We start from the raw sequence: 72,089 nt of genomic DNA, 5'->3' as shown, positions 1-72,089 counted from the left end.
GGGAAATTTTGAGTGGGAAGTTTTGTAGTGTGCAAGTGTATCTTTTAGATTAACGAGGTTAAGGGATGTGATGCCCTCTAGTGTAGGATCTAAAGAGGGGGGTATCCAAGAGGGGTTAGGGGTTTTGTAAGGGGGAGGTTTGTTGGACGTAGAAGATTGAAAAAACATTTTGAGTTGTAGTCTCCTTGCCAAGGAGTCACGGGCTTTGATAATGAGTTCCGTAGGGGGGTTAGGGGGAGGGGGGATGTATTTAAGTCCTAAGTCTAAGCATTTCTTTTCATCGATAGAGAGGGGACGAGAGGTGAGATTATGAACAAAATTAGAACAAGGGTTATTGACCAAGGTGCATGAAGAGAGCTTACCAAAAACTGTAAGTTTGTAGGCGTGTGGGTTAATGAGTGGAAGCCAAAATTTATGCCTCTTTCTTCCTCTATTTGTGGGAAGTTTCCTAAGAGGGATGGGGGGAGCTCCGTTGAAAAAGGATAGGATAGAAGGTGGTGAGGTAGAGATGGAAGGGAGAGAGCGTTGAGTGTTAATCTAAAGATAAGGGAGGAGGGGGGGCTTTTTGAAAATCAAGTGCAACCAAGAGGTTGGACAAGAAGGCCCTAATCTATAATTATACTTAAGCGTGCAAAGCACTATGTTCTGAGCAAAAAGGAAGGGAGGTGGGGGTGGGCTATGGGGTACCAAACGCGTTTCGCTCCTTTGAGGAGCTCATCAGTGGTAGTAGTAGGGAGGGTTATGAATAGGAAAAAGGGAAGAGGATGCTCTTTATATAAGAGGGGGGGGAGAAGGAAGGTGTACTTTGCAGGGGCTATGCGTTTACCTACCTACCTAGAGGTAGAGAGTGTGTAGTCTCCCAAAGATAAGCAGTAATGGATTGAATTTTACTGGGGGGGGGGGGGGGGGGGGGGGATAAAAATAGGTTGGGGCCTAAATATAGATAAAGTGGGAGGGAAGAAAAAGGGGGGGGGGGGGCGTCGAGTCCAAAATGAGGGGGTTGTATCTCTCAGAAAATGTATCGATGGAGTGATATTCAGGGTGTCTAGTTAGCAAAAAGTGTAATGGAGGGGTTAAAATTTAGGGGAGCTTAAATAGTAATAAAGGGGGGGGGAGAGGGTAGGGAGGGGTTTAAAAATACCACGAAAAAAAGTGTTGAACTAGATTCCAAAAAAGTTTGTGATCCAGCACCTAGTGTGTAGTGTACAAGACTGGGTGTAAGGTGCCCATCGGGGGGGGTGTGATTTGAGAGTATAAAGGAGCAAGGAGAAGTAGTTGGCCGTGAAATTTTTTATTTCCGGCGAGTGATTTTCCTTCACACACGATGGCTTCTCCTCATAATGGGGGTTTTACAAATGTGCATTTTTACCACAGAAAATTACAAGGGTAAATCGGGCTCCATACTTAACATGATCACTGGATGCTTGACAAGCTCTGCATGTTTTACACCAATGATGCACATCCCTAGGGGTTCAGACTAGGCTAAGAGAATTTTGTATGTAGAATCTTCCTACTAGTAATATCTAGAGCAAAGTGGCCGCCGCACACACCATCATGGCAACGTGAGGTTACCTCCGTGATTTCACTGGAGATTGGGACTCGCCTGAGAATCTGGTCTTTGCCCTCGCAGTACAAGGTGTTGTTCATAAGGAAGTATCTTGTTCCTTTCGGACAAGCCATTGTTTTTGGCCCTTGGTATACCCTTCAGGACATTCTCCTGTATCTAAGAAGATGATGATATCAGGCATAGCATCTCTACTATAGAAGAGGAGCAGCTTCAATTTGATTGCTCCTATGGGAACATCTTGTATCTTTTCCTTGGCTAGAGCATTTGCTTCTTGATTTTCTACCCTAGGGACATGAAATAACTACACCGCTTCAAACTTTCTTAAAAGATCCTTTACTTGGCATAATTGGCCAAGCAAAACCTGATTTTTAAAAACCCAAGTGCCATTTATCTGCTTTATTAAGAGCATGGCATCGCCAAACACATTTAGGCATTGAACCCCTTGCAAAACACATTGTTCTAATCCAAGAATTAGGGCCGCGTACTCTGCTTCGTTGTTGGAGTGGGAGTGTAGTAGCTACCCAATAGAGAAGACCTTTCCCCTTTGCTCATTGAAAATGACGATGCCAGCTGCAGCCTGGTCCACTGTCCTTTTGTAAGCTCCATCAAAGAAAAGAGAGTGAGCTCCTTCTAGCTTAGGAACTTCCACCATTGATGTCACTCCTTTGCCTTCTGTGTTGAATTTTAGCTTCTTCTCATAGTGGCGATGAGTAAGAATACCTACTAGACTAGCTTTGGTGGAGTTCTCCACTTGCATAGTGTAATCAAACTCTTGTAATCTAACGAGCCACTTAGAGATTCTAGATGAGACATCCATGTGTTGCATTACATACGGAAATACTTCTTCCATTGTTAGAATTACAAAGGGTCTAGGCAATAGATAAGAGCGGAACTTTGTAGTGGCAAACATCAATGCAAGCACCATGTGCTCTATCGTAGTGAATCCTTTTCTGATGGGGTCATGACACGACTAGAGAAGTAGATAGGACGCATGAAAGAGGTTTGGGGTCCTTCAGCATTAGTATGGCCCCAAGTATCACTTCCTACACTGGGTTTAACATAAAATGGCTCGTCCCATCTAGGGGGTGTAATGGTGGGAAGTGAAGCCAGGATCTGTTTCACTTCGCTGAACTGTTGCTCATTTTCTTCCCTCCATAGGAAGACATCTCTATGGGTGACTTGTTGTAAAGGGAGAACCACTTGAGAGAGCAAGTAAATGAACCTGCTCAAATACCTTACCTTCTAAAGGAAAGAGACCAATTGCTTAGCTGTTGTGGGTGATGACAAAGATACTAAAGCTTGAACCTTGCTTGAGTCAGCCTCAATCCCTTTGGCTGAAATTACATGGCCGAGAAGAGTGACCTTGCTTTCACCAATGTGATACTTATCTACGTTAAGTTGGCCACCTAAGGTTTGCAGCCCCAGGCCATCATAGACCTTGCTCAAATGGAGGGAGCGAGAGTTGTAGATGCAGAAATCATCTATGAAAACCCGTATTGACTTATCAAAGTATGGTTAGAATGGTGCTTTGTTTTGGGAAATCAAAAAATGATATTCTCCTAGGTGGGCCTTTGTGACCATCACCTAGAGAGAGGTGGAATATACAAATGGGATATTTTTTTTACAAAGTTTGGCATACCCTACGGATGTTATTGAGGAAGTGCATCGTGGATGGGATGCCGGCGAATTGCAGACTTCACTAGTGTGTTGGGATAGCATGCTCGTCAATTTCGGTGCCGCCTGGGGCATGCCTTCGGCATCATTCTTTGATTATTGTCGCCATTATGTGTTTTTGACGTCATCCTCCTTCGTTTGTCAATGTGTCGATGTCAATCTTCTTTTCCTCGTTCCTTCTTGTGCGTGCCATGTGTGTGCGTTGTTGGTGCATATGTGATTATGTACGTGTGTTTATGCGTGTAGTGTATGTATATGTATGTATTTGTGAGTGTGTGTGTGTGTGTGTGTGTGTATGGAGAGAGAGAGAGAGAGAGAGAGAGAGAGAGAGAGAGAGAGTTTTGGTCGTTTTTACTGTTTGGGCGGGCTATGAGGGTGCGCGAGAGTGAGGGAGAGAGTGAACGAGCAGAGTGCGAGGGGTGGTGTGAGGTGTGTGGGTGTGTGGGTAAGTAATGGTTGGCATATTTTGAGAGAGCAAGAGAGAGTGAGAGGGGGGAGGGTAAGAGAGGCGGGGTGTGTGTGTGTATGGGAGAGAGAGAGAGACCAACCATTTTTGGCTCATACGGCCAGAGAGGGTGCAAGAGAGTGAGAGAGGGAGGGTGAGTGTGTCTGGGGGGGTGTGCGTATGGCAGCCTGCGAGGGATCAAGGCGTGGCCTGAGGGTGATGCAAGGTGTGGCGTGAATGACGGGGACCGTGAAGGCCAGGTGACGGCGGCGGGTTGGCCAGAGAGGGCGCGAGAGAGCATGGGACCGAGATGAGGGGATGGTGACATGGGGCGGGGGAAGAGGACGAGCAGGGGTACTTGTCATGCCAAGGGTAGGACTATAGGAGGGCACGGCCTTGGCCAAGGGCCGATGGATACACATGCGGTACAGGGGCTATAATAGCTAAGAGCCAGAGGGCCAAGGGTCTATATATAGGTATGGTTGGGTGGCTATTGGCATGTCTATCTCCCTATTCCCTTTCACTGGTATCAGATCCAGGGGAGAGGGGATCCCGGGAGGAGGGAAGAAGCAAGGTCTCAATTCTCTCTCTCTCTCTCTCTCTCTCTCTCTCTCTCTCTCTCTCTCTCTCTCTCTCTCTCTCTCTCTCTCTCTCTCTCTCTCTCTCTCTCTTTCTCTCCCGCGATTTTCCTTGGCATGGATCGTTGTTCTTGCTTGGGCTTGATTGTCAAGGTTCCATGGAAGCAAAGGGGCGTGGTATCTCTTCTTGCATGAAGGCATGCAAAAGGCGGGAAGGAGAACCGTGGGCAATAGAGCTCGACAGGCGGAGAAAGACTGTTGGCCAAGGAGCCCCATGTGTAAGGCCTCTTGTGGCGGGGAGGGAGTAAAGCTCTCAACCTCCACCAAACCGCTCGCGCAAGCGGACTCAATGGGAGCGCAAGGAGGAGATCATCAACTCCCGACATAGGGCCGCGGCTGGGCGAGCACCGCAGTGGGTGAGATTTCCTCCACGACATACGACGCAGTTGTCCGCCATCGCTCACAGTAAGCTGCCATTTTTATAAAAAAATTATTTCGTTATGATTTTTTACTAGGGCATCCAATTTTCCCCCTTCTAAGAGGCACACTTCATGCAGAGTGCTGGGAGCAATTGTTTGTGAGCATTCAAAGCATCATTATTGCCCCCGATTCATCCTGGGACTTCATCTTCATCAACTGCAGACGAGCATTACCTTTTGCGTGCAGTTCTTACGCAGGATGTGCATACATTTGTAATTTACATCTCGACTCATGCACGACGTCAAACACGGATTGTGACGGCCTTTAGGCCTGCATGCACTCGTGGTGCAAAAGGACCATATAAGGTACGGTAGGCAATTGAGCATCAACCACATGTTAACGCTATGCATGGCATGGTGATCATCTAGCATCATGGCCATGCATGAAGGACGCTTTTGCGACCCTTATACCTGCAGCAACGACCAGGACCATATAAGGTTTGAGTTTTCCTATTCTTGTGATTTTCATAGCTTTATGTATCAGCTTGCCCTGCAAGGTTATATAATTAGGGTGCTCACCGTCATGGTACCCAGAGAGCTTACCTACAGCTCAACTATGACCATGGTCAATACATTATGTTCACTTCAGTTGGTCATTATCGTACTTTGGCCGAGGGAGCAAGGCTCAAATAGAGACGCGACAAAGGTAATCGAAAAGGCAGATTATTGGTTTAATTCTAATAATTCGGCCGCCAAAACTGGTTAATATGGTACATTCCAGCTATATAGTACCTACCATTAATATTGGGCAACATAGGACATTCTACAATGCCAACTATGTTGCTTTAATCAAGTGGAGTTTGGCAATAGGTGACACTTGATAGCTCAGTTGTAGATGCTATCTCTATCAATACTGGGCAGTATCACGATTCTCAATACAGTGCACGATTCGGCAAGGCCGATTCTCTATGAACTTTTGACACAGTCGACGTTCTCTACTTGGACACATGTGTGTCACAAAGCGTACCTATTTTCTATGAGCGTTCAGTATCAATTTTGTCTCATCTTATTAATAGACTTCTCGTGAGCAAGGCTTTCCCTTACGACATACGGCATATCAGTTTTCGACGTTTGGAATATGCTATCAGCATATACACTTGGGAGTCTTTGCATGTTCTCTCAATAGATATCGGATTAAACCAAGCCAAGAAGGCAAGTGCGGGACATCCACCAGCTCTCAAGTTATTCGCATATATGGCTATGAGCCAGATTCGAGCGCACTACCAGACAACTACCCACACGTGGATGACAAGGTTAGTCATCTTCAAGTTATGACTATTTATGTTTTACTTTTCATTTTGAAAAAAAAAATCTCTCTGCTGTGCAAAGCAAAGTGCTTGGGCAGACTCCATAAGAAGCCATTGTACAAAACACAGTGCCTTGCTGGTCTTCATGAGAAGCAGGGCTTCTCTTATGTGCCCGATTGACTACTACTGGCACACATCTTTGGCCCTATATGGACATAAGCTCACAGTCTACACAACGGTGCACTATGATGTATCCATGCTAGCGTAATCGTGCACGACACGTATACCAAGGGCTCACATGGTTGAGACTGTCATTGCAGCCAAGGGCTTATTATTCTATTTCAGTTTGGTATGCATGGCATACTAGTACGATGGCCGTACAACACCCATCATTTTATACGCTTCCGCTATATCACTAGGCACGGACCAGCTCAGCTATTGATGTTTGAAAATATTTTGTTTTTAAGTTTATTCACAGGCAACGTGCCATACATATGCACCCCACGATCACATATACGGTAAGTGCGTCACGATGTGATTTATAGCACTTCTCTCTACAAGGGCGTGGTACAAGTACACAACTGGCCGCTTATAGGATAAGCTAAGCCTTTCTCTACAAGGGTCTTTCCAATCAACGAGCAAAGAAAATCGATCGAAGCCAATTTTTTAGCAACACCCTTGACAAATTGATGCAAGCGCAAGGTATATTGAAGAAAATAAGCATGTCATTGTACATCTAAGATTACCACAAAGCAGTGGAGGCTTCAAAATCTCTAACCACCTTAGATGTTGAGACCCGAACAAAATCCCAAGTCACACAAGTACATATAAAGTAATTAATTATAAATGCATCAAAAATACCAAAAAAAGCTAGAACTAACAAGCTTCCAGCAATTCTATGATGCCACTCGAGTACCTACCAAGTCTATGCATATCTTGTTAAGCATATCCCAAAACTCGATATGAGCATGTCTATTCTCCACTGTAAACTTAGAGATAGGCAAAGTTAAAAACTCTCAAATGTAAGGATCATAAATATGGGCTAACAATATAGTCAGCCATCCTTCCATTCGATGCACATGCTCAAAATGCACCCACATATAATGCATCTTTCCTCCAAGATGCATACGGTTAGCCAAGTCCACTCCACTTTTAGGGCCCATTGGCATTAGCCCAGTTGACCAAGGAAAAGAACACTATGCACTTAGGGGACTCTTACACTTGAGTTTTAACATTGATTCAAGACCGATAGAGATGTAATACCCTTTGCTTTTTTGACGAGTTTCTAGAATTTGCTGCACTCAATGCTTATCAGACTCATGGAGTAACGATATCAAGAAAACCAAAAGGGGGTGTTTGCAGAAGAGCTATGAACTATCAAATCTTTGTTCCATACTATACATGCTTGAGTTATCACATTGGGTGGAATCTCAAAAGCAATGCTTCTCCCATCTCACTTTGTGTCTACCCATCGCTTTGTCTCTCATCAAGTCTTATCATCTTGCTCGATTGACCTGTCAAATTGGAAGGCCTTCTGAAATCAATAGCACAACCCTATACCACTCATTTTCAATGACTACAACGAGTATAAACAGGTTGGCACCCGATTGCTTTTCAGTGCGTGCATTGCCTTCAATTCAAAAAGTTGGGATTGAAAAGGCAATCTGTAATTTTGAAGGTGAGAGGCCCTTCTGGAGGGTGGTTCAACTAGTAGTAGTTCTCATCTCGGCGGCATGTTCAGGAGGCCTATGAGGTTACCATTTTCATTAAAGGGAACACTATCAAAATAGGACCTTTTGGAGGGTCTAGGAAAGGCCCTATAATGTTACAGATGGGACATTTGTTTAGGTCGATGAGGGTGGTGCAAATGGTGTAGATGTGGTGAGAGAGGGTGAAGAATGGAACTGTGGGAGGAGTGAAGGGCCAGGAGGAGGAAGGGCAAAAAATGAGAGGAAAGAGCAGCGTTCCCAACAACTTCTTATTCAATTCTTCATTCTTGAATGCCAATACCCCTGTGAGCAAGGCGTAGCCATCCTGTAGCCTCTGTACCAACCTGGCCACCTCCTGTTGTCCGACATACTCTAGCTCCTGCATGCGCTTGGCTGTAAACAGGCATGCGAGGTCGTTCTGTTTGAACATTTGCTTTGGATGGTGGAGAATGAGGACATGGGGCACCTGTTTGAAGACCCACCAGCCTTCTGCTCGGCCTCCTGCAGCTTCGCATGAACCGCCTCCAATTTTCACTCAGCCAACCGTGTAGAGGCTCTGCCATGGTGTGCTCATACAGGCGAGACAAATTGAGGATGCTGGTGATCAATGCATCTTACGTGAAATTGCAAATGAGCTCCTTGCAATTGTGGATCCATGATCAAAACGCGTGTCGTCAGCTTCTTCACCTGCTTTCCTAAGTACTCACAATGTGAATGCCCGGATCATGTCGGCCCCGATGAGACCATCCCAACTCAGCGCAGCTCAAAGGATCAGAGCTCTCATCCCATCTCTGCTTTGTGACGCTCCCAGCACGCAGCCAGGTGTGCTAGCATGAATTCCGCAGACAAGCAGCTAGGCTTCGCAACCGGCTGAGATCTTCACTCTGTGTAGACCACCTGATTCTCTTAGCTCTTTGATCATCCCCATTTTTCTATGCAAAGCTCCCTTCTGAAACCTGTCGAAACCAGTCCGCACCGGCGCGGACTGGTTCGAGCAGGTTTTGCTCATGCGCAATATATCTTTCGCCAGCCAGCAAATTCCTATTATTTATTCATGGATCTCTAGATCCAATTTGAGCAATGCACATTATTGTGATGTCGTATTTCTCCCAACATTTATTTTATATTAAAAAAAAAGTCTCCCAAGCATGTTGCAGAAGCCGAAAGGGTTCACGTTTCTTGTAGTTGTCCTCTCCAACACAACCAAGAGCTATTTTTTTTAATGTATATGTGATCCTGTTTTAATGACTTGTCAGTTTTATATTTAAAATATATATATTATAGAGCATAGCGTTCGAATCCATCGTCGATGAAGTAGGCACTATCCCATGTTATAACCAGTTTGCACCGGTGCAGAATGTTTTGGAGTGGTTTCACGAAGGTCATAGGAAGGCCTACTAAAGGCCATTTTATTTATAAAAAACAAAACATCTTTTTACATACACATTGCATAACTTTAATTAGTTTGTTAATTATTTATGATTTTTACAAAATGTTTTCATCAATGGAATCTCAGCATATCCTCTCACTTCTTACTGAAACCAAATGTATTTAGATCCATCTACATGTGGCATTGACACTTCATACATCCATGCCAAAAATGCATCTGCATGTGGCACTACCACTTCATACATCCATGTAAAAAATGTACGAGGCTCTCTCTCTCTCTCTCTCTCTCTCTCTCTCTCTCTCTCTCTTTGGGCAATCCCTGGGTGCTGTGTGGCCCATCTTCAAGCCCTATGCCAAGAGCCTTAAGTAGCTCTTTTGGCAAGAACATGCAGCTCTTTCAGTACAAATGCAATCACCTCCACATATTACTTTCAAGGCTTATACAAGATGAAGATTGAGGGTCATGTGGTCTTAGTGAATGATGAACAGATTGAGGGTCATGAGGGGGGAGGCGGAGAGATTGAGGGCATAGGAGGAAATGATGGCAGAATGTAGTTGTGAACTATGAGATAACAATGCCACGACAATAGCCATTCAACCTTCTTTGCAGGCATAGAGGAGCTGCAACATTTAGTCAAAATCATTGTTAGACTAAAGAGCTTGGCGGCACATTCAGATCCTCATCGTAGGAGGGGTTATGAGCGCTTGTGGATGTGGTCTAGAAGCAGGCAAGGAAGATGCTTATAGTAAGGTGTAGGGGTGAGAAGAATAAGAAAGAAGGAGCTGCGAGGGGGGGGGGGGGGTATATTTGATACTAAAGAGTTATTTACATGTTGAGCCAATATGTAGCTAGTATTTAAATGAGCTAGATCAAGTTTAATACATTCATTGAAAATTTTAGTGTAGTTTAAGTGAAGAAAATTTTGTGTTTTATTAGCAATGAAAATTAAATATTGAAACCATTATGGCATATAAATATGTAGTCCTACAATTGATCGTGGTTCTTGAAGATGGGGAAGGGCTTATTTTACTCATAATCTCTCTGCAATGATCAAGTTAGTTCATTGTCTGTCACCAAAGATTGTGATGACTCTAATTATTATCATGTTGATGAGAGTGAGAGTATAGGCATTGGGTTGGGTTCAGTGGTTGAAGATCCAGAGAAAGCTAGGCAATAAACTTTATTGAGGGAATCACTCGTTTTTTTCATTGCTCGAAAAAAATCGCTTGCCATCTTGTAAGACTCCTCTACAAGGGCGCGTACTTGTATGCTTATAGGCTAAGCTACACCACAGACATGGTCTGCACGGGACATACACAACATTTGCATAAGGGGTTTTCCTCAACTCGGCATTCTCTCTCTCTCTCTCTCTCTCTCTCTCTCTCTCTCTCTCTCTCTCTCTCTCTCTCTCTCTCTCTCTCAAACTTCTATGCGGGAAAGGTAAACTAGGCATGATTTTATGGAAATATTTCATGACTTTCTTGAAATATTTCTATGACAATACGGTAATAACAGGAAGGGCTACAAGCCAACAAGAAGGGCTACAAAGCCAACAGGAAGGGCTACAGGCCATCTATTCCACCTATTTTGGAATGGCCAAGAGTCATCTGTTTGCAAATGGACAAGCAAGGGTCTTGTGATTAGTCATTTTCTGGACATTATTTTTGCATTCCACACTTCATGTGTGCACGTCACATCGAGTTTTTGAACGTCTTAAACTCGTACAGGCTTATCTCTACCATGGTGTAAGGATGACGCTAGCATTTTAGACTGTACGAATGCACACAAAAACCCCACATTATGGATTTTTGGGTGTGACAAAGATCTACTTGTGCATACGACTCCAATTTCAGTAGAGATCCTATTAGCACTAAGAGTGCTTATATGAGTATAATTTGGGGTAAGACCCAGCACGTGATTACTAAATCGCTTAGTAAGCGTTGATGGTCTATTCTTAGAACCTTCACACTTGCAGTTTCAAGGAAAGAAGTCCACAAACTGCCAAGGGGTAGGGAAAATATTTCAACTTCAAAAGTAATAAAATGCCAAGGGCAAACCCAACGGGGGTCACGAACAAGGCCAAGGGCCGCTGCTCGTTCAACCATTTTCATGCAACATTTAACCAAGGGGTTTGACAATGTTTTTTTAACCAAGGGGTCTATATTGCAAAGGCAACACCCAAAGGTTACACGTGCGATACTAGTTGCATTTCACTAATTTTCAATTAGTGTTCCTAGGCCTTTGCAGGCGAGAAGTTTGGCTAGCTGCCTTTCACTACAAATACGTGAACACCATGTTCACCCTCCAGGTACGCATCTGATTTGGTTTTATGTTTCTTTGTTTGCTTTTCCAAGTAGGATGCAGAAACTTCTATGTTTTCATCCATTTTTGCTCTTCAGCAAGATGACAAGGTCACGTAAAAGCCAAGACTTTTGGATCGTTGTGTCCAAAATACGTTTTTTGCATTACACAGTTTTGAACCTACTTGTAAGGTTTTACTTGGCACATGTTGTCACATGGGATGCAACATGGTCTAGGAACTCAAGGAGTTCGGTTTAGCCAGTGTGGAGCAAGGCTAATGAGGGTCCCTCTCACTCCAGTCGTAGAGTGCTTGCAGTTACCTCCATACACAAGTACATCTTGTACTTGTCGGATGGTCTTTTTTTTCACACATCCTTAGTTGAGACATATTCCACACGTGGTGAATATGAGTCTCTGGGACTGACACTGGCGCCCACTATTTCAAGTATGTGTCACGACAAAGTCCCTAGATGCTGGTCAAATCTGTTTTCTAGACCATTTTCAGCACGACGTATCGGGAGCAATTTCGGTAGCCAAAAATTATTGGATACTTAGAATGACTTATTCAGGTACAAGTACTGCTAAACAATATTACAGATGGTTGTTTATACATATAGCAAGGCTCTGAGTTGTTAATGAAAAAGTTTCATTGTTTGTCCCTAGAAGTGATTAATGTTTCACCTTCTATTATGGTTCAAACATTTCAGCAAGGCTTGAAAATGCTTGTAACTGAAAGTATTTAGTTTCTTTTCAGAACTATTTACATTCCTCTTTACTGGGTGCTAGGCACATCACATTCGCCGTAAGTATTGGCAAGGAGGATCATGGATATCCAGGTGTTCAGATCTGTTTTTTGCTAAATGCATGCACACTAGGTGTTATGGGCCCTAGTGTTTAGCAAAAGCTGTTTTGGAATGGCATGCGTATTCATCAAGTTGTTGCTTATGAAGCATTTTGCACTCTATGTGCAGTATCTCTATGAGAGTATGGGTCTACCAATCACCAACAGAGGTCATGGCTCGGTTTGGGTGCTTGTGGATTTTTCAAGTTAACCACGATGGTTATTCTGGACATTGTTGATTCCCAGTCATCTGGAAAGCCTGTCTGTAAACCGTGGGGGAAACACGCCTCAGTACTGTCAGTTATCCAAGGGGATAGGCAAATTACAAAGTGTAATCTTGTGCTAAAGGATATGCAAAGTGCGTACATTAGCACCAAGCAATCCAATTAATAAGCATTTATTGCTCTACTTGGAGTTTGCTTACCATCAAATAAAGCATGTTTGCAATTAGGTTTAGTCTCTTCATGTTTAAATCAGGTTCTCAACCTTGAACACTAGTTATGGTGGAGTTGTTCACTGATGAAATTTGAGAACAAGTCAAGGACTTAAACTAAACCGATGAGTTACGTCAGCAAGTTACAGGTACATCTTTGTTGTGATAACTCGTTTAAGCATGCTCATGTGCATTCTAAATGGATTCTACACACTAGATGGTTCCAAAAGGACAACAATGTGCAAAATCACGATGTTATTCTTGATTTCATTGAACCTCCTATTGTACCGTGTTTTGGTCAAACAAATAGTTGGATCCATGAAGGATACCACTCTGGAAAACATTAGTGTTCTTATGAAGATCCTACCACTTTTGTTTTCGCGGACAAAAACGCTTCTCCGAGGGGGGAGTAATGTCATGCCAAGGGTAGGACTATAGGCGGGCACGGTCCTGGCCAAGGGCCGATGGATACACATGCGGTACATGGGCTATATATAGCTAAGAGCCAGAGGGACAAGGGCCTATATATAGGTATGGTTGGGTGGTTATTGGCATGTCTATCTCCCTATGACCTTTCAGTACGGGGGGCGGAGGCGGGCCAGCTGAGCCGTCAGAGAGAGAGAGAGAGAGAGAGAGAGAGAGAGAGAGAGAGAGAGAGAGAGAGAGAGTTTTAGTGGTGGCCTAGGGTGGTGGCACCAAGCAAGGGGGGGAGGGGGAAGGTGGTGGCCCCGTTGCGAGCGCAAGGAGGAGAAGGTGGTGGCCCTGCTTGCTATGGAAAAAAAACGTTTTTTTTTATAAGGCTCCCCTTTGGGGTTAGTACCCATGGCCGAAGGTCGTGCAACCTTCTTTTCAAGGTGCCATGAGGCCATGAGGGCGGTTTTTTTCTTCTTCTTTTTTTGATTTTCTTTTTTTCTTTTCAAGGTGCTAGAGGCCATGAGGACAGAGGGGAAAAGAAGCGGTTTTTTTCTTCTTCTTTTTTTGATTTTCTAAAACCGGCTATCACTAGCAATACGGGCAAGTCAGGCATGGCCTCTGATTTGTAAACCTCCTCGGTAACTTCTCTGGCATCGATGCAATATGGTCATTGTTTCTTGTTGTTCGTTTTAGTCATGCAATGAGGAGGAGCAAGGCTCCATGCACTTATTGACCATAGATATTGTTACCTAACATCTTTGATACGTCTTGGAGGGAGGAAGCAAGGCTTCCAAGAACAGGGCTCCATATCTACGTATATGTCAAGGACAACGTAATCACACCAAGCACGTACGTGGTACATATTTTGCAATTTGTTTTTGCTATGTGGTCCAATTCGACAAGGTCAATTCTCAGTAAATGCTCGACAAGGTCGACTTTCTTTTGCTATGACATTTGTCTATGAGCAAGAGTATCTGTAGCTATGAGCAATGGTAGCATCCAAAGTGGGTCTCCTGAGAAGTATCATGCAAAGACAAGACTTCCACGTTTGGGATATGCTAGGAGCATACGAACTTAGGGAAACTTGCCGAGATGTCTGCAGTTTTTTACATCACAAGAGGGTGTATATGATACGTACGCTAGCTCACTCAAGTGGTACATATGGCTATAAGTCGGATTCGACCGAATTACCAAAAACTTGGCCACAAGTGGGCAACAAGGTTAGTCAATTTTCAAGTTCTGTTTGTTTTTGTCTATGTTTTACTTTTCTTTTTGGGAAAGGATCTCTCTGCTGTGCAAAGCAAATTGCTTGGGCAGACTCCATAAGAAGCCACTATATAAAGCAAAGTGCTTTTCTTGTCTTCATGTGAAGTACGGCTTCTCTTATGTGCCAAGGTATTATTGATTGATTTTAGATTAATGATAATGGCAAACATCTTTGGCACTTTGTGGAGATAAGCTCATAGTACGCAAGTGACGTCTCCATGCCAGTGTAATCATGCAAGGCACGTATACTAGTGGCTCACATGGTTGAGACAGTCATTGTAGCCAAGGGCTTATCATTCCATTTTTCGACATATATGCATGACATACTAGTACGATGGACGCACAACACCCATCATTGTATACGCTTCCGCTATCACACTAACTACTCTGTCCAGGACGAGGTAAATAACTGACATGTTAAAACATTTTTAATGTATATTCACAGGCAAAGTGCCATACCTCAGTCACTCTGGTACATTCATGACCACGTATACGATAGGTGGGTCCATATGTGAATTATAATACCTCTCTCTATAAGAGCGTTGTACACGTACACTGTTGTACGATTATAGGATAAGCTATGACACAGACATGGTCTACACTGGAGTATATGCAAGGGGCATACAACACATTAGAATAAGGGGTTTCCTCAGCCCATCATTCTCTCTTTCCAACTTCTTTGCGGGAAAGGTGAAACTAGACATGATTTTATCAAAATCTTTCTATGCCAATACAGTCCTTTGCACGCGAGAAATTTAGGCCGGTGCCTTTGACTACAGGTAAGTGAACACTATGTTCAACCTCCAGGTACACATATGATTTGGTTTTTTCCATTTTTGCATATGCTTTGCTTGACTTTTTCAAGTTGGATGAATAAACTTCTATGTTTTCATCCATTTTTGCTCTTCGGCGAGATGACAAGGTCACATAAGTGCTAAGAAATTTGGGCTTTAGTGTCCACAATAAATTTTTGCATTCCACAATTATGGACTTACTTGTAGGGTTTGATTTGGCACATGTTGTCACATGGGATACAACATGGTCCAGGAACTCAAGGAGTTTGGTTTAGCCAATGTGGAGCATGGATAATGAGGGTCTCTCTCACGCACGTCACATGCATGTTTACAGTTACCTCCATATCCAAGTACATCTCGTACTTGATGTTTTTTTCAAACATCCTTACTTGAGACATATTCCGCATGTGGAGAATATGAGTTTTTGGGACAGACACTGGTGCCGCTACTTCAATTATGTGCCGCGACGATGTCCCTAGGTGCAGGTCAAATATGGTTTCTAGACCGTTTTCAGCATGACGTATCAGGAGCAATTTCAGTGGCCAAAAATTGTCGAATACTTCAAATGACTTGTTAAGGTACAAGTGCTGCTAAACAACATTGCAGATGGTTATTTATACATATAGCAAGGCTATGAGTTGTTAATGAAACAATTTCATTGTTTGTACCTAGAAGTGCCTTATGTTTCCCCTTCTATTATGGTTCAAACGACATTTTAGCAAGGCTTGCAAATGACTGCAATAGCAAGTATTTAGATTCTTTTCAGAACTATTAACACTCCCCTTTTCATGTGTGCTAGGAGCATCACATTCGCCATAAGCATTGGCAAGGATGATAATGGATATACAGGTTCGAATTTGTTTTTTGCTAAATGCATGCACGCTAGGTGTTATGGGTCCTAGTGTTTAGTAAAGGCTGATTTGGAGCAGCATGTATATTCATAACATTAGTTGCTTATGAAGCATTTTGCACTCTATGTGCGGTATCTCTATTAGATTACTTTTGGGTCTACCAATCACCAATAGAGTTCATGACTGGGTTTGGGTGCTTGTGGATCTTTCAAGTTAACCACGATGGTTATTCCGGACATTGCTAGCTAGGGGATAGGCAGATTACAAAGTGTAATCTTGTGTTAAAGGATATGCAAAGTGCGTACGTTAGCACAAGCAATCCAATTAGTAAGCATTCATTGCTCTATTGTTAATAAATGTTCTACTTGGAGTTTTCTTACTGTAAGTTAAAGCATGTTTGCGACTAGGTATAGTCTCTTCATGTATAAGTCTGGTTCTCAACCTTGAACACTAGTTATGGTGGGGTTGTTTACTGATGAAATTTGACAGCCTTAGATGTCGTACTTGTCCTCCCTCAACACCAGTCCTAGAGAAAGAAAGAAAGTGGAGATGGCTACATAATCTTTTGAGCATATAAAAGTCAAGGGTCAAGGCGGTAGGCGTAAATAGGATCAAACCTGCCCTTAGCATTAGCAAACACAATATGCACTATGCAGAGCAAGAAGATGGTGTGCACAGGGCAGAGCGGGGCGTTGACCACCATGGGGGTACTTATAGTAGGAAAGGATATGGTTTTGGGATAAGATACATCACAACCATGCATATGGTGGAGATGAGTAGGGCCACTTTAGAAAGGAAAAGTGCATTAAACGCAAGATAGCTTGGGGGTCTGACTCCTGACTCCCAAGGCGGGATAAAAACAAGCCCCCCCCCCCCCCCACTATGCCATTGTTGGAGAGACGGGATGCCAGCTAGTAGGACGGTGGGGGCAGCTCTTGTAATATTTAATGGCCTAAAAGCTTGTGTGTAGAGGAAATTAGCATGAACATAGTGGGCATTTTATTGGAAGAGATTCCTAATGAGAATTACAAGAGTGCTTGGGTGGAGAGAGCAACAAAAAGCATAACACCTAGTTAGATAGCATGAAAAATACTTTCAAAAGAGAGAGAAATTAAGTTATTGACAACAGTTGAGGACCGGATTTACATGGAGCCGGTCCCCCCTCCAAAAGGCTTTGTATTATGGTTTCTCCCATCAAGAGAGACATTGTACAATACAATTCTTTGTGTTCCTTCAAGACTAGCTAGTGCAATGAAGATGAAAGCTTCATGCACCAAGCAAAACACGTATCAACCACAACATCAATTGTCTCCAGTCTCAGACCCAAGACCTCACACACCTTCGAAGATGGTGAGAGCTAGCGGGGTATGAGAGTAGATTGAGAGGAAGAAGGAGTATTCTTACGAGAAAGATGTACATCTCCTCACATAATCACTCATATTAGCATAGCTTAGCTTAGTAATTAGCATGGTAGAGGAGATGAGCATGTATTGAAGCTTGGCTCTTGGTTGGATTTGCATCACAAAGCCAAGAGTTGTTGGTGTAGGCCTCCCTTCTCACAAGCTTGAAGTAGGTGATAAGCTTTCCATTAAAGCTTGAGAAGGAGAGAGAGTCTTCTTTTATTCACACATGAGATTGTGTGAGTGTGTGTGTGTGATAATGCCTTCCAAAAATCAGCCCCCTCTCTCTCTCTTGGTCGACCCCTCTTGCTATTTGCTCATGCTACCCTCTCATTGGACCTCCCTAGGGCTAGCCAATGACAAATAAGCAGCATAAGTGATAGCCTTCTAACATGTGTCCCCCTTTCCCCTTTTGTGAGAGCTTTAGGTAATTTAATAATTCAACTAAACTCTCATTGGACCCCATTACCTCCTGGCCAATAGGAATCGCGCAAGCCATTGGGCTGCTGAATGCTCATTGGACCCCTTGGGAGACTGTCTAATAGTCTTCTAGAGGGCTTAATTCTCATTGGTTCTTTTATTAAGTATTTTTAAATTAATTAAACTAGATTTACTCTAGCCTAATTCTCATTGGTCCACCTCCAAGGCTATCCAATAGGAATTGGGTACACCTTGTGGGCATCTGGGCTAGGGAGCTGACATGTGTCCCTAATTCCCTTTGTGTAAAGGGAGCTTGTGTGTGTGTGTGTGTGACTTTCTCTCTCATCCCCTACAAGCAAGGCTCGCCCCCTCCTATGTAGGGATTGCTAAAGACTTTTGGGGCACACACAAAGCATTCAATTTTCCCAAAGTTTGACCTTTAGACACAACCTTTGAATTTTGGAACCTTAGCATTTTGGAAGTCTTAATGGGCTGAACCTTAGGGTCTTTTAAGCCCATTATTGCACATAGCTCTTTTGCAGATGGCCCCCCCTTTGGATCCCTATTTTCCCTCCTTTGGATCCCTACTGTGGCCGGTCTGCTAGCTTAACCAATATTCTAGCTTTTTCTCCCCTGGAACTTCCCCATATTAAATGATCAGTTTAACATGAGAAAATCATTTAGGAGAATTAGATATTGATTATTATGACAGCTCTCTCGCTCTCTCTCTCTCTCTCTCTCTCTCTCTCTCTCTCTCTCTCTCTCAGGGTGCGCACATGCGCTCAAAAGGATCGTTCGATGGGTGGAGATTCTGTGATGGTCCATCCTTTTTTTGGACATTTGCCCACCCTTTTACCATCGGAGCTTCGCCGTTTCTAACAGAACTGCACTTTGCTCCCCTCGCCGTTTGCTGCGATGGTGAGACGATTAACTACTAAATTTAGTGAATGCTTCTTCATGTTGTTGTTGTGTAGTGCGTGCGAACCTCTGTGCTACCGGTCGGCAACTTGCTGTATGCATGTGCACTAAATGTCGACAGATAAAATACACCACCATCGCACCACCGTTTGTGCATGTGCGCAGAGCTGGGTGGTCCGGTGGATGCAGATTTGTGGCTTGCACACCGACTCGTGAGTCGCACGTGTCCCTCCCAAGACAACCGGAGAACTATGTGCTACCATGTGGCGAATTTGCCATCGGAATCCCACGCTTTATGATGGGCCAAATGAGCGATCTTAGCCTAAGGTAGAGGAGCCAGTAGGGGGACGGGTAACTTGGGGAGCTTGAATCTCCCTCCTCCGAGCTCAATTTAATCGCCTTTTCATAAGCTTTCAAAAAAAATAATTTGGGATTGATCGGGTTTGAAAGTCGGTAGTCACGGCGCGATTTTCGAAATCAAATGTATCAAAAATCGACATGAATAAGAACACCAATGGGGGCCAAAAGAGGTAAAATGTAACCACAACGCCTTGAACCCACACCTTGGCCAAAGAAAAGGCTCCAACTACTATGAACCAGCCGTTTCAACTCCACTTTTTTATGTTTCTTATGGTCTCCAAACATATTAAAATTAGGAGTTCATGCGTCTTTTCTATGGGGCCGTACCACAACTGGCTCCTCTACCCTACGTGGAGGCATCCAGTTAAAGTCTTATCCTGAGATTGGCATTCTCGAAGCACGTTCTACTGCTCATCCATTCTGAAGCACACGAAACGAAGCTTTCCATGGCAGCTACGGCAAGCGTAGGCGTAGCGATGGCATCGGTTCGGGGACTGGCGTTGCCGTCCCCTGGTACTCTCCGATCCTCCTTCGCAGGGTCTTCTCTTCGACAATCTCCCCTCTCCTTCTCCACGCCTTCCGCCCGCCCCCTTGTCGTCTTTGCAGCCACCAAGAAGGCTGTAGCCGTTCTCAAAGGGAACTCCAAGGTCGAAGGCGTCGTTCATCTCACTCAGGAGGAGGGTGGTAAGTACAGGTTTATCCGCCCAGCTCTCCTCTGTGAACGTGCAACCACATTTATGTTCAGCTAATGTTTAGATACATGCGGGCCGGTCTATTCACGCCTGCAAGCGAGCAGGCCCCCCTCTCTCACACTCACACGCACACGCATGCATGCAGACACACTTTTTTTTAAATGCACTCTCTCTCTCTCTCTCTCTCTCTCTCTCTCTCTCGCGCACACAGGTTGAGGAGTTGCAGTCAGCATACCTTTTACGCAATGAATGTGAAATGTACTATATTCTAGCTGGATTTGCCTGTTTCCGATTTGAACTTTTTACGTCTGATTATCCGAATCCTCTGTCATTTGGTTGCCCATTTTACTTTGTTATGGAGTAAATGAAGGTTTTGATCCTTCTTTTCCTGTTTGAGCTCCTTCCTTTTTCCATTATGTTGCAAATTTCACTCCCCCATTGCTCCTTTTCTCTTTCTTTACAGAGTGGTGTGCATATTTTTTGCTACTGAATTTTGTCCAAGTTAAAGTATCGCAAATTGCACTCGATTATGAGTTTGTTGCAAGGAACATATGGACCAACAGCTAGATTGCCTGAATGCCTTCTGCCAGGTTCTATTGGATTGATTCTTGCAGAGTGAAAACCATTTATATCTCAATTTAATGTCTTGACTCTTATTTGGAACTCGTTGTACGTTCACACTTGCAGCTTGCTTAGGCGGATGGACAAAGCTCTCTTGTCTTGTAGTTGTTTAGAGTCTCAAATGGTCACTATATGCTTGTTGAAAATCGAACAGTGGTGTTACAAGCTTGGATACTCCAAGTGAAAAATCAATAGCTATGCACGAGTCAAAATCTTCCAAATAACTGAACTTGAATAGAGAGAGAGAGAAAGGGAGAGTGGGCATGGCACAACGGGGTTCTAGGCCAAGATGCACTGGCCAAAAGACTCGTGCCTCTTTCGGTACTTCCTTATTATTGCTTCACAAATGTACAACTCCCGAGGGTCCTCTTCTTCAAGACTTTGCATCTAGATGCCCTCCGGCGTGAGACCCCAAGGGTCCTTATAAACAGTACAACGGATGCCCAAAAGCAAAGCTCAGAAAGCATCAGTTCTGAAAGTACTTGATACCAATAGCATCTGCCCCAAAATTAGGCGTTGTGGAATTTGTACAACCTGCCACGTCAGCATGTCTGCAATTTACCAAAATCTGTTCTCAGTGTTTGCTTTGGGGTTTTTAAGGTGTAGGCCCCTCGGTTGGTGCTCTTCAAGTTGGTAGAGGTTAGGTTTTTTAATCCTTATCCCTTAGGCCTCTCGCCCACATCTCTTGGGTTAGAGTTTTAATCTCCACCCTCTTAGCCAATTCTTTGAGAAAGGTTTGCCACATCACCAACTCGTGAGATTCTCCCCTTTGAAAGAATCGTAATCGCCCTTGATTACGTTTGCAAAATAGCCAAAGAACAAAAATTTTCTTCCGTAGACACCGACTCTATATACGCATGCAACAACTCTGTAAATCCAGCACTTCTACAAGGACATCAGTCACTGATCAAACACATTTTTGTCGAGGGTCGCAACAAGTACAAATCATGATTATTGTAACATATTTAGCAATCACATCCAAATCGCGCTGATCTTTTTGTGGATGTCACGTGACACATCCCAACCCTATGTGTCCGTGGACAAGCTACACCACAGGAGGGTTCAGTCAGTCCGATCAAGTTAGATTAGCAGTGATCTCGCACTTTTGTGAGTCTATTCGTAGATCGTGCATGCCCAGTCACTTAGCATAGATGCATATCCTCCGGTTGCACATAGCATGATCATCGGAATTCCCATCAGAATCCATTAGCATCAGTTAGGGGAATTTTCCATGCATTTAGCTTATTTTCCTATTTATTGGGATTTTCACTTATTATTTTTAAGCGACTTTCCAACAAAAGTAGGTAGGGCAATTTTGCTAAGTTTCTATATAAGCAAACCCAAGTTAGCACTAAATGGCAGAAGAGGCAGCAGGAGCACCTTGCTCAATAGGCAACTTCTCAGCAAGACCAACCCCCGCGACTACTCTAGCGTTTTCTCCATAGAAGACCTAGCGTTTTTGCATCAGATCAGCCTTGGCGATTTGTGCACAGTAGATCAGCCCCGTCATCATCATGACACATCAGATTAGCCTAGCGTTTTTGCATTTGCAGAACCCCGGCGACGACAGAAGGACCAATTTCAGCCCCTGGCGTTTTTGGATTTCAGCAGCTAATTAAGACCGGCATTATTCACCTGAAGTGTAGCAGATTTAGCCCGTAAAGACCATCAGTTTTCAGCCCTAAGAAACCTCATTTTTCAGCCAAGAAAATGCAGCCAAAACAGTCATTTTCAGCCACCGAAACAGTCCAGAAATTCAGCATCAAGAAGATCCCAGATTTCAGCCATCGTCATCGTCATCGTCATCGTCATCATCGTCGGCATAGACCAAGTTGCATAGTCCATTGCATACGCATTGTACACCTTTGTGCAATCAAAGAATAGACCACTCTCGCCGACGAGAGTGGGGCCTTCGGAGGAGGGTTTTACAACCTCTCGGGTGTCGTATCTCTTCTCTCTCCTTCTCTCAGTCTCATTCACTTGCACGCACAATATCCACTCACTTTGTTCGTGATCATAGCACTCTCCATAAGATGGAAAGCTCTATCTTTCCCTAAGAACTAAAAGGAACCTTGAGCAATAAAGATCACTAATCTTGAGAAAATACAACATTCATTCCGCTGCACCTAACATTGGTATCAGAGCTTTGGAAGTGTTCTGCATTACTCAAGGAAAGAAGCACAAGAACCACACGAATTTTTTTGCTTGTTGCGATCGCATGAACCCAAGTTTACTTGGACGTGGCGATTCCTAATCGTGTTTTGTTGAAGAGTGACAGGAATCCCAAGAAAGAAGGGCTTGTCCAGCCTCCCCTTGTGTCTCTTTTCACTCATTGAGAGCGGACCGTGCACTTAGCGGCCGGCCAATCGACGTGAGGTGGGAAAAAGAAACCTTGGTGTGAGCGCAAGGCCGCCAAGGGGTGCGCCCGCAAAAAAGGGGAGAACTCGGGTGAAGAGAAGATCCTTCTCCAACGCGATTTGCAAGCAAAAGAAACCCTCAAGAACCTCAAGAACCCAAAATTCTCACGAATCAAGGACCTCAAGAACCCAAGATTCTCACAAATCAAGGACCTCAAGAACTCAAGACCCCCAAGAACCCCAGTTCCTCGTGAACTTCAAAACCCAAGACCCTCAAGAACCCAAGTTCCTCGAGAACTTAAGAACCCAGGACCCCCAAGAACCCACAAGAACCTGCGATTGCAGAATGGTCATGACTTGAAGCGGAATGGATACTTTGCTTGGAGGTGATGAGCATGAGAGAGGCGAAGAAGAATTTTCCTCACCAGGAGGTTTTTCCCGACCCTTCCACATCTACGACAAAGATTGCACGAACTCCTATGGAGGAGTTAGACCAAGAAAGAGAAGCAGAAAGAAAGGCTTACGAAGAACGAAGGGCAGCCATAGATCGTGAATACAAAGAAGGAATGGCAGCCATAGCGCGTGAGAGCGAGCAAGCACGTTTGGAAGCCAAAGCAAGAGAAGCAGAATTTGATCGAGAGAACAAAGAAATGCAAGCCAAGTTTGATCGCGAGAACAAAGAAATAAGGCAAGAGATGTTGCGACTCTTTTCTCGAATACAGGCACAGATTCAACAGGATAAGGAAAAGGAGACTCTCTCAGTCTCTTCTTCTCCTAAGCATGACACACAGGATTTGCATGATTGTGTGAAGCATGATGATGATTTGATTGACAATGATTTGCATGATCAAGATGTAATTTCTCACAAGCATGATGATTTGCATGTTGAAGATGGGATTGTTCACAAGCATGATGAGTTAGTGGATGCTTTTTCTAGCGAAAACTAACCTCGTTGTAGATTCGATCAATCACGAAGATCCGATCTTGGCTTTCGAGTCGAGGTCTAAAGAACCCCCACAGGACGATTCGATCATTCAAAAAGAATCGATCTTGGCTTTCGAGTCGAGGTCCACAGATCCCCCACATGAAGATTCTATAGATCTCGAAGAGGCGATCTTGGCTCTTGAGCCTTGGTCCAAGGAACCATCACAGGAAGTATTATGTGTTCGCATGATTGATACGCACGCATTGTTCGAGTGTTTCATTCGTAAAGGTTTCTTGTATTTTAGTCAGCATCGTTATGTGATCCCTTTTCTTAGGCATGACATACTGTATGTTGAGCACGTTTCTCTCATGGATGAGCACGAATGTATGCGGATTGTTCATGTAAAGTTGCAAAGGTTGGATGTCCCGAAGTCACATTCCATGTCTCTTCCTTGGCATGACACAGTTTTCGAAGGAGCACATGATTGTATGAGCACCAAGCATGGGCATTTCTATTGTGATTTGCCATAGTTGATTGATTTCGATTATACAGAAAAGATTCAAGCGCATTGTTTGCATGCGTTTGATGAACGGGTTGTCACTCCGTCTATTTGTTCATCTACATTGCATGCAAAGTCTTTAGAGAAGACAAGATTTTTTTCCTTCACTTTACATGGAATGGGTATGTTCATGGTTTTGTGTTGGAGATGGTTTTAGGAATTTTCAGCCATGAAGTCTTGAAGATGAAAGAAGCAGGATACTCGACGAAGTTGAATCATCAAAGGAGATTCAAACGACTGTGTCGCTTTCGGCGTGGCCCAAAGAAGCAAGCGTTGCAGACCTTTATGAAGTTCAAGTACCGCACGACCCACACATCAGAGTGGGCCGGCGAAGAGTCCCTTCCAGGATTCCGGATGCTGTTGGCGATCTCCCTCGACGCCATACAGTTCGGTACCAGTACCTCACTTTGAAAAGGAGAGGATGTCACGTGACACATCCCAACCCTATGTGTCCGTGGACAAGCTACACCACAGCAGGGTTCAGTCAGTCCGATCAAGTTAGATTAGTAGTGATCTGGCACTTTTGTGAGTCTATTCGTAGAGCGTGCATGCCCAGTCACTTAGCATAGATGCATATCCTCCGGTTGCACACAACATGATCATCGGAATTCCCATCAGAATCCATTAGCATCAGTTAGGGGAATTTTCGAGTGCATTTAGCCTATTTTCCTATTTATTGGGATTTTCACTTATTATTTTTAAGTGACTTTCCAACAAAAGTAGGTAGGGCAATTTTGCTAAGTTTCTATATAAGCAAACCCAAGTTAGCACTAAATAGCTGAAGAGGCAGTAGGAGCACCTTGCTCAACAGGCAACTTCTTAGCAAGACCAACCCCCGCGACTCCTCTGGCGTTTTCTCCATAGAAGACCTAGCGTTTTTGCATCAGATCAGCCTTGGCGATTTGTGCACAGTAGATCAGCCCCGACATCATCACGACACAGCAGATTAGCCTAGCGTTTTTGCATTTGCAGAACCCCGACGACGACAGAAGGACCAATTTCAGCCCCTGGCGTGTTTGGATTTCAGCAGCAAATTAAGACCGGCATTATTCACCTGAAGTGTAGCAGATTTAGCCCGTAAAGACCATCAGTTTTCAGCCCTAAGAAACCTCATTTTTCAGCCAAGAAAACGCAGCCAAAACAGTCATTTTCAGCCACCGAAACAGTCCAGAAATTCAGCATCAAGAAGATCCCAGATTTCAGCCATCGTCATCGTCATCGTCATCGTCATCGTCATCGTCATCGTCGTCGGCATAGACCAAGTTGCATAGTCCATTGCATACGCATTGTACACCTTTGTGCAATCAAAGAATAGACCACTCTCGCCGACGAGAGTGGGGCCTTCGGAGGAGGGTTTTACAACCTCTCGGGTGTCGTATCTCTTCTCTCTCCTTCTCTCAGACTCATTCACTTGCACGCACAATATCCACTCACTTTGTTCGTGATCATAGCACTCTCCATAAGACGGAAAGCTCTCTCTTTCCCTAAGAACTAAAAGGAACCTTGAGCAATAAAGATCACTAATCTTGAGAAAATACAACATTCATTCCGATGCACCCAACAGTGGATGTTTTGCCTTTCTTTTCACATTTCAGGCAAAAACCATGTCCATGACCGTCCCACAAGACAATACATTCACAGAGCATGCAGTCCATAAATCACACACTTAGTTCACATCGAACACTGTGTTTCAATCATTCAATCTAGCAATCTCATCTTGTTTAGAACTCTTGATGTATCTAGATCCCTATAAAGCCACTTCATCCTTTCCGAACTCTTGGTGCAGTCACATCCTGTAAGAGCCTTGTGGAACTTCGAGTGCTTATTCGTGATTCAATATTGGAAGAACTTGACGAAATATTAATCACCCCACTTCAAGGAGACAAGGAACAGAATGAGGGTCCAAGATGGGCAACCCCCGAAGGAAATATATTTTTGCTCAATCCAAGTACCTTAGGATTGAGCTCAGTCACAATCAACTCCCCAAGAGTGAGTTTTAAGTAGACGCACACTCGTGGATCATGCAAGATGTTATGTGCACATGCATAAAAACAAACAACATATTAGATGATTTCAACATATTTACAAAGAGAAAATTCAACTGGTTTTTGGGATAGAACAACAGTCCATCTTCTTGGTTGCATTCATGGTGAGAGAGAGAGAGCGAGAGCTTGAAGTTTCAATATTAGAGCTGAATTTTCTGATTGGTAGATTTGCTCTCTGAAAATCAGTAAGCTAGAGAGAGAGAGAGAGAGAGAGAGAGAGAGAGAGAGAGAGAGAGAGAGAGAGAGAGAGAGAGAGAGAGAGAGAATGGTTTACTTAGGAGAGAGTTTGTTGATAGATGCAGAGAGAGATGATGGCGATAGCGAAGAGGCCTGTTGGACTAATGATAAGAGTGGATATTTGGCAAGTAGATGATCCTCAAATGAGGGCACAAAGGCTAAATTTATGTCACGTGACACATCCAACCCTATGTGTCCGTGGACAAGCTACAACATGATCAGGATTCAGTTTGTCCAGTCATTCTAGATTAGAAGTGATCTGACACTTTTGTGAGTCTATTCGTAGACCGTGCATGCCCAGTCACTTAGTGTAGATGCATATCCTCTAGTTACACACAGCATGATCATAAGAATTCCCATCAGAATCCTTAAGGGGAATTTTCCAGTGCATTTAGCCTATTTTACCTCTTTTTGACATTTTTCACCTATTATTTTTAAGTGACTTTTGTTGGAAAGTAGGTAGGGCAAATTGAGTAAGTTTGTATATAAGCAAACCTAGACTAGCACTAAATGGCAGAAGAGGCAACAGGTGCCAAGCTCAACAGGCAACTTCTCAACAAGACTCTTGGTGGATTTTCTCCAAGCAAGAAGCAGAATCTCCCCTAGTGTTTTTGAAGACCCCTTGCCTAGCGTTTTGTGCATCAGCAGTCATCGCCATACCTCCCAACCACTAGCGTTTTACATCATCATCCATCGCTAGAAGAAGCAGACAAGCTAGCGTATTTGCCATCAACAGCCCTAGCGCTTTTGAAGATCTCCGCATTTGCAGTTTTCAGCCTTCGCCGATTTTCAGCAATAGAAGAGTAGCAGATTCAGCCCATAAAGAAGTAGCAGATTCAGCCCGGTAAGAACCTCAGATTTCAGCCCTTACGAACCTCTGTTTTTAGCCCTAAACCTGCAGATTTTCAGCGTCAAAGATCCACAGAAAACAGTCCCCATAATCAGCGTTTTTGGACTAGCCGCAGATTTCAGCCCATAGCGTTTTTGGATAGCAGATAAAAGATTGCAGATTTCAGCCCTTAGGTCAGTGTCGCCGTTCCCGTCGTCATCGCCGACAGACTCTAGAATTGCATCAGTCACATTTATACAATTTGTACCAGCTTTTGCAATCATAAGTAGACTACTCTCGCCGACGAGAGTGGGGCCTTCGGAGGAGGGTTTTACAACGTCTCTGGTGTCGTATCTCTCTTCTCATTCTCTCATTAAGAATGGAAGGCTCTACCTTCCATAAGAACAAAAGGAACCTTCAGCACAGTTCGGAGCACTCATCTTGTGCAAAGCGCAAACATTCATTCCGCTGCACCTAACATTGGTATCATAGCTTTGGCAGTGTTCTGTATCACTCAAGGAAAGAACCACAAGAATCACAAGATTTTTTTTTTTTGCTTGTTGCGGTCGCACGAACCCAAGTTCGCTTGGGCGTGTCGATTCCTAGTCGTGTTTTTGGAGAGTGACAGGAATCCAAGGAAAGAAGGGCTTGTCCAGCCTCCCCTTGTGCCTCTTTTGACTCATCGAGAGCGGACTGTGCACTTAGCGGTCGGCCAATCGACGTGGGGTGGGAAAAAGCAACCTTGGTGTGAGCGCAAGGCCGCAAAGGATGCGCCTGCGGAAAGGAGTAGAACTCGGGTGAAGAAGAGAAGATCCTTCTCAAGCGAAAGAAAACCTCAAGAACCTCAAGACCCTCAAGAACCCAAGAACTCAAGACCCCAAGAACCCAAGTTCCTCATGAACTTAACAACCAAGACCACAAGAACCCACAAGAACTCACAAGAACCCACGACTTCAGTGGATGGTCATCACTCGAAGCGGAATGGATACTTCGCTTGGAGATGATGAGCATGAGAGAGGTGAAGAAGAATTTTCCCCACCAGGAGGTTTTTCCGACCCTCCCCCTTCCCCATCTACGTCAAGGATTGTGCTAACTCCTATGGAGGAGTTGGACCAAGAAAGAGAAGCAGAAAGAAAGGCCTACGAAGAAGAAATGGCAGCCATAGATTGTGACTACGAAGAAGAAATGGCAGCCATAGAGCGCAAGTACGACTTGGAAGAAAAAGAAAGTGAAGCCAAATTTGATCGTGAGAACAAAGCAAGACAAGCAGAATTGATTGTGAGACCAAAGCAAGAATGCAAGAGCTGTTGCAACTCTTTTCTCAAACGCAGGCACAGATGCAATAGAATCAAGAAAAGGAGATTCTCTCAGTCTCTTCTTCTCCAAAGCATGATTGTGAGAATTATGATGATTTGAATGACAATGATAAGCATGATGATTTGGATGATAATGATGAGTATGATGGTTTGCATGATCAAGATGTGATTTCTCATAAGCATGATGATTTGCATGATCAAGGTGTGATTTCTCATAAGCATGATGATTTGCATGATCAAGATGTGATTTCTCACAAGCATGATGAGTTGCATGAAGATGATGTGATTGTTCACAAGGATGATGTGTTAGTGGATGCTTTTTCTAGCGAAGCTAACCTCGTTGCAGATTCGATCAATCACGAAGACTCGATCTTGGCTCTCGAGCCTAGGTCCAAAGAACCCTCACAGGAAGTATTATGTGTTCGCATGATTGATACGCACGCATTGTTCAAGTGTTCATTCGTGATCGTTTCCTATATTTTAGTCAGCGTCTTTTTGTGATCCCTTTTATTAGGCATGGCATATTGTACGTTGAGCACGTTTCACTCATGAATGAGCACGAATGTATGCGGATTGTTCATGAAAAGCGGAAAAGTATGCATTCAAGGAAGTCACATTCCATGTCTCTTCCTTGGCACGATACAATTGTAGAAAGAGCACATGAACGTATGAGCACCAAGCATGGGCATTTCCGTTTTGAATTGCCACAGTTGATTGCTTTAGATCAAACGAGAAAGATTCGATCTCATTGTTTGCGTGTGTGTGGTTAATGGTTTGGCACTCCGTCTATTTGTTCATCTACATTGCATGCACAGTCTTTGAGGAAGACAAGATTTTTTCCACTTGGAATAGGTATGTTCATGGTTTTGTGTTGGAGGTGGTTTCAAGAATTTTTCGCCATGGAGATTTTTGAAGAAGAAAGAAGCATGACTCTAGACGAAGTTGAAGCATCGAAGGAGCCACAGAAGACTTTGTGTCGCTTTCGGCACGGCCCAAAGAAGCAAGCGTTGCAGACCTTTATGAAGTTCAAGTACCGCACGACCCACACATCATAGTGGGCCGACGAAGAGTCCCTTCCAGGATTCCGGATGCTATTGGCGATCTCCCTCGACGCCATACAGTTCGGTACCAGTATCTCACTTTGAAAAGGAGGGGATGTCACGTGACACATCCAACCCTATGTGTCCGTGGACAAGCTACAACATGATCAGGATTCAGTTTGTCCAGTTAGTCTAGATTAGAAGTGATCTGACACTTTTGTGAGTCTATTCGTAGACTGTGCATGCCCAGTCACTTAGTGTAGATGCATATCCTCTAGTTACACACAGCATGATCATAAGAATTCCCATCAGAATCCTTTAGGGGAATTTTCCAGTGCATTTAGCCTATTTTACCTCTTTTTGACATTTTTCACCTATTATTTTTAAGTGACTTTTGTTGGAAAGTAGGTAGGGCAAATTGAGTAAGTTTGTATATAAGCAAACCTAGACTAGCACTAAATGGCAGAAGAGGCAACAGGTGCCAAGCTCAACAGGCAACTTCTCAACAAGACTCTTGGTGGATTTTCTCCAAGCAAGAAGCAGAACCTCCCCTAGTGTTTTTGAAGACCCCTTGCCTAGCGTTTTGTGCATCAGCAGTCATCGCCATACCTCCCAACCACTAGCGTTTTGCATCATCATCCATCGCCAGAAGAAGCAGACAAGCTAGCGTATTTGCCATCAGCAGCCCTAGCGTTTTTGAAGATCTCCGCAGTTGCAGTTTTCAGCCTTCGCCGATTTTCAGCAATAGAAGAGTAGCAGATTCAGCCCATAAAGAAGTAGCAGATTCAGCCTGGTAAGAACCTCAGATTTCAGCCCTTACGAACCTTTGTTTTCGACCCTAAACCTGCAGATTTTCAGCGTCAAAGATTCACAGAAAACAGCCCCCATAATTAGCGTTTTTGGACTAGCCGCAAATTTCAACCCATATCGTTTTTGGACTGCAAATAAAAGATTGCAGATTTCAGCCCTTGGGTCGGTCTCGTCGTGTCGTCATCGCCGAGACAGAGCCTAGACTTGCATCAGTCACATTTATACAATTTGTACCAGTTTGTGCAATCATAAGTAGACCACTCTCGCCGACGAAAGTGGGGCCTTCGGAGGAGGGTTTTACAACGACTCTGGTGTCGTATCTCTCCTCTCTCTATCTCTCAGTCTCATACACTTGCACGCACAGTGTCCACTCACTTTGTTGTGATCATAGCATTCTCTCATCAAGAACGGAAGGCTCTACCTACTATAAGAACAAAAGGAACCTTGAGCACAATTCGAAGCACTCATCTTGAGCAAAGTGTAAACATTCATTCCACTGCACCTAACATTATAGATGGAGTTGCTTTATGAGCAAAAACGATAAGCTAGGTAGCATGGGGACAAGTCTTTGTCGAGCCATATGTCAAAAAGGTTGATGCATGTGTGACAAATGTCCCAACTTTGAAAATCTTTACAAGAAGTGTTCTTTCAACGGTCAAAAAGAGTGGATAAGTGTCTCAAATTTTGAAAGCTTTGCAAGAAGTGTCCTTCTACTTGTCCTCCTAGATTCCCCCGTCTAGAACAGAATCTTCTAGAAGCTTCTAGGTTACTTTCTTCTTTGGAAAATTGCTCAATAAAAGAACTATCAATATGGGTGTGAAATGAAAGTTCTTTTCGTGTATATCACGATTCTAGCTTTAAAACGTAAATCCAAGATGCTTCTGAAAACCTGGAAGCATTCAAAACATTCAACCCACATGTGCGCAATGAGCTATCTTTCATAATCATGCTATCTTATTGATTGCAAGGGTCGATTCTTCTAGCCCACACTCTAAGACATCAACCCTTTCTATGTGTAATTATGATCTCGATATGCACGAGTTACAAGTCATAGGTACCTTGTAGGGTTATCTAGGTGGGAGTGTTCACTATCTATGTTTTAACCCACCGTGTGGATCCACAATACCTGGGACTATTGATTGATGACATTACTAAGGTGCACTATTCTAGCTATCTTGTTTTGCGAAAGGAAAACACACTTAAAAAATTTAAGACTAATAGAACAAGGATACAAGTATGTGTCAACGATTTTTAAAAAATCGTTAATAGTTGGAATCTGGACAGATGCCAAGCGAAGTCCAACGAAATTAACGCAGGCGGAGTCCAGCGAATCTTCAACGGGTGCCGATTGTGGAGCTGCAAAAAAGGGAAGGGCCTTTGTTGAATGTGCAACTGCATGGCAGCGACGCCACCAGCATGATTGAGCGCCAGGCAAGGTTTCCGACAGGGCAGGGCTGTGCTGAGTAGCGCAGGCCAGGACATGAATTTTTTTCTAAAAAGAAAGAGGTGCCTATCGCAGGCAGAAAGCCAGTTGAGCTGTGTTGGTTAGCTCAACAACTTTAGGCTGCTGTTTGAGATGGACGAAGGTTCGAAGCCTGCTTATGGTTGGTTATTTTGCTCACTATTGCAGACGAGGCTCAATGGTTGGGAGGAATCTATGCGGAGGAATCTACAGGAATGTGAATAAAATAAGGAACCTACCAGTATGTACCACAATACTTTGTTTTCTTAACGGGATGTGACTCTATTGTATCCAATCATCTCATGCAAATAGAAACCTTGATGCACTAGAATCATATTCAGTCCTCATTCACTTAGCCATCATCCAAATCTCGTTGATCTCTAGTAGATATTAGATGCACTAAGTTCAAATCAAATTGTAGACATTTCATCCTTCTCTACATGTCTCTAACAATATATACATAAACGAGCACATATCATTAGTTCAATCAAAGAAATTTCTAATTCAATGTAGATCTTTTCATATAGTCATACTATAAACGTGTGAGTATCCCTAAAATCTCAAGGAGAAATTAGTGACTGCATTCAATCTAGGCAATTTGTGAAGATGTAGAGTGACTTGCCTTTTGTGCAGCCGTACTGCACCAAATTCAACGTGCCGATTTATCGATAACTTTTAGCACAGACATTGTCAATAATCCAATAGCTTCAAGGTAGAGCTCAGAACTGAAGAGAATTTGCAAAGTTCTTCTCTCCTATCCACTTTGCATCGAGAGTAAAAAAATGCCCTTGACCAAATTATCTGTCACAAATTGTTGACGTGTCAAGCCACTGAACAAAAGCCTGCTCCATTTGAGCAAGTGATCATGCTCGCTATAGGTGGGTGCATAGCTGAATGCCAACCACAACGTGCTTCTAAGGCATCTACTGATCGTGGAAACCAAAGTTCTTCTCTCCTATCCACTTTGCATCGAGAGTAAAAAAATGCCCTTGACCAAATTATCTGTCACAAATTGTTGACGTGTCAAGCCACTGAACAAAAGCGTGCTCCATTTGAGCAAGTGATCATGCTCACTATAGGTGGGTGCATAGCTGAATGCCAACCACAACGTGCTTCTAAGGCATCTACTGATCGTGGAAACCAATAATTCTTGAAGAGTTTTCCCTCATCGTGTTGGCGGACTAGCCAGGCTATGTTTTCCCTTCTTCTTTTGAGATATAAATTGTGTCGCGAAAGTGCTGAAGATGAGGAGTGTCTAGACATGCACGGTCTGTGCCAGATCACTTCTAAATCTAGACTGACTGGACTGACTGAACCCTTGTCGTGTTGTAGCTTGTCCACGGACACATAGGGTTGGATGTGTCACGTGACAATCGATGATATTCTTGACCGACTTTTGGGATCCTGTTGTTTTAGTAGGATTGATTTGAAAAGCGGATATCATCATATCAGAATCGCTCCGGAAGATGTCTATAAGACAGCCTTTTGGACAAGCTTCGGTTTATATGAATTTTTGGTGATGCCTTATGGCCTTACCTATGCTTTAGCGACTTTCAACCGAATGATGGATAGGATTTTTCGAGAGTATAGATCATTTGCCGGCACTTTCTTTGATGACATTATAGTCTTCTCCAAGGATGATGCAGAACATAGACACCTTCTGCTATAGGTCTTTTAGGCATTGCGGGATCACAAGTTAGCTATCAATGCCAAAAAGAGTGAATTTTTCTTGCCGGGGATACACTTTTTGGGGGACAACGTCTCCACAACAGGAGTACAGATGGACCCGGTCAAGATTGAAACTATACGTGATTGGCTCGATTTGAAGAATGTTCATGAAGTTAGAAGCTTCTTGGGCTTGTGTTCGTATTACTGGCGTTTCATTTGAAAGTTTGTAGAGGTAGCTTCCCCTTTGCACATATTGACACAGAAAGGAGTCCCTTTCTCGTGGGAATCGACAGAGGTGACTGCCTTTTAGACACTGAAAGAGAAATTGACTATTGGACCAGTATTGACTTTGCCGGACTTGCAAAAGTCATTTGAAGTATACTGTGATGCTTGTGGTCGTAGTTTGGGAGCGGTCTTAATGCAAGAAGACCATGTGATTGCCTATGAAAGCTGATTGTTTTCAAGGCCAGAATTGACAGCCGAGATTTATGAGAGAGAGCTTTTGCCAGTGATCCATGCTCTTACTTAGTGGCAACATTACCTACTTAGAGCCGACTTCACGGTCTTCACTGATCGTGAGAGTTTACTCTACATTTTGTCACAGAAGTAGCTTTCGGATTAGCACTTCAATAACAATTGAACCAAGAGAGAGAGAGACGACACGCAACACGGAGTGGCGGAATTCCACCCCAGAGAGTATTGGCCCCAAACCTTGGCGCCCCTATCGGTATACCTTTATATTGCATCAACACAGTACAAGCCGGTACTCCAGACTCTGCACCTTCTCCAGGAAACATGTCAGAGAATGAGCCCTAGCCTCATATTTAAAGGCCCTTGGCCTGAAAAGCAATTACAGTGAAAAGCTTCAAACTCAAAAGCAACTAACCCAAGAGCTGCCAACGTAAATCACGGAATCCGTACAACTGCCACGTCAGCAATCAACGCAAAATACGAAAATCCGTACAGTCTGCCACGTCATCATGTCAGCGCAAAATCAGGGTTTTCCGTACAGTTGCCATGTCATCAGACTAGCGCAAATCCTTCTGTGTGTGTGTGGGTTCTGCTTTATATGCCTTTATGTCACTTGGGCCCCATCGAACGGGGTCCCATAAGTTGGCAGGACTTCTTCTTCTGTGTTTGTTCTTCTTAGGGTTTAGGGCCTAGGCCTCTCGGCCGTGATCTAAAGGTTGGCTTTGCTCTGAAGTGACCTGACACGTCAGCAGTTTGTGACACCTTCTGCATCACGGTGATGGTTGAGTTCCGAACCTGGAGAGTCGCATCATTCTTTTCGTGCCAGGGCATGCCCAAGAGAACGTCGCAATTGCCCAACTTTATAATGTGGAAAGCAGCTTTTCCATGATAATCTTGGATAGCCACTGGAAGAGCACCAATGAGCGGTACCACTTTCTGAGTTTGCCCCGTGGCTAGCTCATCCTTCAATTTCTCCACCGTGTGAATCAAATCAAAGTGCATTTGCCTCAAGAATTTTGGATGGATGAAGTTCTCTGTAGCTACGGGGTCAAAGAAAATAAGGGCTTTGAAGCCATTGACTTTGCCATATGCTCGGCACAATTCATTTGTACTCTCAAGGAGTATGCCATAGATATCAGGGACTAGTCTAGTATTGGGTCTAGCTCTCTTAGCTGGAGGTGGCGCTAGGGTTCTGTCGACCTTGGTGCGGGCGTCGGCTCCGTTGGTCTATCAATGAGATGGGGACAACTAGAATGGCTATGCCCTGTTAGAAAGCATCAAAAGCATCGACCTTCTTGTAGTGAGGTGTCTCATTGTTGAGGTGTTAAACGAGGCCTTTGCGGTTGATTTTCGAGAATTTGCTCGTTGTTACCGAGAGTTGTGGTTAGTGGCCGGAAGTTCTTTTGTGGTAAACTCTAGCTTTCCCTTCATCAGTTTGTAGCCAACTGTAGCATAATAAGCTTTGCATGGTGGAGACTTGCTTGGAGAGAGAATATTCTTGCAATGGTGATGGTAGTCCAATGGTGTATCGCTCGCATTGGGCCTCCAAGGGAACGATCCTAAAGGAAGGACATCGAAAGGTACACGTGAAGAAACCTTTGGTTATAATCGTCCATGGTTTCGATGGCAAGCATTTTCAAGTTGCCCCAATCTACCAACATCCGGACTTCAAACATAGAAGTCATGTAACTACGTGCAAAAACTGTCTTGAAAGCTTGCCAAGTCCTTGGAGCATGCGGTTTGTCGCGACTCCACCATTGCATAACATTATCTATAAGAAATCCCGCTGCTCAAGAAATCTTGGATTCTTCTGTATAGTCTCCCAAAGCATAGATGTTGTCGAATTGTTGTAGAAATTGCAATGCTTTCTTTTGATCTTTCCTTCCAAAAAAAGTGAAAAAATTGATTGTCGTGCCACCATCCTTGAAATCTTTGGGTTGGTTAAGCGCGTATCCCAAGTACGGATAATAAGGATATCCATATAGGCTCTAACCATTGTAACCTGGTGGCGGTGGTGGTGAGGGAGGTGGGGGCAATGACGGTGGCAAAGGTGGTTGCACTGGATCAGGGTCAGATGGTTGCACCATATTCCTGAAGACTCCCCCGACGGGAACAGACGATTGGGAAGATTGTCGGTTGGAAGCTCTCGTACTTTTGGGTGCCAGAGGAGGAGGTACCACCTGGGGCATCAGAGGGGTAACATGTAATTCAAAAATTGTTGAAAACTTTGCAACATCGGAAGATTTTGCTAAGGATGCCGCGAAAGAATGTTGTGAAGCTCGTCCAGAAAAAACTGCAGATATTCTGCTGAATCCATGAACGCCATGTCTTGGGTTCTTTATGGCTTATGCGTTGTAGGACAGAGCGGTGAAGATGGGAGTGCGCCCGATCCGCGATGAGTAAGGGTGGGAGTGGCTAATAAGTCCAGGGTCACAGCACGAAGATTCTTCAAATAAAATTCCAGTAGCCTTCAGAAGTGCCGGTTTGCTCTGTCTCCTCTTTTGTAGGACCGGTATGCTTTTAGAAAAGCACACGCCTGATGCTCTGATACCACTGTCACAAGATGGGCTCCACGTGCCAACAGAAAAGAACAAATTGAACAACTTTAAGTACTTCAATAACATCTGAACAAATTTAAGCTGAAAGAGATGCATGACACACGAGACGGGGAGTGGCGGAGTTCCACCCCTGAGAGTATTGGCCCCAAACCTTGGTGCCCCTTTCGGTATTTCTTTATATTACTTGAATTCTGCACAACGCCGGTACTCCATCCTCTGCACCTTCATATTGAAGCATGCCAAAGAATGAGCCCTCTGCACATATTTGAAGGCCCTTGGCCTTGAAAAGCAGTTACATGAAAAACAGTCAAACTCAAAAGCAACCGGTCCCCTAAGCTAGCGTTGAGAAGTGGCCATCGTAAATCATGGAAATTATTACAGGCTGCCACGTCAGCAGGCCAGCGTAAAATCCGAAAATTTGTACAGGCTGCCACGTCAATAGTCAGCGCAAAGTTCGGAGATCCGTACTGCTTTGCCACGTCATTAGTTGAACCTGGCGAGGTGCGGAGCGTTGGAGAGGGTGGGAAATCAACGCGGCAACCCAAAGTGGGCTGAAAACATAGAAAACAGCAGGTGTGCATGCCTGAAATCTGTAGCAGATGAAGAGGAATCAGGACGGGAATCAGGTGGGGTAGGCAAGATCCGTAGATGGTGTGGCCAAGCGCTCCCCTCTTGGCTCCTGTGCTGAAAACGCAGCAGCCTGCCAAAAACGCAGCTGCTGGCTGAAAACGCAGATGCTCCCAAAAACGCAGGTGGTAGGGAGGTGGTTTTCCGTAATGAAAAAGCCTGTAGAGGCCAATGCTTGCTGCCTGGAGGTGATCGCCATGTGGGAGAGCAAAAATGCAGGTGGAGAAGGGTTTCTCTGTGACAGAAAAGCTCCAAATTTTATCGCCTCCCTGGTTGATGCAAAATGCTGGCTGATCTTTTTCTTGGGAGGGAGAACCTGATGCAGAAGGTGATGCGCCCGGTCCCAAAGCATGGAAAAGCTGAAGTTGTTGATACCATGTGATGCCTGAGCTCTGATACCGTGTGAGAGTGCGCGTGTGTGGAAGCGTTAGAGAGGAGAGAGAAGAGAGACAGAGAACACAAAACGTTGGTGTAGGGGAAGAGGGGCGATCAGCCCCCCCATGACTATCAGAGCAGAAGACCCTTTCTATACAATCAGATGACTTATGACTGAGAAGTGGCTACCCCCCTTAGCCCCATATATAGGTGCCCAAGGGGAGGTAGGGCAATGCAGAGAAAATCCCCACAACCCAGCATAAAGTAAGGAATATAGAGTGCCCATACAAGGTGGACGGCTGGCCCAAAATTGGGCGGCCGGACATTGCAGTGGGTGGCCAGCCTAGAGACATATTAGCCGTACATGTATGCCCTAGACCTGAGTGAAGCAACAAAGTGGTGTAAATCTAACAAAGGGCACTTTTGAGAGGGTGCCCCCCTCTGGGGTTGGTCTGTAAGGGTACCCCCCCTCTCACCTATATACACCATCAAAGATGCTGCCCGATCAAGACTCCCAGCCCTCACGATTGTGGAAATGGGGCAAAAATAGGGAAAGCTAGGGGAATGGGCAGGTGAGAAACATAGTGCACTCGGGAAAAATACCTGGGGCATCAGGAGCCCGCATGGCCATGGAACCAAGCTAATAACCCAAGGCTAAACATGGCTAGACATAACCCGACATGAGAAACCTACCTCACACCGGCCGAGCACAGTCACAAAACAGCCCTCACTCCCTAACACGTGCTACTAGGAGAAACTGTGACCGACTAGATGAATTCAGAGAGATGCGTGAACTCTAACATTAGTCTACCGTGCATCTCTAGAGTTACGACAGAAACTCAGTACGCAGATCTTTGTATTGATGTATGCTCGTGTATGTGTGTGGTGTGGGTGTGTGGGAGCATATATTGGTACCTAGTTCTACACTCACTATTGGGCACCAATGGCGTTAGTGGGGATGTAGTAGTATTTAATCATTACTATGCATGATGGAGCTGATGGTTAAATTGTCCTGTGGGTGACTACCATAAGTCGGGTAAATCTGGGCTTATCCTGGACTCGTTGAGGTTTACAGTTTTTCTGGTCTGTATTGGGGGACCATAACTTGCTGCCTGTGAGAGGGGCAGAGATTGTTCAAATTTCGAGGTCAGTATTTTTTCAAATGTCTACAGTTACACATATTTGTGTATCATAAGGGTAGAAGCCTTCAATTTATTGCGAGCACTCAATCAACATGGGGCACTGGCGGGAGGGGGGCAGGCAATCTGTTATCTCAATTTGAAGATAGTCATGGTTCTAGGTAAGAGGATGTGCTTGAAAGCAGCAAGAAGTGGTAAAAGAGCAATATATGACTTAGGGACTTTCTGGAGAGAGCTTGTCTATTCTTATGTGATCTTAATTTGATCATGGATATGAATAGGTCCAACAACTGTGAAGGTTTTGATTTCTGGGCTCGCTCCGGGAAAACATGGCTTTCATCTGGTAAGAATTGTTCTACCCGTTTTTAAGCTCTTTTGGGTTTCTTGTGAATCTATGCTTATGTGTGCTTGTGTTTGGGAATTATGTGCCTGGTGGACATGCAGCACGAGTTTGGGGATACCACGAATGGTTGTCTTTCAACAGGTTTAGTTCTAATTTCATTGAAATATGTGTTGTAAAAAGTTAAGGCACTTAAGGTCTCTGCCTTACTGTCAGGCGCCCACTTCAACCCAAAGGGCTTAACACATGGTGCTCCTGAAGATGATGTCCGACATGCTGGTGATCTTGGGAATGTTGTGGCGGATGACAAGGGTGTGCATGAGTCTCCAATGTTTATTCTTTTTATTTGGGTCCCCATGTTTTGGGAAAGTGACATTTTGTTTCTTTCATTGCAACAGGAGTGGTGGAGGTCACCATAGTTGATTCCCAGGTGACACATAGCTGTGCTACTTATGCGAGCTGTTTTGTTTTGTATGAAGGTCTATAATATTCACGTTTTTGAATGCTAATTAATGATGGGCCTGCTAGATTCCACTATCCGGGACAAACTCAGTGGTTGGAAGAGCTCTTGTAGTTCACGAGTTGGAAGATGACCTTGGGAAGGGTAATTTTGTTCTCACTATTCTTTAGCTTCCAATTGGAACATTTGTTGTTGATCAGCTACACCTTTGCTCATGTTTCTGGCTTTTTGCAGGTGGCCATGAATTAAGTTCTACTACTGGAAATGCTGGTGGTCGTCTTGCCTGTGGTATGTGTATCTGGTTCCCATACTTGGACTTTTTGAGTGTTTATAACTTGCAGAGACGATGCAAGCTTATTGAAGTTTGAGTGGTTTGGTTACTGGTATGGTGAGGCTCAAGCTGGTATTGAAGGCATATTCATAGGCATTGAAAAAAGAAAAGAAAAATGGGCAAGGGGCTGGAAGGGAATGAAATGAATTATGTGCATCTTGTAAAAGCTAAAATGATGATGCTTAGATACTGAATCTTTACTAGCCTCATACATAGTTTATTACTTGCATAGTTTTTTTCTGTATAAATATAGAGTTCACTTTGGGATGCCGGCAGCCTTTTCACAGGAACCGGGATTTTAATAAAAGAACTGTATTTTTTTTGAAAACTTGTGTTGGATAATTTCATGTAATGGCCTACAGTGGGCAGGCCTTCTTGTGTTGTCGGTGAGATTTTATGGGTGCTTTATTTCCAAGTTTTTTTCAAGAGTATCTGCCTACCAAGAACCATCTTTGCCAATGGAGAATGTTGTTACTTCAGTGACGCCCGAGGCCCTCTCTTACTAACACCCTTTGAAGTGTTCTAGGTGTTGATGCTACCTCAAGCATTACTTCCTTTAGTGTGTGTGTGTGTGTGTGTGAGAGAGAGAGAGAGAGAGAGAGAGAGAGAGAGCTTTTAACCTTTATGTGAGGCCGAAGTCGGCCTATGAGACAAATCGAGCATACATGTATGTCTTTTCTGTATTGGAAAAGTCAAAATAGTTAAGATTGGTACAAAATAAAAGAGAGAAGGACGTCTGGTGGGTGATAGATCTATGGGGGTGGGTGGAGCTCTAGTAGTAGGGATATGTGCATGTCTATATGCTGAGGTTAGTACAACCATGCGAATGCACCAATCTAGCTAGCTTCATCCTGTGCTAATGGGGGGAGGGGGTGTAAAATGGAGTACATAGGAGGGTCGGGAACAAGGGCTGCCCTGATGAACGCCTCTGGGTGAGCCATCCCCTGGGCTCGTCTCTCCTCAACAGCTCAATGAATCTCCTCGATCTGTTTGTGGTGGAGTCGTGGGGCTTGGCCTTTGGTACGTGGGCGTCATCGGGCACGATTCGCCTCAGCTTGCTGAAGGGTCACTCCCCTCTGTGGGTTTGGGAGTGGAAGGGGTGTAGCTGTCTGAAAGAAATCTGTAATCTGTGACTTGTCTTCCCCCTCATGGGGTCTCTGTAGGTGGCTGCAAAAGTGTCTCCCTGTGCCTCTGTATCTCTAGTAAGTAGCGCCCCAATTGTCTTTGATCTCGAGAGTGCATGATATCTCGGAAGGTAGACTGTCCTCTAAATAGGGGCTCGTATCGGCCTCTATATCTGCAGAAGCTTTGCATCTGCAAACAAAATGCTCCTCGCTCTCCACTTCCTCTCTGCATACTCTACACTCTCTCCCCTCCATGGGAATGTCATGAGCTCGCCCCACCTCGCTCTCTAATCTGTGTGATGACACTTTGAGCTGACCAATCGCCACTCGTGAGTTGTGTGGCATGTAGGTGTCCATATAGCATGGTCGTTGAATGAACTCGTCCTCCAGTATGGTAAGAAAATGATCTCTGTAGTGTGACATCTTCCGTCGGAGGGGAGACGTAATCCAAATCTGTGTGAAACATCTTGATGATGTTTATTAGCCTGCTGTGAATAAGATTCCCGAGCCTTGCTTAGCCGAAGCTTCACACGCTCATAAATCTCATCCAATGATTGACTTTCAGCATTGGCATCAGGCATTTGACTGACCAAGCGAGTCAAAAGTGATTGGAATGGATGGCCAAAAGCTGCCTCATATGGGTTCGACCAATGGCAGAGGAAAAAGAGTTAATATAAAATAGCCTGAACCAATGGGAGATAGAGCTCCCAATGAGACTGGTGATCATGCACATATGACTTTAAAACATCAAAAGCCAACTGATTGTTAATCTCTGTCTGACCATCTGACCGTGGATGAAAAGCCGATGAAAAATTCAACTTAGTGCCAAAATTTTAAAAGAGTGCGCGTCAAAAATTGGACATAAACTTAACATCCCTATCTGAAACAATCGATTTTGGCAAACCACAGAGGGGGCACCAATGCTTAATGAACAACCGTGCTACATCTTGTGCGGTGACTGCGGCTTTACAAGGAACCAACATGCAAAACTTGATGAAACGATCAACAATTGTCAAACATTGAGTATCCTTGAATGCAAACTTGGTGGAAGGTTAGTCACAAAATCCATGGAGATATCCTGAAAAGGTCCATCGGGAATGGTGCATTGTGTGACATAACGAAACACATCTTTTCGCATTTTAGGCCAAAAAAACAATCTTTTTGTTTTTTCCAAAGTCGTGTTCATTCCCTGTGCCCACTCGCGAGAGAGTCATGTGCATCATGCAATATGGTTGGCCTAAGAGAGGGCAACACACATAAACATTGACGAAAATACAACAAACCATCACAAATGAGATAGTTGTTTGGCCCTTGGGAAGCAAGAGCCTGTAACCACTGTTCACCAAACTTGGAATCCGCATACTGGTTCTTCATACTGTCGAAAGACACCCCCTGAAGAGAAACTGTGGACCCTTTTGACATCCTTTTCATGTTGTTCCCACGATGTAGAAAAAATGAGAATATCATCAAGAAAGATGAACACACATACACCGACCATATCACCGAAACGGCCTACCATGAGACGATTAAATGTACCCACCGCATTTGTCAATCCAAAAGGCATAACAACATACTCCCATTCCCCTCGCTCTGTGCGAAAAGCGGTCTTGAAGATGTTGCCTTAAACACCCGTACCTGATGGTATCCACTCTTGAGATCGACCTTACTAAAAACCTTTGTCCCATTGAGCCTATCAAGGATATACTCAATGCGAGGCATCGAAAACTTGTTCTTGACGGTCATCTTGTTCAATGCCCTGTAATCAACACACAAACGAAACGAACCATCCTTCTTGCGGACAAACAAAATAGGAGCAGCAAAAGGACTTACACTAGGACGTATTAATCCTCTAGCCACCAACTCCGTGAGTTGCTTCTCTAACTCTTCCTCCTGTGTCTTGTTCAAACGGTAGGGGGCCTTACTGACAGGCTGTGCCCCCTCCATTAGCTCGATGCGATGGTCCTCCGGCCGCTCGGGTGGAGACGGAGTGGAAGTTCATCCTGCAAAAGAGATGCTTAAATCTGAATACCTGTCTGGAGCCTGTGAAACCGGCCCGTGGTGGGGCGGTTTGAAACCGGCCTGTTCAATCCAAAAAGGGCGGCAGACTTTACTTCAAACCTTGATTTAGCTTTCACCCATTATTAGTCGTCTATTTTACCTGTACTTTCAAGACACAACAAAGGGGAGAGGGATACGAGCTGCTAGATTGCACCTGTATGAGTAGACGGACACCAGATTGGCCCCTAACTTAGGCGCCCCTTTCCGTATTTCTTTATTGTTCAAAAGAGGGAATAAACGCTGTGGTTCCCTACAAGCTGCCCCGCACAAACTCGGCTGAATTTCCACTGTTCCGGCCTGATTTCGGCAGCATAACTGTACTAGGACCCTTCACAGTCAGTATTCCCACGCATTGACTGACTTTCCCGACGCATACGGGCACTTTGCAAAACCTGGCGAGAATCTGCAGCACGCTGAATTCTCTGTTTTCAGCCCTGAAAATGCGCCAGATCACCCGTACAGCGGTCCCCTTGCGTCCCCGAACCTCCTGGGGGTATTAGGGTCCGTTTAGGGCCAAAACCCTAAACCTGCAAAAATACACAGCAGGCTGTAATTTAGTGTTTCGGGCTCCGTTTTGCGTGCCGGTCGCATCCGTAGCAAGTCCTCGAGCTCCCGCACCTGTAGGGCTACTTGCCCTTTGAATCGGACGAGATTTCTGGCGTGAAATCTCTCCGAATTCACCTGTACCTGCGGGGGAATTAGCCGCTAGCTAATCCAGTACCTGTGCAAGAGGCTCTTGCCTCGGCAATCGCGCATGAACCCACACAACTGTACATTGGTCAAATGAAGAGCCCACTAGAGGGGCATAACATACTGTCAAAGGGGAGAGAGAGGGCAATGCGTAGCGTGCAGGGCATCACTCCTGGCACCGCACTGTGCATAAGAGGGAAAGCAAGCACTCCATAGCTCTTAACCTGTGACAAATCTGAAAATGAGCCTCTCCCAGCTTAAAATTCAGCGCCACTTCTTGTTGCATGAGGCAAGTGCACCAGAAGGTGCCACTTGGCACATTTATAAGCATTTTCCCGTTTCCGGGTTGCCGCCTAAAAATCTCCCAACCGGCTGCCCAGTTGACTTCACGGCAGAGTAAGAAAATGTTCCCTTTGTCATTCCGGAGGTAATGATGTCAACACATTTTCAGGTCCCAAGGGCCAAAATAGCAGTTCCCTAAATTTTAGGAGATGCTGCCATTGTATCTTTCTAGGTCATCCGACCCTCTTTGTACACTGTGGCCACATCCAGAACTGAAATGTAGCCTCTGTAGCAAAGGATTCCACTTTGGCTAGTCAATGACCCCACTTGGCTAACCATAGTCCTTGTCCAACCTTAGTGCTCTCTTGCCCTCAGGCCTGGACTCCCTCTGGACAGTTCCACACTAGCTATGCAATGCAGGGCAGTTAGATTTCCCGAGGGGTGTTTCCAAAAAGTGAAAGTAAATAGATAATAAGAAAGAAATCAACAAAAAAGATAGATAGTAGTCACACGCTGGTGACACGGTTGGCGTTGGCTTTCACCCGAAATTCTTTACTTTAGACACACACAGAGAGAGAACGTGCAAAGGGAACCTGCGATGGGAATTAACACTTATGCACACACACGGCTCGGAAGCTAGAATGCTCCGAGCAGCCGCGGACAACCTGTAAACCCCAAATTCGGCGCCCCTTTCGGTATTTCTTTATACTTTGAGAGGGTAAATTTATAAAGTAGAGTCTTGGGAATCCTTTGTCTATATCCAACTAGATACCACCTGTTTTGGCTAAATTTCAGCAGCATAACAGTCCCAAAACTTGCGCGAAACCAATTCCCCTACTGGAACTCTCTTCCACTGGCGTAAACCCTCTGATTCCTGCCCAAAAATAGTAAATTCAGCACGCTGTATTTACTGGTTTTTGCCCTGTTTTCAGCCCCAAACAGTCCCCTAACTGTCCTTTGCCAGTGGGGCACTATTCCCAATGGTTCTGGCGTCCGTATGGCTGAAAAACAGTCAATTTACAGCACATACACAGCGCTGAAAATGCACCTATACGGTGAGGTTATGACCCTTACCGGTGCCTGCTTTGGAGTAGCAGTTAGCTACCCCTGTTCCTGCTCAAGGAGGCTCTTGCCTCAGCACAAAAGCATGAAACCACACAGCTGTACATCAGTCAAATGAAGAGCCCTCTTGTGGGCATCACATAATTGCACGTAGGGGAGAGAGAGAGCAGTGTGTAGTGTGCAGGTCATCACTCCTAGCACCACAGTGTACATGGGAGGGAAAGAAAGCACTCCATAGCTCTTAACCTGTGAGACAGGTTCTCAATGAAGCATCCCCCTAGCGATAAATCGAGCGCCCCCTCTGCTACCCTTGACCTGTAATGCATCTATGAACAAATAGATGCAAAAAGGGAAAGATTTCCATGGCTGCCAAAACCTGCGTATCGTTGAAAACGCAGCAAAACAGCTCTGTAAACACGCATCTGATGCCTTCCAATGCTGAAAATGAGCTCCTTGGTCCTAGGTAAAGTCATGGGAAGCTCAAAAATGGAGAGAAATGGCTGAAAATCAGAGTTATCAGCTTCCAAAATTGCTCCAAAAAGTCAGTTACGAGTTTTGTTGTTCCAAACTTGGTAAATTGGCCAAAAAGTGCCACTTGGCGCTCATACATGCAATTTTTCGCATTGGGCTTCCCGCTTAAAAATCTCTCAACTGGTGCATCAGTTGACTTTGCAGCAAAGTAATAAAATGTTCCCCTTGTCATACCGGAGGTAATGACGCGAATACATTTCATGGCCCAAAATAGCAGTTCCCTAAATTTTAGGAGAGGCTTCCGTTGGGCTCCCACTGGTCATCTGACCATCTATCCTCATTGGGACCGCATCCAAAAATGCAATGTGGCCTAACTGTCGGATACTTTCTGTTGGTAATCACACCTTGACTTTAGGCCTTTATCGAGTTCACTTCCTAGTATCCACCAACTTGCTAAGTGCGACGGGGGGACCTACATGACCTTGAACTGAGCCTAGACATCCTCTTACTATATGAACTTCAGTGCCGACCAACTTTCCGTCTGCGGGTGAAACTACCGTTCACATTGGCCATACAATGTCCGACCATTTGCAACTTCAAAAAGAGGGTCTCAAAAATTAAACAAAAATCATTGAAAGAAACCAACAACTAAGGTTAGCAGTTGCCACGTCCTCGTGACATACCCCCCTCTTGAAATCGCAAACGTCCTCGATTGCATACCATAAATACATGCCATAGATGATCTTGTGTGGTAAGCACCCTTTTGTCATCGCATATATCCGCAAAAAAGACTGTCAAAACATATGTACAAATGACTTAATGAGGCCTTCATACTTTTGTCAAACTGTACACTGCTGTTGCACTGAGTCTATGAGTACATTTGATGTGCTAGCTCTATCATTACCCCTCCTTTGCAGACATTGGGTTGGGGCATACGTAGGCTGTAACCCAAAGGCCTCAAGGTAAAGCTGCAATACATTTGGTGACTCTGACAGTTCATGCTCTTCCATTCACTTTGCATGCATAGGTGGATAGTTCTTGAACACCACATTGTTAGGGAATAAAGGCCTAAGTGCCTTGTATTTACTAACTTATAAGTTAAAAGACTTATAAGTGAGGGGGCCCAAGTGTGAATGGCCCCCTAGTCACTTACTCATATACTCAAATGTGAAGCCCAAAAGACATAGCGTGGCTTTTCCCAAAAATTCTACGAGCTCTCTCTCTCTCTCACGTTTTTCTCTGCGTGTGCTCTTTCTGCGCCAATCTCCCCTTCTCCTTCACTCTCATTGCATAGGACAGCAAGTGGGCTCTCTCTCCTGCTTCCCCCACACATGGTATCAGAGCATTAGGGTTTCCAAGAGAGCCATCTTCGCAACACAAATCAGAATTCTGTTTTTGCTCGCTGCGGGAAGGATATTCAACCGTTTTCGATCAACTCTGTCGCGAAGGGATCCTCTCACCGTGTAGAATCGACCTCCGGTGACAGTTTCCCCAAAATTAGGGTTTCAAAAACTGGCGAACAGCAGCCTATTTCTGCTGAAATTGACCAATTTCGGGGTCAATTTGATGCAATTTCATTAGGGCAAGTCTCACAGGTCAATCTTACAGGTGTTTCCACCAACGAGGTTCTGAAAATTCAGCAAAACAGGTGTTTACAGGTCTGATTTTTGCCCTAAAACAGGGAATTTCAGCAAGCAAATGATGTATACACCTTGTGGAAACCTTTGGTAAGGGTTTGGCAGTGAATGTACGTCGTTTTGGGGTGATTTCGCGTGAAATTTGCTCGCTGTTTTTCTGTAACAGCAAGCTGTTTTTTGCCCGATTGCGCACATTTGGGCGTGTTTAGGTCGGCAAAACAGGGTTTCAGTGTTTGCAATCACTCAGAATGGCTTCTAGCAGTGAAAGTGGCAATTTGTTGCACATTCGCAAGCTTGAAGGTGCGCATAACTTTGCTATATGGAAGAAGCAATGTTATAATGTGATGTTGCAGAAGAAACATGCGAAACCTATTAAGTTACAGGGTGTGAAACCGGTTGATATGGAGGTTGAAGAATGGGAAGAAGTGGACGAGTTGGCTCGCTCCACGATCATGCTTTCGGTGTCTGACAATTTACTCTTCAATGTAGAGAATGAGCAGACAGCATGGGGCATGTGGAAGCGTTTAGACGAGTTGTATGCACAGCAGAGTGCTGCCAGTAAAGTGTATTGGCTTAAGAAGCTTATGGATCTCCGCATGAAGGAGGGTACGCACATGTCAGTGCACCTCAATGAATTCAATTCTATTTTCAGCCAACTGACAGAGCTGAAATTCACGATTGATGAGGAGTTCAAAGCTACTTTTCTGCTATGCACATTGCCCGAGAGTTGGGATGTATTCCGGACAGCTCTTAGTAACTCAAGTGCGTCACTTAAGTATGCAGATGTAGAGAGTTCTCTCTTGATGGAAGAGATGAACAGGAAGAACACCACAGGTGGGTCTTCTAATGCATTGCACTTGAGAGGCAGGTCTCAACAGAGGGAGAAATCTGACAGTAAGGACAGGGCACGCAACAAATCTCGTAGGAAAGATGTTGTGTGTCATCATTGTGGAAAGAAAGGGCATTATAAACGGGAATGCTATGAGTGGAAGAAAGAGAAGAACAAGGGTGCTGAAACTGATGCAAAGGACAAGGGAAATGCCAAGAAGAGCACTGTGTTGATTGAGGAAATCAATGTTGCTAGTAGTTGTGATAGTGACAGCAACACTGACGTACGCAATGCCTCTTCTGTGGATGCACATACCCTTGCTATGGGTTCTGATGTGGATATGCATACTTGGATTCTTGATTCAGGTGCCTCCTTTCATGTAACACCTCATAGGGATTGGTTTACACAGTACTCAGGTGAGGTGCAGGGCACTGTTTATTTGGGAGATAACTATGCATGTGACATTGCAGGTATTGGCAGTGTCCAGTTTTCCTTTGCTGATGGTATGACTTTTGTTTTGCACAAAGTGCGCCATTTGCCACAACTCAAGAAGAGTTTGATTAGTACAGGGCAGCTAGATGATGCAGGCTATCACACCACCTTTGGTGATAGCAAGTGGAAAATTTGTAAAGGGGCCCGGATTGTAGCCAAGGGTTGTAAATCGGACACTTTGTATCCTTTGCATGTATCTAGTGTGCGTGACCATTTTGTCGCCGTAACCGAGCAGCCAAGTGTTTCTTTGTGGCATGGCCGGTTGGGACACATGAGTAAAAGAGGAATGGAAACTCTGTCTCGTTGTGGTTATTTGCCGTGTTTGAGGTATGCTGATTTTTCTCATTGTGAGCACTGTATTTATGGTAAGCACAGTCAAACACCGCACAAAAGGTCTCTTTCTTTGAAGTCTGACAGGTTAGACTTAGTGTATTCCGATGTATGTGAAATGCCACAGTTGTCTTTAGGGGGAAAGAAATATTTTGTCTCGTTTATCGATGATGCTACACGTAAGGTGTAGGTGTATCCAATACGTGCTAAAAGCGATGTTTTGGATACTTTCAAGAAGTTTCTTGCGTTTGTTGAGAATCAAACTGACAAGAAGCTTAGGTCTTTGCGCTCAGACAATGGGGGGGAGTATGTATCAAAAGCATTTATTGACTTTTGTGCTACTAAAGGTATTAAAAGAGAGCTCACGGCTCCTTCTAATCCCTCTCAGAATGGAGTTGCAGAGAGGTTGAACCGGACTATACAAGAGTAAGTTCGGAGTATGCTGTCACATGCTGCATTACCTCATGTTTTTTGGGCAGAAGCTGTGCAAACAGCTATTCACTTGATTAATCGCTCACCTAGCAAGGCTTTGGGTGGAAAGGTGCCTGAGGAGGTGTGGTCTGGCAAGCCACCCTCATATGCACATTTAAGAGTGTTTGGTTGTGAGGCCTATGTTCACATCCGGAGTGAACTGCGCACCAAATTAGAACCAAAGTCTCATAAATGCATTTTCCTAGGATATGGTGAGGATGGTGAAATGGGGTATAGATTATGGGATCCCGCATTACGGAAAATCATACGCAGCAATGATGTCATCTTCAATGAGAATTGCATGCACAAACAGCCCACAAAGGTCGAGGAAGTGCGCCGGGTTGTTTTTCGTGAAGATGTTACATATGGACAGCCAAGAAGGCCCAATGTTCAGCAGCCTTTACATGCTGAAAATGGTGCTGAAAATCAGCCATTAGCTACTGAAAATCAGCCCCAACAAGTTGCCATTGATGCACCACAGGTAGAGGAACAGGTTGATGCTCCTAGACCGCCCGTTGTTGCGATGCAACCGGCTGAACAGCCTGCTGTTTTTGATGGTTTACAGGCTGAAAATCCACCTGTTATGGATCATTGGGTGCGTAGGTCTACTCGGGTGACAAGGCCCCCCGATAGATATGAACCGTCTTTGGACTATGTCATGCTTACTGATTGTGGTGAGCCGTCTTGCTATAAAGAGGCTATGCAACGGGAAGATAGTAAGAAATGGTTCAAAGCAATGGTTTCGGAAATGCAGTCTTTGGAGAAAAACCATACATGGGACTTGGTTGATTTGCCTAAAGGGCATAAGGCTTTGCCATGTAAATGGGTTTACAAGACCAAGGTCACATCTGATGCTTCTTCTAAGTACAAGGCACGTTTGGTTGCTGAAGGGTACAAGCAAAAGCATGGTGTGGATTTTGATGAGATTTTTTCTCCTGTTGTAAAGCTTGCCACATTACGTCTTATTTTAGGCCTGGTTGCTTCTGAAGATATGGAGTTAAAGCAAATGGATGTCAAAACAGCGTTTTTGCATGGCGATTTGCTTGAGATGATCTATATGATGCAGCCAGAAGGTTTTGTGTCAAAGGGGCAAGAGAAGAAAGTATGTAGACTCTTGAAGAGTTTGTATGGTTTGAAACAGTCTCCCCGTGCATGGTATCACAAGTTTGATACATTCATGAGGTCTCAAGGATACAAAAGAAGTAATTCTGATCACTGTTTGTATATCAAAACGGCAAGTGATGGATCTCTTCTATTGCTGATTTTGTATGTTGATGACATGCTTATTGCGGGTAAAAATGTCACGGAGTTGGATGCATTACAGCAAAGCTTAAAGAATCGCTTTGACATGAAGGATCTTGGTGATGCTAATCATATTTTGGGCATGCGTATCTCTCGAGATAGACATAACAGGCGTCTGTATCTATCTCAACGAGATTATGTTAATAAGGTGCTACATCGTTTTCATATGGATGGGGGAAAGGCACTTGGTACTCCGCTGCCTCCATATGTAAAACTGACTGCACATGACTGCCCAAACACAGATGATATGCGGGCTGAAATGGCCAAGATTCCTTATGCATCAGCCGTTGGCAGTTTGATGTATGCTATGGTTGCTACACGTCCGGACATTGCATTTGCGGTGGGAGTGGTAAGCAGGTACATGAGCAATCCTGGCAAAAAGCATTGGGAAGCAGTGAAGTGTATCTTGAGATACTTGAAAGGCACTAAAGACTTGTGCATTTGTTTGGGAAGAGTGAGACATCTGTGCATGGCTTTACAGATGCAGATTTTGCTGGACATCCAGATTGCAGGAAGTCTACCTCTGGATATGTGTTTACATTCACAGGAGGTGCAGTTTCTTGGATTTCTAGACTGCAAAAATGTGTTGCTTTGTCTACCACTGAGGCTGAGTATGTGGCTGCCACTGAGGCATGCAAAGAAGCTTTGTGGCTCATGCGTTTGGTAGAAGAGCTTGGCATTAAGTCACCGGTTCCTGTGCTACACTGTGATAGTCAGAGTGCTATTATGCTTGCAAGGAATCCTGTTTTTCATGCCAAGACAAAGCACATAGAGGTGAAGTATCATTTTATCAGGAGTGTGCTTGATGACAAGAGCATTACACTTGTCAAGGTGCACACAGATGACAACCCTGCAGATCTTTTGACCAAGAGTCTTCCAGCAGAGCGGTTTGCATATTGCCGTCAGATGATGGGTGTTGGATGAGTAAGTGCATGATCAGCTGTTGTATCATAGTTAGCTGATTCTTTGATCTCCCAAGGTACATTGCCTATAGGTGGGAGGTTGTTAGGGAATAAAGGCCTAAGTGCCTTGTATTTACTAACTTATAAGTTAAAAGACTTATAAGTGAGGGGGCCCAAGTGTGAATGGCCCCCTAGTCACTTACTCATATACTCAAATGTGAAGCCCAAAAGACATAGCGTGGCTTTTCCCAAAAATTCTACGAGCTCTCTCTCTCTCTCACGTTTTTCTCTGCGTGTGCTCTTTCTGCGCCAATCTCCCCTTCTCTTTCACTCTCATTGCATAGGACAGCAAGTGGGCTCTCTCTCCTGCTTCCCCCACACACATAGCATCTTGCAACCTGTCCCTTAACTTTTTACCTGTGCAAGAGGCTCTTGCCTTTGCAAACGAGCATAATTCCACAACACTGACGTACCGCCCACGACCAAGCAAGCTCAAATTTCAAGATGATTTGCCAATGCGTCATAGAATCCAAGCAATCGCCTCAGAGAATCAGCAAGCAGCGTGTCACCTGGCAGACCCACATCACTCCCGCAGGAGATCTAGTGGCCAATCTACCACCATGAGACCTCTCCCTATCTCCTCTTGGTTCATACTTGCAAACCCTAAAAACGCAGCAAAAAATCAGCCCTAATTTGACCACTTTTTGGCAGGGCGAGCATGTGGAATTTCTTATCTGTCCTATGAAGAGGAACCCTCTTCCATAATGCCCTTCCCTTTGTCGGCCATAGTGTAATCCCGCGTTCCTGTACTCTGTGTCTTTACCCAAAACAACCGAGGCTCATTCTTTGAGGAAAAAGTGATTGATATCCCGGCAATGGAACCTTGAAACCGGCCCGTGGTGGGGCGGTAGGCGTTGGCTTTCATCCGAAATTCTTTACTTTAGACACACATAGATAGAGAACGTGCAAAGGGAACCTGCGAGACGAGAATTAACACTTATGCACACACACGGCTCGGAAGCTAGAATGCTCCGAGCAGACGTCGACAACCTGTAGGCCCCAAATTTGGCGTCCCTTTCGGTATTTCTTTATACTTTGAGAGGGTAAATTTACAAAGTAGAGTCCTGGGAATCCTTTGTCTATATCCAACTAGATACCACCTGTTTTGGCCAAATTTCGGCAGCATAACAGCCCCAAAACTTGCGCGAAACCAATTCCCCTGCTGGAACTCTCTTCCACTGGCATAAACCCTCTGATTCCTGCCCAAAAACAGTAAATTCAGCACGTTGTATTTACTTGTTTTTGCCCTGTTTTCAGCCCCAACTAGTCCCCTAACTGTCCTCTGCCAGTGGGGCACTATTCCCAATGGTTCTGGCGTCCGTATGGCTGAAAAACAGTCAATTTACAGCGCATACACAGCGCTGAAAACGCACGTGTACGGTGAGGTTATGACCCTTATCGGTGCCTGCTTTGGAGTAGCAGTTAGCTACCCCTGTTCCTGCTCAAGGAGGCTCTTGCCTCAGCACAAAAGCATGAAACCACACAGTTGTACATCAGTCAAATGAAGAGTCCTCCTGTGGGGCATCACATAACTGGACGTAGGGGAGAGAGAGAGCAGTGTGTAGTGTGCAGGTTATCACTCCTAGCACCACACTGTACATGGGAGGGAAAGAAAGCACTCCATAGCTCTTAACCTGTGAGACAGGTTCTCAATGAAGCATCCCCCCAGCATAAATCGAGCGCCCCCTCTGCTGCCCTTGACCAGTAATGCATCTGTGAACAAATAGATGCAAAAAGGGGAAGATTTCCATGGCTGCTAAAACCTGCATATCGCTGAAAACGCAGCAAAACAACCTTGCAAACACACATCTGATGCCTTCCAATGTTGAAAATGAGCTCCTTGGTCCTAGGTAAAGTCATGGGAAGCTCAAAAATGGAGAGAAATGGCTGAAAATCAGAGTTATCAGCCTCCAAAACTGCTCCAAAAAGTCAGTTACGAGTTTTGTTGTTCCAAACAGGTAAATTGGCCAAAAAGTGCCACTTGGCGCTCATACATGCAATTTTCCGCATTGGGCTTCCCGCTTAAAAATCTCTCAACTGGTGCATCAGTTGACTTTGCAGCAAAGTAATAAAATGTTCCCCTTGTCATACCGGAGGTAATGACGCGAACACATTTCATGGCCCAAAATAGCAGTTCCCTAAATTTTAGGAGATGCTTCCGTTGGGCTCCCACTGGTCATCTGACCATCTATCCTCATTGGGACCGCATCCAAAAGTGCAATGTGACCCAACTGTCGGATACTTTCTTTTGGTAATCACACCTTGACTTTAGGCCTTTATCGAGTTCACTTCCTAGTATCCACCAACTTGCTAAGTGCGATGGGGGGACCTACACGACCTTGAACTGAGCCTAGAAATCCTCTTACTGTACGAATTCCAGTGCCGACCAACTTTCCGTTTGCGGGTGAAACTACTATTCACATTGGCCATACAATGTCCGACCATTTGCAACTTCAAAAAGAGGGTCTCAAAAATTAAACAAAAATTATTGGAAAGAAACCAACAACTAAGGTTAGCAGTTGCCACGTCCTCGTGACAGCGTGAATACTCTGGAAAACTGGAGCACATAGATGAATGCCGCTTTTGCTCCTCGTCGTAATTCACGCTTTACCTGCACATGAGAAATGAGAGGCAAAGAATGCAGACCTTGCTCAGCACGAATGATCATGGGAGAGTCACTCTTGGCATTTAATGTGAGAGTGTTGGCCTTCCAATCAATGAGAGGGTTATGCTCACGAAACCACCTAATGTCCAAAAGCATATCACATCCTGAAAGAGGAGACACGAGAAATTTCCTGCGGAAAGCAGCTTGTTGAACTATAAACAACACATAAAGGCATTCTTTCGTGATGAGAGAGTCCATACCGTGAGTGAAGCCAGAGACCTCGAGAGGAGATATCTGACTAACCTCTAGGCGGGCTCTCTCAACAAGAGGCACTAATCACATCATGCATACTACCTGGATCAAACAATATGATAAAACGTTGACCCTTTACATCACCATGACACTTCATGAGAGACTCATCAATGTGTGTGTTAGAGACATGAGAAGATTTAACTTGGTTCATTAAAGTGCTTGTAGTTGCTGTGGCTGCCTTAGGTTCTTTAGGTGGGGCTGCTGTCTTAGGACAAGCCGCTTTAATGTGACCCTTGACGTGACATTGATAACAACGACCTTCCTTAGCATAATGAATTTTTCTTCTGCCGTTATGTATCCTCCTACAATTCCTTCTGCGACTTTTTCATCAGGAGCGAGGTTAGGTTTAGCAAGTGTTTTAGCTTTACCCTTAGATTCATTTTGAGAGTTCTTTTCCGAAGGATTAGAGGAAGATGGTTGAGACAATCATTTGGGTTGGTTATATATTAGATTTTATGACACTTTTTGAAACACTTTGTGTACGAGGGATCAAAAGGAACCTTTTGTATGTATTTGGACTTGATAGACTTGGTCTTATTATCAAATTTGTGGATGACAGACGTAAAGTTCATGGCCCGAGTTTTGGTGATAAAGTAGTTTGCATCTGGAATTTTGTGTCGTGGGTAGTATAAGCTCACTGTGTACGAGAAGTATAGGTAGAATTTTTGTAAATGCAGTTTTGGGTTCAAAGGCTGCTTCAGATGCAGAACTTTGGCATGCACGTTCAAGGCATCTAAATTTTTCCAGTTTGCCACGTTTGTAGGAATTTGAGATGGTTGCTTCTTTGCCACCTCTTGAAGCACCTTAGAAGCATGTTTGTGAAGGTTGATTTTTGGGTAAGATGCAATGTTCAAAGTTTCCAAAGGATGTTTTGAGAGAGAGAGAGAGAGAGAGAGAGAGAATCCACATGGCACGGAGTGGTGGTGACCCCAAACCTTGGCGTCCCTTACAGTAGTTCTTTATATTGCTCCAACAAGGTACAAATTCTTGGACTCTGCTGTACTTCCCCATAAGGTGGAATGCCAAAGTGAGAACCCTGTATACATATTTAAAGACCCTTGGCCTCTCCCAAAAAAGAGTTAGATGAAAAGCAGTACTTCTAAAAGCTTCAGGACCAAAATCTGGCATCCCAAAAGCTGTCAGTAAAATTTGAGAAAATTCGTACATCAATCATTGGAATTTTTGGGCCTGTTCGTACAGTCGGCCACGTTATCAGCTTTGCGTGAGTTTGTCCTGCTGCTTGGTACTTTTAGTGTCGAGGCTCCTCGGCTCGGATCTGCAAGTTGGTAGGAATCCTAACCCCTTTTGGGTTTTAGGCCCCTTGGCCGTCTTTAGTAAGTTGGTCTTCTTCTTTTGTTAGTGTTTAGGCCCCTTGGTAGTTGTCAGCAAGTTGGTCAGATCTACTGTGTTTGCCACGTCAGTTTAGCTTGTGACTTCTGTTGTGCATCTTGATTCTTGTGGCATCATCTTGCAGTTTCTTGTTGATGTCGGTTGCCTCTTCTCTCTCATCTTTGTCACAGATAGCTCTTTTCCTTCTGTCTTTCCATTGCATGTTGCTATCAAGTTCTACCAGTTGGCGGGTGATGCTCACCGCTGGTGGCTTTTGATGGTTCCGGTTTGCTCCTGGTGGAACTGCATCTCTCTCAAAGGCTGTTTGCCCCCACTTCAACTCTCTCTTGTTCTGAAGTGCTCAAAGTTTGTTCAGTCTATTCTTTTCCATTGGCACGTGGTGCCCTCCCGTCTCCAATGCTCTCAGCCCCGCTATGCTTTCTAGTTTACGGCACATATTTGACACAGAAGAGATGTTTGCCTCTATGTATTCATGACTTATTTCTCTTATACCGAAAGGCGGAGATACATTGTCCGTGCAACCGTGGAGACTGATCACTCTCATGTTCTCGGTGTGTAAGATCTTTGCTCGCATGATCAATACGACCTTTATGCCCGATCTCATCCATGCTACACAGACAAGTTTTGTGTAGGACTGCTGGATTTTGAATAACATCTTCACTTTCTATGAGGCAATTGAATGGGCTTGCCAGACAGATCAGCCTATACTGTTCAGCCTCGATCCAGAGAGAGCTCCCATGATCAGATTCAGAGTGCAGGTTTTACATGAGGACTTCTTGTGGACAAGGGAAGCTGCTTAGGATACCATATAGGAGGAGACAATGGTTGCTTCATGTATATCAGATAGCTTGCAGATTTGTTTTAAAAAAGAGAGAGAGAGAGAGAGAGAGAGAGAGAGAGAGAGAGAGAGAGAGAGAGAGAGATATTTTATCTGCAGGTGTGGTTGGGTTGACACCCAATTAGCTACGGACTGAGCCAGTCGAGAGGCAGTGCTTGCACGATTTTGAATAGTCATTATTGAGTGTTTTTCATTTCTTCAAACAGGCTCTAATTTCCTTGACCTTTTTGATAAATCATGGGACAGTATGGTTTCGATGTACAGATTCATGAATGTTCGAACACTTGGACATTCACATAAGAGGATCTAGTAGGATTGGTTTTTCTAAATTTAGTGGTCTCAAAATCATCTCCCCCCCCTTCCCCTCTCTGTTTTGCCATCCCCAAATGTTTCGGAATACCTAGTGTCTGAGCTTGTATGTGAAGCATCCACGGACTGAAATTAAAATAAGGTTTCAAAGGAAACAAGGCGTCCTAATTAATTAAATAGAATGCCTACTGCATGGTATTAATTAAATAGCCTACTGCATGGTCGAAGGTGGAGTTTGAGATCCATTTAGGATAGAGGATGGATGCTTAGTGGTGTGTTTTTGAGAGCACCGAACTCGAGCTGTGGCAATGACTAATTGTGGGTTGCAAAGATTGAAATCCACCACTTTGAACTTGTCCTTGCCCACCCAATTTGATCAAGCTGGACTTCCTCATTGGCATCTTTTATTATTGTTATTATATTAAGCCATTTGAAGCTTTGCTCGACTAGTTTTGCGGGATTGCGCCCACTCACCCACACCCTCATGTCTCAAGGGTTTAACCATAGTGGGTGTGCGTAAAGCCCTTACCTTTACCACTAGGCCAACTTCCTAATTGGCATCTTAAACTTGAACTTTTCGTTGCTTGTATCTCTAGGGCCGAGTTTGAGTACAGAAAAGAAGTGGGGTTCTGCCCTTGTGTTTGATACATCTTTTGTTGCAGACGGAGATAATATGGCTGATTGTTGTAGTTATTTTTGTGCTTGGAGTTGGAGAGAGAGAGAGAGAGAGAGAGAGAGAGAGAGAGAGAGAGAGAGAGAGAGAGAGAGAGGAGAAGAAGAAGAAGAAGAGAGAAGAAGAAGAGAGAAGAAGAAGAGGAAGATAATTTTAATGTTGTAGGAAACTGTCCTAAGAGACCTTAAAGATCTATCCGACGAGGAGATTTGAACTCAAGATCTCTTATTCCAGACGGAGAGAGGCCTTGCTAGAAATTTAGCACGAATGCTCTTGTACTACTAGCACATCTTGTTAGTGTGCCTGCCTGTACTCTCACACACTAAATTAGGTGTGATTCCCCATGAAAGAAGATGGCGTGTTTGGGGAACTTTTGCAAATGTGCAAAAGTTTCAAACAATTTGAATAGTTTTCAAGAATCTAAGCCTAAGTTTACTGAGTACGAAAATTTTTACTTTTTTTTGAAAGCCCTTATTCCTTTACATGTCAGGTTCAAGCATGCTAGTTTCACCATATTGTGGAACTCGCCCTCTTACTGGCTTGGCCTAATGAGGATCCCTTGAATAATATACAAAGGGAGATGTCTCTGTTGCCCAGTTACTCGATTCTAAATTAAGTCGATCGTTAGAAACTAGATCGATAGGAGGAGAGCTCATTAGACCCATTTCGAGTGCCGTCCTTGGTAGCTTGCACCATGCTCCTATAAAGCTCTCACACCATAAGTTACAAATCTAGCGGTTGTGCTACACCAAACTCATACTGGACACTTATATAGTGGTGCTTCGTTCCGCTCGTGTGTGCGTTTGCGTGCGCGCATACGATCTGTTAAGTTGAGTATTGATACACATTGAGTAATATTACCACCTATCCCCATTGTGTTCCCTCGTTCACTCGAGCCTTGTCGCTTGGTCACACCCCTTGTTGTCCTTGACCTCCAAAAGCGGAGCATGAGCTTGTCTCCAGTCATACCACACAACCTGTGAGTGTGCAACGGTGCAGGAGCTAGGTCAAAGTGACAATAAAATATCTAAAGTGTTTCAAGCTAGGCACCCTAATGACAAACCATTACCTACTTGCATATGAACACTTCCTGAAGGAAAAGCAGAAGGGTTGCAAGGTAAAGAGACTAAAGGGACCCCATCTATGAAATAAGGTAAAGAGGGTAAAGGGACCCATCTATGAAATTTAAATCGACTTGTATTGTAGCTTTGGCATAGATTTGATCTTAGAATTGATCTTCACCTATATGCCTACTTGGTAGAGCAGGAAACCACTTTTAGTTCAATTTGAAACATTGCAAAGAAAAAAACAAAAAGCAACTTGTAAATTCTAAGACAAATAGCAAGTGCAACATCAACATGTCAATTGTCTTCTTAATACTTTAGCGATAAGTGAAGGCTTGAGTGACGCGTCTAATTAAGCAATGCGATTTACAAAAAATACAATTCATGAATCACATAAAATGAGAGTGCGTGCACGTGCGCGCACACACACACACACGTGGAATTGAGCGCGCACACAGGCATGCACACAGTGCATACTTGCATTGTGAGAAACAAAGAGCACACACACTCAATAGAGAGTAAAAGAAAGTAGAGGAGGACAGAAGCTCTTCATTGCTTTTACAAAAGTACAAACCAAGCTTGTAAGCTATGGAAGCTTGACATTGCACCCAAGAAGAAGAGAATTCTTGCTTAGAGATTAGGTGAAAAGCTCGTTCACATTCTATAAAGTGTTACTCAGGAGATACAAAGTGGAGCTCAAATGAGATTGGGCTGTGATCACATCATTACATTATATTTGGCATTACCATTGAACCACTCAGGGTATACTACGGAAAATACGTCCAATTTTCGAACGATGCCCAAAACACCTTTTATCTTCATGTTTGCAATTGGTTGCTCCAATGAGGGCACATACTTGAATGTGTCCTCTTCTCCTTTTTTTTTTTCCATCAATGCTGATTATGGTTTCAACCTCCCCAAAAGACATTAAAAATAGATTCAATAAGGTTCTATGTGATGAATTTAGATTTCACAACCATATCAAGCCATGATACTCCACATTGATTAAAATTATCTCCATTTTCTATGGTTGAACAAGCTTATCTGCGTTTACCATGGTTGACTATGCGTTGATCACAGGTTGACCATATCCTAACCCCAACCCCCCCCCCCCCCCCCCCCCCCCCCAAAACCCCAAAAAAAATCAACCGGTAAATTCTAAGAGACAAATAGCAAGTGCACACTCCATGCTATATCAACATGTCAATTGTCTTCTTAATACTTTAGCAATAAGTGAAGGCTTGAGTGAGGCACCTAATTAAGCAATGCGAATTATAATAAATGCAATTCTTGAATCACATAAAATGAGTGCGTGCTCGCACACGCGCGCGTGCACACACACACACATGCGCACACATGCACGCACGCACGCACGCACATAGAGTCAAAGAGCACATGCACAAGCATTAAAGGATCACTTCTTGCTAGAGGCTCACATACATGCACACATCGCATACTTGCTTCGTGAGAAACAAAAAGCACACACACTCAATAGAGAGTATAAGAAAGTAGAGAAGGAGAGAAGCTCTTCATTGCTTTCACATAAGACTAAAAACCAAGCTTGTAAGCTATGAAAGCTTGAGATTGCACCGAAGAAGAAGAGAATTCTTGCTTAGAGATTAGGTGAAAAGCTCATTCACATTCTATAAAGTGCTACTTATACGTGGGCGACAACTAACTAACTAGTTTAGGAATAAACTAAGAACTTAGGAGATACAAATTGGAGCTCAAATGAGAAATTGGGCTGACATCACATCATTACATTATATCTGGCATTACCATTTAACCACTCGGGGTATCCTATAGAAAATACGTGCAATGTTCGAATAGCACCCAAAACACCTTTAATCTTCATGTTTGCAACATGTTGCTCCAATGAGCGCACAAACTTGAATGTGTGCTCTTCTCCTTTTTGTTTTCCATCAGACCATTACATGACCAGGTTTGGTATTTGCATGGTTGACTTTTGTCAACTTGCCACCTTGACTATGGTTTCTACCTCCGCAAAACACATTAAAAATATATTCAATAAGGTTTTTTTTTTTCGACACACCATAGGGCTCACAGGGGGAGGTGCTTATCCCTTCCAAATATTAGCCATGTTACATGGTCGGGCAAGGGCCGCGTACCATCGGGCAAGAGCCACGCGTAGGCATCACCATGGCCACCTAATTGATGCACCACATGCTGAGAACGACGGAGAGAACTCGTAGCAACCAGCTAGGAACCTCCTCCTCGGGTGACCCACCCCATGAGGAGGATGCACTCGAGTGTCCAAGGGCAAGAGCCCTAGCAACGTGAACACCAAGTGAGCACAAGGTGTCCCTCTAGAGTGTAGCCCAATGGGGGATTTGAACCCACAACCCATAGGTTGAGAGTCCAAAGCCTTACCGTTAGACCAACTCTTTGGGGACTATTCAATAAGGTTCTATGTGATGCATTTAGATTTCACATAACCATATCAACTAATGATACACCACTTTGATTAAAATTATCTCCATTTTCTATGGTTGAACAAACTTATCTTCATTTACCATGGTTGACTATGCGTTGATCAAAGCTTTTGACCATATCCTAATTAGCATGTGTGCATCCCCCCCCCCCCCCCCCCCCAAAAAAAAAAAACAAAACAAAAAAAAAACCCAACAAAAACAAATGGTAAATTCTAAGAGACAAATAGCAATTGTTCACTCCATTCTACATCAACATGTCAATTGTCTTTGTAATACTTTATCAATAAGTGAAGGCTTGAGTGAGGGCGTCTAATTAAGCATTACGATTTACAATATATGCAATCCTTGAATCACATAAAATGAGAAATCACGTGTGCGTGCAAACACACACAAAGTCAAAAGAGCATGTGCACAAGCATTAAAGGATCACTTCTCACTACAAGGTCACAAGCATGCACACAATGCATACTTGCATTGTGAGAAACAAAGAGCACACGCAGTCAACAGAGAGTATAAGAAAGTAGAGAAGGAGAGAAGCTCTTAACTGCTTATACATAAGAGTAAAAACCAAGCTTGTAAGCTACGAAAGCTTGATATTCAATCAAATAAGAAGAAAATTCTTGCGTAGAGATTAGGTGAAAAGCTCATTCACATTCTATAAAGTGTTATTTATACGTGGGCAACAACTAAATAACTAGTTTAGGAATAAACTAAGAACTTAAGAGATACAAGTTAAAGCTTAAATGAGATTGGGTTGTCATCACATCATTACATTATATCTGGCATTACCATTGACTCACTCAGGGTATACTATAGAAAATATGTGCAAGGTTCGAACGGCACCCGAAACACCTTTTATCTTCATGTTTGCAACACGTTGCTCCAATGAGGGCACAAATTTGAATGCGTGCTCTTCTCCTTTTTGTTTTCCATCAGACCATTACATAACCAGGTTTGGTATTTGCATGCTTGACTTTTGTCAACTCGCCACCTTGACTATGGTTTCTACCTCCCCAAAACACATTAAAAATAGATTCTATAAGGTTCTATGTGATGCATTTAGATTTCACATAACCATATCAAGCCATGACATGCCACTTTGATTAAAATTATGTCCATTTTCTATGGTTGAACAAGCTTATCTCCATTTACCATGATTGACTATGCGTTGATCAAATCTTGACCATATCCTAATTAGCATGTGTGCATTTTTGCGTCCCCCCTGTTGGGGTTAAGGCCTATGTGCCTTGACCGGTCACCCAGGTCATGGGCGCCCGCCCACTGTTATCCTATACTTATAGTGAGTATACTGTATAGGGGGAGCTTCCACTTCACAGTCTCCCCACCCATATCTGTGTCGTGTGTCTCCTTCTCTCTCTCTCTCACTCTCCGTCTGTGGTGCTCCCCGATCCCCTTCAATTGGTATCAGAGCTATGGTGACCGCGGAGAGCACGACGGCTTTGAGAGCTTCGAGGCGATAGCTCGCTCTCTCTCGACGGTAGAGAGATTAAGAAAGCAGAAGACTTGCTGTGAGAATGCAATGGGAGCTTGTGAGCTCAGTTGAGAGTGATGTATGCTCTTGTGGAAGCTCAGAAAGGAGTGTGGAAGATTGTGTGTAAGTGAAGGTGCTGCCCTAAAACTGTGTGCGCAGCAGCACAGTTTTCAGATTCGTTTTTCTCCTTGTAGAATGCAGATTTGAGAATTCTGTTTTGGATTGCCCATCCGTTTCGACGTGGTCTACAACTTTGTAGAAGAAACTTTTTGCAAATTCCTCACCGTTTTGCTGATATTCAGATCAGACTGACTGTATACAGAAATTCCAGATTTTCTGTTGTCGCATTGTGTGCGAGTTTGATGCACTTTTGGAAGCACGGGAGATGCTTGAAATTGAGTGCATAAATTCTGAGCTGAAGATGCAATTGCAGCTTGTGTTAAGCTTGTGGTTTGAGGGTTTTTGGTAGACTTGGGCAACGAAGTACGGAGGTGTTTACACACCATCGAGGCAGTCTCTTGAGAGACGCAGTTTTTTGGAGCACACAGGTGGAGCTTCTTTCACTAGTTTTCACAGAATACTTTGGCAGTGATTTTGTGCTTGGATTCATGGTCTTTGCGGATGGTTTGCATATGGTTATGGCGCATGGTTGATGCCCATTATACATGCATTTTGGCGAGCACTTTCAAGTGCCGGTGAGCTCTCTTGAGAGCATTGTTTTCGCATTGATCAAGTTTCCGGATTGCAAATCTTTTGGCGTTTGCTTATGCGCGGTCACTCCGTTGATGTATGTTGAGTGTAGTTTGATGCGCATTGATTGCTCATTGTATTGAGCTTGCAGGACAATGGTTATTTTGTGTTGATAGCCATTGTGCGTCGAAACTCTGGCAAAATTTTCCCAGGAGTTTTATGCGTATCATTTATGCGATCTAGGTAGAGATTGCAGGTTGCACTCAGCATTTGCGTGCGGTGTTCTCTGCAGGTGGGAGATTTGTGCGTGTGTATGCATCGATACCGCACAGTGTGGGCTTGGTGATTAGATCACAGATTGCAGTGTGATACTAGAGCAGGTGAGGCTTGTATTGACATTGCGGGAGCTCTCTTTTGGAGTGTGTCTCACAGGTTTTACATTGTGTTTCTGGCCATATTTGTAGACAGTTTCCAAGTGTTGTTGGTAAGGTGGTTTTGCTATCTAGCTTGCTACTTGTGCTCATGGCAGAGACAGGTGATCGATCAGATTGTGACCTCTCACAGATGCGCGTGTTTGATGGGTCAGACTTTGCGACATGGAGAGATTGTATGCTTGATGCATTGACATAGCGAGGGTTGCATCGACCATTGAGTGGTGATGCAAGTAGACCTTCAAACATGTTTGACGATCAGTGGCAGGAGCTAGAGGAGATGGCACTATCTACACTCTCTTTGCACCTTGTGGAATCTGTATATGCTCTTGTTATGTATGAGACTACTTCGAGAGCACTTTGGCGCAGATTACATGATATGTATGATAGATCTGTGTCATCACGGACTCGTGTGAGACATGTACATTCACGAGCACGCCAATAGGTGACATGTTGATATTGTGGTCATTCTGGACACGTTAGATGGCGTTGTTTTCGTCGTATGCGACATCGTAGGAGACATGGCAGTCTCAGAGATGTATGTAGTGATGCCATGGACTCAGTTGCTTTGACAGTTGAGGCACATGTAGTGTCGGAGTATACTAGTGACGGGGATGTCACTTTTACCTCGAGCTATGCACGAGATGCTATACATGTGGATAGTGCACTCCCTTCGTAGTGGTTGCTAGACGTAGATGCTATGTTTCATGTCACGCCGCATCGTGCATGGTTTTGTAGCTATTCTAGCGGGATGCTTGGCAGTGTACGTTTGACCGATGGATCGGTGCATGCGATAGCAGGTGTAGGAGATGTGAGACTGTCATTACCGAGTGGTGCATCTTACTTGTTACGACATGTGCGCTATGTACCAAATTTGACAGTGAGTTTGATCTCGATTGGTCAGCTTAGAGATTGTGGATATCAGATTTCGCTACGAGAGCGAGATTTTGTGATGCATTTGGGTTCGCTAGTGATTGCGAGAGGTGCCAAGAGTGGTACAGGTTACCCATTGCATGTGGATCATGCGAGAGATGGTGTTGTCTCTGTGATCATGCAGCCAGGTAGAGAGCGAGAGAGCAGGTGAGTCCTTTTGCTTGTGGGTTGCAGGAGGCTTTGCATGGAGTGTAGAGCAGTGACCTTGTTGTGCAGGTTGCGTCTACGGATGCACAGGTACAGCGGGACAACTCTAGTGAGTCACAGCAGGATGAGTCATCAGAGGTGATGACAGAGATGACTCACATGGATGTTGAGATGTCAACTATTGTGGAGTCATTTCTTGATATGCTTATGCCAGAGCTTGATGCAGATTCAGGACAGATGGATACTCTTGGTACACATGTGATATGTGGTGGGCACGAGGAGTCACTCCAGAGCTCGGAGTCAGAGTGCCATGGTCTCTATGATAGGGGGCAGGATTGCCATGAGTTGAGTTCTGAGTTGGAGGTGGCAAAGGTTGCCAGGGTTGCATCAACATTCGGTGTCCTCATGTACGAGATGCTGATCTCGAGGCCCGACATAGCAGCTGCAGTGGGAGCATTTGCAGTAGGGTTGATTAGTTGTTCGATGACTGATCTCGACATAGAGCATAGGGGAGGTTTGCAGATATTGGACCGATACTTGTAGGAGTGCATGAGCTCTTGTAGACTCTTTACAGAGCTTGGAGCTAGCTTTGTGTGGCTTCCGCAGCAGGATGTTTGTCTATCAGTAGAGCCGGATGCACTAGCTCATCGAGAGTCAGTGGGCATAGGTTGAGAGAATATCTCACCTTCTATTACTTGTACACTAGTAGATCTTGCTTAAAGGCACATTGGCCTTTAAGAGGGAGGTTGTTGGGGTTAAGGCCTATGTGCCTTGACCGGTCGCCCAGATCATGGACGCCCGCCCACTGTTACCCTATACTTATAGTGAGTATACTATATAGGGGGGGCTGTCACTTCACAGTCTCCCCACCCATATCTGTGTCGTGTGTCTCCTTCTCTCTCTCAGTCTCCGTCTGTGGTGCTCCCCGATCCCCTTCACCCCCCACCCAAAAAAAAAAAGCAAATGGTAAATTCTAAGAGACAAATAGTAATTGTTCACTCCATGCTACATCAACAAGTCAATTGTCTTTGTAATACTTTATCAATAAGTGAAGGCTTGAGTGAGGCGTCCAATTAAGCATTACGATTTACAATAAATGCAATCCTTGAATCACATAAAATGAGAAAGCACACGTGCATACATGCGCACACACACACACACACACACACACACATATCGTCAAGAGAGCATGTGCACAAGCATTAAAGGTTCACTTCTCGCTACAGGCTCACAAGCCTGCACACAATGCAAGTATGCATTGTGAGAAACAAAGAGCACACACACTCAATAGAGAGTATAAGAAAGTAGAGAAGGAGAGAAACTCTTAATTGCTTTTACATAAGAGTAAAAACCAAGCTTGTAAGCTATGAAAGCTTGATATTTAATCAAAGAAGAAGAGAATTCGTGCTTAGAGATTAGGTAAAAAGCTCTTTCACCTTATAAGCTATTTACTATGGTTGAACAAGCTTATCTTTGATTACCATGGTTGACTATGCTTTGATCAAAGGTCGACCATATCCTAATTAGCATGTGTGCATATCCCCCCCCCCCCCCCCCCCCCCCCCAACACAAACCCAAAAAAAAAAAAGCAACTGGTAAATAGCAAGTGCACACTCCATGCTACATCAACATGTCATTTGTCTCCTTAATGCTTTAGCAATAAGGGAAGGCTTAAGTGAGGTGTCTAATAAAGCAATGCGATTTACAATAAATGCAACTCTTAAATCACATAAATGACACGTGCACGTGTACACACACACACACAGAGTCAAGAGAGCACGCACACAAGCATTAAAGGATCACTTCTTGCTACAGGCTCACAAGCCTGCACATAGTGCATACTTGCATTGTGAGAAACAAAGAGCACACACACTCAATAGAGAGTATAAGAAAGTAGAGAAGGAGAGAATCTTTTCGTTGATTTTACATAAGAGTGCAAACCAAGCTTGTAAGCTATGGAGGCTTGAGATTGCACCCAAGAAAAGTACTTTTGCTTAGAGATCAGGTGAAAGGCTCGTTACATTCTATAAAGTGTTATTTATACATGGGCAACAACTAAATAACCAGTTTAAGCATAACCTAAGAACTTAGGAGATACAAACTGGAGCTCAAATGAGATTAGGTTGTCATCACATTATTACATTATATCTGGCGTTACCATTGAACCACTCAGGGTACTACAAAAAATACGTGGAGTGTTCGAACGACGCCCAAAACACCTTCTATCTTCATGTTTGCAATTGGTTGCTCCAATGAGGGTACAAACTTGAATGTGTGGTCTTCTCCTGTTCCCCCCCCCCCCCCCCCCCCCCCCCCCAAATCGGACCATTACATGGCCATGTTTGGTATTTGCATGGTTGAATTTTTTCAACTCACCACGTTGACTATGGTTTCAACCTCCCCAAAACATATTAAAAATAGATTCAATAAGGTTCTATGTGATGCATTCATATTTCACACAACCATATCAGGCCATGATACTCCACTTTGATTGAAATTATCTCCATTTACTATGGTTGAACAAGCTTATCTCCGTTTACCATGGTTGATATACTTTGATCAAAGGTTGACCATATCCTAATAAGCATGTGTGCATTTTTGGGCCCTCCCCCCCCCCCCCCCTCTTCCCTTCAAAAAAAAAAGAAAAAAAAACTTGCATACTTCTTTGTGTATGGTGCCCAAGGTGAAATGGGCAACCTTACGGAAGGGTAGTCATAATGGAATTTCCAATGCTTAAATTGGTTGCTTGAGGGTTAGTAAAGAGAGAGGAGAACCGATGAAAGTTAGTCATGAATGGCTTGGGTGGATCTTTTTTAACTTTGATATGTGACTCGATAGCAAAGATTATGGGCAAGTCATTTTGGGTTCTGGATAATGGAGTAATGAAATGCCCAACTATAGATTTAAAGTCATAGTGCATATGGATCATGAAGTTAGTATGGGATTTTTTTTAGTAGCGGTCAATCTATGGCAATACTTTCAACTTGAAGAAGCTACCAAGGAAAGTAGTTCCTTTGACTGCAAGTGACTAGTGGTCCCCTTATAGTGGTGGGAAGATTGCCAAATTTGAACTCCGTGGAATCCATATGTGCACCTTGATTAAGCAATCCACATTGGGTTATGTATTGGTGCATACAACACCCCATTGTCATGACTGCTCTATTTGTTGGCTCATGATGAGACTCAATCTTTATTAAAAACCTTAAGAAAAAATTGAGAAGAAGGGACAACACGTAGTGGAAAAAAAAAATTCATTTATCTTTTATTTACTCATCAAAGCCGACTTTCTGAGAGTGGTAAGCACATGTACATGCTTTGAACACTAAAATCATGCTTAATGTATGTGTTAATGATGAGACACCCTGTGATGCATACTCTAATATTATGCAATAAAAACAATATAAACAGTGAAAGGAAAGACTCATGATACATTTTATAGCACTTATGACACACGAAAGCATCATAAAGGACTCTCCTGAGTCCAAGAGGGAGTTTGTTATAGAAGTCTCTCCACTCTTTCTTCACAATGCACCAATGCATGAGTACTCCATTGCCTTTGCCACATTGTTATCTTATGCATGTTGGGGTAAAGGCCTATGGTTGCCAGCCCATGACTAACCATTAACTCTACTCTTCATATAATAAAAAAGGTAGCATACAATCATTTTTTTGGTGTCTTGTGTCCTCCAATTACTCTTCTCTTCTTCTTCCCCGTCTCACGCGCGCACACACACAAACACACAAACACACACATGGACACACACACACACACACACACACACACACGCATGGACACGCACACACACACCACCTCACACCCTTCAATTGGTATCAAAGATCCTGCATCCTTGACTTCCCAACATCCTCCTTTGTCCTCGCATGTGCGACGACCATAACTTTGGAGGAAATGAAGAAGCTCACAAAAGCAGGCTATGTCAAACAAATCAAAGCTTGAAGATTTTGGAGAAAGGGGACTTTGGTTTAAGCAAAGTCTTAGAGGCTTTGGACTTGCAAAGGTTGCAAAAGGCTTCAACCTTAGCAAATTCAAGAGCAAAAAAAGGTGAAACTTCTAGATATGTGCAGCAACAATAATTGTAACTTGAAGCCCGTTTCAAAAAGCTTTTGTGCACGCACGCGCACACACACACACATACACACCACTCTTCTTTGACCTCCTTGCATCTGCGGTGTTGTACTGGAGGCCTCACATCGAGGCTTTGCACCGGCATTTTTGACATCGACTTCTTCAACTTTGGCATCGATTTTCTTGGCATCATCTCGTCCTTGACCTCCCTTGATACCCTCGTCATGGATGGCCCGTCTCGGACTACCATTGACACACCTATAGATTGATGACATTCCGACTTACACATATAGTGAGTGATTTTTGGAGTGGGAAGCATTCTTTCTCTTTGAGGCTTCTCAAGAGACCGGTTTCCTGAGCACACTGCTTAGAGGTAGAGTATTGACTGGAGCGATGTTCCAAGAACATTGTTATTTGGTCGTGGAATTCCCAAAGAGAAGTTAGAGACACCTCCTTCTCTTGCCATTGTTATCGAAGATGCGTGACCTATGAGATTGAATTACACTTGAAAATATGATTTTGGAATTGTAATGGATAACCCATGGAATGTTGGGGTTGACATTGATGAACTAACAAGCAAAGCTGATGTTGTACTTCTTGTTGAAACTTGGGCGCATGATACACAAAGGATTAACGGCTTGGAGGATTACAATGTACATTCATTGATGTGGTCAAAGAATTTCAAGCAACAAAGAGGTCAAGGAGGGGTAGCATGTATGGTTAAGAAAGGATTGGAAGATTTTATATCAATTGTGAAAGATGACACGTACAAATGTTATGTATAGCTGAAAATTATGACACAAAAAAGGACACCCATTTTTGTAGCCGATTGCTACATTCTTCATCATGATTCCCCCTTTTATGTTTACATAGATAGGGATCATCCATTTTTTGATTTAGAAGAGGACATTGCTTATTTCAAAGGTGAAGGTGATGTTATTGTATTTGGAGATATGAATGCTCGCAGAAAAACATTACAACATGATACTCAACAATTTGATATGCCATACATTTCAAGGGAGTTGGAGGAAGTTCAATTGAATGATCGTATTTCAATGGATGAGAAAGAGCCAGATCACTATGGAAAATTACTTTTACACATGTGTAATAGCACGGGTATGCTTATTGCCAATGGTGTATCTTTGTGGAGTGGGAAAAATGGATTTACATGTAGAAAACGTAATGGAGATAGTGTCATTGACTATATGCTACTCTCCGAACCCATCATGTATCGCTTAAAGAGTTTTATGTTTGGACAATGGACATCGGAATCCGACCATATCAAACCTTATGTATTGACCTTTCATGTGGATAAGCAACTAAGCATGATAATCTCAGCCAAATGAAAGAGAAATTATCACTATATATCGATTTCAAACGAGCACCAATGTACATTGAAATGGGTGAGAAAAAGTTATGGATGAAAAAGCTTCAATATGATGCACCATTGGAAACTAAATGGGAAGCTTTCAAGAAATTTATTTGTCCTTGTGCTGAAGAATTCTTTGCCATAAAGCATCTCCATGTTATCAACAATGATAAATCACGCAAAAAGGTGATTTGATAAAGAATGTCAAGATGCTCAAAAGTCCTTGATAAATCTTGATGCAACTATGGACAAAGACAACTATCAAAGTCATTTGCATACATAGAAGGCATTGCTTCAAAAGAAGAGAAGAAAATGGGAAGTAAAGCAATAACTCCTTCTTTTTTTACTATTGAGGATGTATGCGGTGGGCTTGAAAAGTTGGCCACTCGCAAAGCGGGACATCTTCAAGGTTTCAAGCCGGAACTGATCAAATGGATGAGAGATTTTACCCATGAGTGGATGTGTAATATGTTCAACCTTGCACTTCAACATGGTATGCCTTAGGATTGGAGTACTAATTGGGTTAAGCCTTTGCATAAAGGAGGGGATGTAAAATGTACTGGACTATAATGATTGGGTCTCTTATGGCAAAGTTGTTTGGGTGCATAATGGAGATGAAATTGAGTGATTTGGCTAAAGAAAACGACAAGGGTGCAAAAGGACAAGCGGGTTTTCATTGATGCAATAGCACCATTGATCATCTTGTCACTCTTCGTGTTCTCATGGAGGAAAGTCTGTTGAAAGGCAAGCGATTGTATTTTTGTTTTGTGGACTTTAAGAAAGCCTTTGATATGATTTCAAGTAACAATTTGTGGAGAAGGATGGAAGAACTCCAAGTGTCAAGTGAGTTTATGCTTGCGGTTTCTCGAATCCATGAGAAGGTGATTTGTCAATTGCACATGGGAAGAGAAATTCCAAAAAAAATTATAAGCACTATTGGGGTTAAACAAGGATGTCCGTTGTCACAAACTCTCTTTGGTCTACGCATCAATCAATTGAAACAAATAGTACTTGACTTTATGCAAGAAGAAGGCATTGAAGATGTCACTATTTGCAATGCGGTAATCATGCTTTTGTTGTATACCAATGACGTAGTGCTTCTAGCACACACTTTAGATGCACAAAATCTTATGGTTGTCTTGAGACTTTTGCTTGCATAGTGGGCTGATTGTGAATGAAACCAAAACAAAGGTTATGCTTGTGAATACCAACCATAAGGAGAAGCCATGCATTGTGTACAACAATGAGACACTTGAAGTTGTTGAGAGCTTTAAGTACCTTGGGCTTGAGGTTCCATCCAATCACAAGTGGCATTGGGGCAATGGAGAAGAGTCAAATTGATTGTGCACATTATGCTCAATGCAAGTTCGAGAATCTGAGTACCACACACTATTAGAGTGCTCAGCTTTTGGTCACATCCGAACTTGCTTCCCTCACATTTTCAGCCATGACTTAGACCTACACACTTTCCTCTCCCAACCATAATGTGCACTCTCCATTGCGAGTCTCATCACCACAATTTTGGAGCATTGAGAGTCACTCATCAGTCATACACATACTACATCACATGTAACTTTGGTCCCATAGGTCATATTTGACCTTCGAGGACGATAATAAAATCTATCTCTCTCTCTCTCTCTCTCTCTCTCTCTCTCTCTCTCTCTCTCTCTCACACACACA

General features: G+C 43.8%; 1 protein-coding gene across 1 annotated transcript; it reads left to right on the top strand.

Annotated features, from left to right (window-relative positions):
• The first annotated feature begins 19,445 nt into the window (after positions 1 to 19,445).
• On the top strand, positions 19,446 to 57,093 carry CSD2 (copper/zinc superoxide dismutase 2). Its single transcript, XM_086508798.1, has 8 exons — positions 19,446 to 19,771; positions 39,100 to 39,161; positions 39,263 to 39,302; positions 39,375 to 39,470; positions 39,557 to 39,588; positions 39,687 to 39,762; positions 39,853 to 39,906; positions 56,864 to 57,093. The coding sequence occupies exons 1-8, from the start codon at positions 19,534 to 19,536 to the stop codon at positions 56,887 to 56,889; spliced, it is 624 nt and encodes a 207-aa protein (XP_086364924.1). The 5' UTR covers positions 19,446 to 19,533; the 3' UTR covers positions 56,890 to 57,093.
• Positions 57,094 to 72,089: the final 14,996 nt, after the last annotated feature.

This window comes from Adiantum capillus-veneris, chromosome 3 (assembly GCF_014529385.1).
Source record: "Adiantum capillus-veneris isolate H3 chromosome 3, ASM1452938v2, whole genome shotgun sequence".
Taxonomy (NCBI): domain Eukaryota; kingdom Viridiplantae; phylum Streptophyta; class Polypodiopsida; order Polypodiales; family Pteridaceae; genus Adiantum; species Adiantum capillus-veneris.
This window is presented reverse-complemented; position numbering and strand designations above follow the sequence as displayed.

Excerpts from the sequence above, each read along its gene's own strand:
- CSD2 (XM_086508798.1), top strand. The coding sequence starts at position 19,534 with ATGGCAGCTACGGCAAGCGTAGGCGTAGCGATGGCATCGGTTCGGGGA. Across the intron at positions 39,471-39,556 it reads TGTTGTGGCGGATGACAAGG|GAGTGGTGGAGGTCACCATA; the intron begins GTGTGCATGAGT and ends TCATTGCAACAG. Across the intron at positions 39,589-39,686 it reads TCACCATAGTTGATTCCCAG|ATTCCACTATCCGGGACAAA; the intron begins GTGACACATAGC and ends TGGGCCTGCTAG.